We start from the raw sequence: 72,089 nt of genomic DNA, 5'->3' as shown, positions 1-72,089 counted from the left end.
TATGACAAAAGTATTGGAAGTCCGTATCGGAATTCCGATACCGCTAATATCGGCCGATACCCGATACTTGCAGTATCGGAATGCTCAACACTATTCATTACTTAAGACTTTGCCCAAACACTTTAAGTTGCATCACAAGTGTGATGCTTCATTGTTGAAAGTAAGAGGGATTGATATGATTAGACCCACAATGAGAGGAGGGAATGTTAGTGTGTCCCTAGCCAAACTTGAGACCAAGTGGATTTGGACATTAAACTCTGTGTCCCCATTTGGTCTTAATGAGCATATGTCTTTTGTCCCATTTTTATAACTGGTTTCTCTCTTTTTGTGCGAATTCTCTCTCCATTGGAGTGAATTTTCTCAAATGGTGTCAGTGTATGTGTTATTTTGTGCTTTTTATGTACTGTTTTAATTTTAATATATATTTTATTTTTGTTTTAGAGGAATAATGTGATCGAGACTCTATTGGTGTATTGTTTGAAAATTCGTAAGATGAGTTTGAGAAGGATTAAGATGAGCTTCCAACACCAACAGAAGTGTTATCTATATCATGATGATTTTTTTGTGAATGTCATTTAGATATATTATGTATTGATTTGAAGTCTGTGATTTTTATAAGTGTGGTGAGTTTGTTTGTTATGACTGATACATGATTTTTGATAGATCATTAAGGTGGTATAGATATAATTATGCACTGTAACTATATTCACTCCTTCCCCCCCCTTTTTTTGTCATTATTTATTTGTGTATTTATATTTATTTCTATTTTTTATAAATTTAATATATTCTTTATTTATTTTTTATGCACTGTTATACATTATATATATTCTTTTGGTGTCACTAATTAGTATATTATTGTCATCGCACTTTTTTCTCTTTTCATTCCACTCACACTAGTATTCAAATTATTGAGCGTATCTCCGTATAGATACCTGTTTACGGAGTGATCACTGCGGGTGTTTTTCATGATCGGACGTGTGCGCATGCGCGGTATGTGCTCCCGGTGCCATGACAGTGGGCGTCTCTATGTGTATGACGTGTGGGGTTTCCCTGGCGCGTCAGGTCACATGACGCCGGTCTGTGCATGGATTTCCGGGTTGCTCCTGCCGCGCACGCGCCAGTGGCGTCTGGTCATCAATTGTTCACCTGGTATTTCCCTATTTAAACTGGGGCATTAAGCAGTACGTCACCCCCCTGACGAAGGACGCTAGTTCCGAAACGCCGAAATATCATTGAGTATCACTAAACGGTTATACACTGCTTTTTTATGTGATGTTATCACTATGGCACATTATTGACATGGATTTTTATAACCCAATTGTGGGTAGAATCACTTTTTGTGATATATAATAATAATCTTTATTTTTATATAGCGCTAACATATTCCGCAGCGCTTTACAGTTTGCACATATTATCATCACTGTCCCCGATGGGGCTCACAATCTAAATTCCCTATCAGTATGTCTTTAGAATGTGGGAGGAAACCCACGCAAACACGGGGAGAACATACAAACTCCTTGCAGATGTTGTCCTTGGTGGGATTCAAACCCAGGACCTCAGCGCTGCAAGGCTGCAGCGCTAACCACTGAGCCACCGTGCTGCCCTGGTAATGGATTGATTTTCTTATGTTTATATATCACCGTTTATAGTCTATGCACATTTTTTATGTATATATGTGTGTGATGCTGAGATAGATTATGTAATGTACTATATTATTATATATTATTTATCTGACAGATCTCATAAAATTATCGTATATATGTATGCTATGATTCCATATTAATGTTTGGTATGTCTTTGGCACTTGTTTTTGTACAATTTTATGATTGCCTAAATCTGACTTATTAAAGATTATTTTTTATATATATATTTTGTCCTATTGTTTTTATATAATTGAATTGCCCATACATAGTGGCTTGTTCACACTAAACAGTCCAACTGCAGAGAGCTGGAAGATGGTGACGCTGAGGAGTCCAGAGTAGAGAAGTGCACAGCGAGGAGAGGTATTTAATTTTGTTAAAGGTTGGTAGCAATTTTTGGTGAGCACTATACACTGGAGAATGATATATGGGGCCCATCACACACTGGAGCATCATCCATGAGGCCCATCATATACTGGAGCATTCCAAATGGGGGACATCAGACATTGGAGCTGTATTTACGGGGCCCATTATACACTGGAGCATTAGAAATGGGGCCCAATATAAATGGAGCATTATTTGGGCCCATCATACACTGGAGCATCATCCATGAGGCTCATCATATACTGGAGCATTCCAAATGGGGCATGTTACGTGTTACAGAACCACTCAGCACCCAGAATATGTTGTGCAGTTATATGTATGTATAATAGGTTCTATGTGAGATGCATGTCCCTAATTCATCAGTGCACAGGCTGCGCCCCTGGGCAGAGGGGACATGATATTCTCCTTTTGTCCGCCCTCCCCCCACCTTTGTAATTCCCACCGTAAACATCGGCAGGCTCCGGCCACCTGCGGCTTTTGTAATGCATGCCTGGCCTGCCGATTTTCTATTGGCCTGCCCTCTGTATCTGTGTGATATATTCTGTGTCCTGTGAGTAAAGTGTTGTCAGACTGGAAATACGTGGAGAAGCAGTGATCTTTTAGTAGCGGTCGATCTGATAGGGCCGTTAGCCAAACCCAGTCCGTCCGGGAAAAAGTATATATTGACAGTGGTAGATTATGCCACATGGTATCCAGAGGTGGTTGCATTACCTAACATACTGGCAGAGACAGTGGCGGCTGCCCTGCTCCAGGTTTTCTCACAGGTTGGATTTCCCCGAGAGATTATCTCGGACCAGGATACCCAGTTTACAGCAGAGGTGAACAAGTGTGGAAGCTGTGCGGGGTAAAGTCCATTAGAAGCGCCCGGTACCACCCGCAAACCAATGGGTTGTGTGAACGCTTTAACGGGACATTAAAACAGCTCATTTGGACTTTTACCAGGACCTCCAGGGACTGGGAGAAATTCTTGCCACACCTCCTGTTTGCCTATCGGGAGGTGCCCCAAGAATCCACAGGGTTCTCCACGTTCGAGCTGGTATACGGGAGACGGGTAAGGGGACCCCTTGACTTAGTGCTGGAACACTGGGAATGGGAGGGCCTCATAGAAGTGGTACCTATTGTACCCTATGTGCTGGAATTCCGGGACCGCCTACAGGAGCTGACCCAGGTTGTATGTGAGAACCTGCAGGCGACACATAGGCGCCAGCGAGTATGGTACGATCGGAGGGCCAGAGAGCGCACTTTGGAAATAGGACAGAAGGTCCTGGTGTTAGAGCCCGCTAAGCAGAATAAGTTTCAAGCTGCATGGCAGGGGCCCTACCAGGTAGTGGGGAAAATAGCCGACACAACCTATAATGTCGCCGATTGTGACAACCCCAGAGTTATCCGCATGTTCCACGTGAATATGCTGAAGCCCTACCGGGAGTGCCCTGAAGAGGTAGTGGCCATCTGTGCACCTTAAGCAGAGGATTTAGCCGGACTTCCCTTGCCGGATGTCTTAGGGGAAAGGACTCAGTCTAAAACATGGGACCAGGTACACTTGGGTGAAGACCTAGGCCCCCGGGAGAGACAGCAGGCGGAGGAGTTGTTGAGGCTGCGACAGAGGATGTTTTCAGAAAGACTGGGGTACACTCGCTTGGCACAACACAAGGTTGAGACCCAGGATCAGACCCCCACGCGACAATACCCCTTCCACATCCCTGAGTCTGTACGAGAGGGGATGCGACAAGAGATACAAGAGATGTTGCGTTTAGGGGTAATTGAAGAGTCAGATAGTCCCTCGGCATCCCCTGTAGTGTTAGTGCCCAAAAAGGATGGGACTAAACGGTTTTCTGTTGACTATCGTAAGCTCAATGAGAAAACAGTGACGGATACATACCCCATGCCGCGTGTGGATGAGTTGTTAGACCGGCTGGCGGGGCAAAGTATTTGACCACCATCGATCTATGCAAAGGCTACTGGCAGATTCCCCTTAGTCCTGACGCTATTCCCAAGTCGGCATTTGTCACCCCGTTCGGCTTATTCCAGTTTCGAGTTATGCCATTCGGGATGAAGAATGCCCCGGCGACCTTCCAAAGGCTGGCTGACCGGCTTCTGGATGGTCTCCAGGACTATGCTTGTGCCTACCTGGACGACATCGCCATCTACAGTGCGACATGGGAAGAGCATCTAAATCACCTAGAGACAGTATTGGACAGGATCCACCAGGCCGGAATCACCCTGAACCCAAACATGTGTCACGTGGGCCAAGGAGAGGTTCAGTATTTAGGGCATTGGGTGGGAAGTGGGAAACAGAGACCAGAACCAGCTAAGATTGAGGCCATAGCCAAATGGCCCATCCCACGTACTAAAACCCAGGTCATGGCGTTTCTAGGGACAGTGGGGTATTACAGGAAATTCGTTCCCAATTAGAGCAGCGTAGCCAAGCCCCTCACTGATTTGACCCGTATGATCCAACCCCGCCAGGTAACCTGGACCTCAGAGTGTGAAGAAGCCTTCCGCCAACTAAAGGACGCCCTCACCAATACCCCTGTATTGGCCGCACCCGATCCAACTAAACGTTTCCTTGTTCACACAGACGCTTCTATGTTTGGATTGGGGGCAGTACTGAGCCAAGTCGGGCCGGACGGCCAACACCACCCAGTAGCTTACCTCAGTCGGAAACTACTGCCCTGTGAAGTAACCTATGCGGCCATCGAGAAGGAGTGCCTGGCGGTAGTTTGGGCACTCAAGAAGCTGCAACCATATTTGTATGGACGACAGTTTTCCCTCCTAACGGACCATAATCCCCTAGTCTGGCTTAATCGGGTCTCCGGAGACAACGCCAGATTGCTGCGGTGGAGTTTAGCCCTACAACCTTTGGACTTCACCATCCACCACAGACCCGGCAAACAAAATGGTAACGCCGATGGACTAAGTCGACAAACGGAACTTGTACCAACCCCATAAACTTCGGTCATCCCCAAACCGATCCGTTGAGGATCAGACTGTGTATGCCGATCGCGTCGCTGAAAAGGGGAGCCGTGTTACGTGTTACAGAACCACTCAGCACCCAGAATATGTTGTGCAGTTATATGTATGTATAATAGGTTCCATGGGAGATGCATGTCCCTAATGTATCAGCCCACAGGCTGCGCCCCTGGGCAGAGGGGACACGATATTCTCCTTTTGTCTGCCCTCCCCCCACCTTTGTAATTCCCACAGTAAACATCGGCAAGCTCCGGCCACCTGCGGCTTTTGTAATGCATGTCTGGCCTGCCGCTTTTCTATTGGCCTGCCCTCTGTATCTGTGTGATGTATTCTGTGTCCTGTGAGTAAAGTGTTGTCAGACTGGAAATACGTGGAGAAGCAGTGATCTTTTATATGCGCCCATGTAACCAAGGAATTCCAGCCAGCGTCATTCATTCAGACTCCAGCCAACGCAGAGCGGACCTCCGAAAACACGGGGTGGTACTGAAAGAGGTACCCCAGCTTGGGTAGACCCCGTTACAGGGCAGATTATATATGGAGCATTATTTGGGCCCATCATACACTGGAGAATCATCCATGAGGCCCATCATATACTGGAGCATTCCAAATGGGGGACATCAGTCACTGGAGCAGCATTTACGGGGCCCATTATACACTGGAGTGTTAGAAATGGGGCCCATTATATATGGAGCATTATTTGGGCCCATAAGACACTGGAGGATCATCCATGGGGCCTATCATATACTGGAGCATTCTAAATGGGGCAGATTATATATGGAGCATTATTTGGGCCCATCATACACTGGAGCATCATCCATGAGGCCCATCATATACTGGAGCATTCCAAATGGGGGACATCAGACAATGGAGCAGCATTTACGGGGCCCATTATACACTGGAGCATTAGAAATGGGGCCCATAAGACACTGGAGCATCATCCATGGGGACCAACATATACTGTAGCATTATGTGGAGCTCATCATATACTGTATGGAACATTATATGGGACCAATTATTCTGTATGGAGAAATATATGGGGCTCATTATTCTGTATGGTGCACTATGCAGTGGCCATAATACTGTGTGGAGTAATATACTGTCCGTTTTTTGAGGTATTGTAGAATTTAAAATAGATATCAGTCATGTCATGTAAGAAGTGAAGTATTTTTCATTGCACTATACCTATATTTCTCTGCCGTATTGGAGTATCATGAGTTGTGGTATGTGGTAATGGGGCGCACTGACACTCTTTGGCCCGGAGCACACGAAAACCTGGAGCCAGCCCTCCCCCCCCACAACTTTAGCCAAATAACCCCCAGTTTTCAGTGTGTAACTATTATTATAAAGTAAATTAAGGTTGACAAGCTTAAGTAATAAGAATTGATGTCGTTGGCATTGAAATGGGCACTGAAGGTGTGTTTACTGTCCTCCACTCCCTGTCGACTTTGCATCCCCATTGACTTACATTGTGTTTCGTGTTTCATTCGGACCCCCAACTTTTCCCGATAGTCGGCCGATTTTGTTCGACTCGACTTTTGAGAAAGTCTGGTTTCATGAATCCCGACTCGACCCAAATAAAGGCAAAGTCGCTCATCTCTACTCCTCACACATCAGCACTCGACCTCCTCTGGTGTGACTCCTCCTCACACTCACATATCAGCACTCGGCCTCCTCTGGTGTGACTACTCCTCCTCACACTCATACATCAGCACTCAGACTCCTCTAGTGTGACTACTCCTCCTCACACTCACATATCAGCACTCAGACACCTCTGGTGTGACGACTCCTCCTCACACTCACACATCAGCACTCAGACTCCTCTGGTGTGACTACTCCTCCTCACACTCACACATCAGCACTCAGACACCTCTGGTGTGACTACTCCTCCTCACACTCACACATCAGCACTCAGACACCTCTGGTGTGACTACTCCTCACACATCAGCACTCAGACACCTCTGGTGTGACTACTCCTCCTCACACTCACACATCAGCACTCAGACTCCTCTGGTGTGACTACTCCTCCTCACACTCACATATCAGCACTTGGCCTCCTCTGGTGTGACTCCTCCTCACACTCACATCAGCACTCAGACTGATGGATTTTTTTAGCTGGTATTGTTTCTTTTACTGATATCATAAAATTTCCTTATATACTGTGATCCCGATTCCTAAAGATGTCTTATCTTCTTCTATTGATTTTTATTTATCGATAGACTTCATTCCTTTTGTTGCACCTTGTGATGATGTAATTACCACTTTATTTTATTCTTGTTTTGTGTTAGGCAATATTGCATTACAATTGATAATTAAAAACCTACATAACAGATCGTCCTGGGGTGCATCGTCCTTGCTCGTATTTTCATTCTATCCCTTCTCTAGAAATGAAGCCTTTTTGCCTTTCTGGTGACGAGTCACAGGTGGCCTGAGCACACATGGCCAAATGTAATCCTCGTAGGTTGTTATTTGTTTTTTTCTAAAAGAAACTGTTGGGACATTGAAAACAAATATTTTTTAGGATTCCACCCACTATCCCAAAGAGCCACATGACCTCGAGGTATTTTGTCTCTGGTTCAGCCAAGGGACTTGGATAATAACATTTTATTTTGGCACATCTACAAATGGAAGCCTTTCCACGATCCTCGCGACTCCGTACCTGTAACATTTCCTCGGGGACTTGTTTCATGATTAGATGATTTTTATAACCTCGACGTCTTCAAGCCAAAATGTTGTCGTACTGCACCTGTGAGAAGGTGTAAAAAATGTAGGTGTAAGCACCCCTCACCCACAAGTCAAAGATTTAGGTCTGCACCCTGGAGTTAGGCTTGTTGGAAGGTTTCGAGGAAGAAAAAAAATACAAAAGCTTCTGATACTTTTACTGACTTTGTGGATTGGATCAAGTTCCAAATGAAACACTTGGATGATGTACAGCTGAATTACACGCACGACTAAAATATGCTTCACAATGGAAAAAATGCAAGTTGCGTCCAGATTAGCCATCATACGTCGAGCCCTTTATACAATCTACAGGGAGCTTCTCGACGGCGGTAACATTCTTGTTTGTGTCGTCCTGTATGGAAAATACCTGACCAATTTCTAATTGCAAAGATATGGCAAAAAGGATTTATTTCAATTCTTGTAATTAATATATTAAATATAGAAGTTTCCAATAAAGAGGGAGAACGTGAAGGATGATGTCAGAGAGGTCAGACTATAATCAGGAGCATCCAAGATGGAGTTGGAAGAATCGGAAGATGTCAAGACCCACAAAGCAAAGGAGCTGGAGGGAAGTCACATTCATAGAAGGGTAATCTGAAGACCCTGGGCCCCAGTCTTATCAGTATGTAAGAGGGTCCGCCATTTTATGCTCTCCTGGTATTAGGCAGTGGGATTTTTTGAGCGTACAACGTCTATATGTCCAGAATACGAGTTCCTGTTTTGCACCACTGATTGCAGAATTCCTGCAGTTTTCCAATGGAAACTGACAGAAAATTCTACTCTTATGTTATTCACAGTTGGTAGAGGATGCAGATTACAGATAATCTAGGGATACATTTTGTCTGGTATTTATCTGTCTGTCCCACTTTCCAGTTCCAGTTAGGAACTTGCAGCTCTCTGTCGCCCCCCCTTACCCTCAGGTCAGTCAGGGAACTACACCTAGAACAAGTAATCTCCAGAAAGGCTGCCTTGCCGTGTGCTGGCTATCGGGCACTCTGCAGTGAGGGTGGTATGTATATCAACAGTCTCAGGCAGAAAATGCACACATAAACCTCTATTCCATCACTTCCAGGGTCTCCCAAATCCCCCAGAACACTTTAATGCCACTAGCTCCTCATTTGACATGAAAAACCAATATCAGGTCAGGAGCCTACCCACAAGATAGCGTAGTTTAGTGGGGAGGGCGTGGCGGCCTGTTCATAGAGCAAGGAAAGCGAAACTAGTACTTTTTATAGATTTACTCCAGAAAATATAGGCATGGTTTACAAAAATACAAAAGATGTTACAAAAGAGACAAAATACAGTATGTACAGACAGAAATAAATGGGATAAAAATAAGAGCTTACACATCTTAGTCACTGGTACGCCGGGTGGATGAGGGGGGAGGGGAAACTTCCCAAAACAAACTGGTACAAATGCACAGCCTCCTGCAGCTGATTCCCCAGGCAAAAGACAACTTCCTAATCGAGCATCCTAGATTTATACCTTTCCCTTGCTGACTTCTCTTGGTGGGGGCTGAGCTAGACGATATACACCCGGTTCTAAAAAGTTCTTCAAAACTTCTATTTGTCATAACTCTGGGTGAAAACCTTGGAAAGAGATGACAGGGGTATCATTTTCCTTATTACGACATTATCTTTCATTCAAGACCAGGCATAACGTGTCTGGGTGGTGCAGGCGGGCAAAAGTCTGTTTCTCGGTTTCGGACATCTGCACAAGCTACAAAACTCTGCTATGAATAGCTTTAGTTATGCAGATTCCAGAAATATATTTTTCCTGCTCCTATGACTATTCTGTGTTATTAAATTTGAGTTTGAAGGAACAAAGAATCATGTGCTTAAGCAAAGCCGGATTTAACCGGTCAGGAGCTCACATTACATAAAGCTGGTATACCTGCAGGGTGCGGCGAGTGGACATTCCATCAGGGACAAAGAGGGGGCTGGTGCGGCTGCGGGGGGATGCTTGTGAGCTGTGCCTGCACATGGGACTTCGTGTGTACACTGCACAAACCTAATGGGGGAGGGGCAGCTTCGGTTATTTATGCAATAACGCATATTTTCCTGACACATTTATTTAAAGATCGATCAAGATTATGCTCTCCAACCAAGGGCACACAAAAAAGTGAACAGTATAAAGGGCGCTGAAGGATGTGTTCAGAGAAGGGTCCCCAATAAACCTGTCAATGTAGACCAGAAGACCTCAGCGAGAGTCAGGGATTGCCAAAGATTAGGAAGAGCTGGTCGTACTTAAGGCATCCAGCTGGGCTGCCACCCTTCTAGGAAATAGGAGCTCAGTCTAGATTTATTATCCTCCCAGTGGAAAACAACCCCGGGTTTACAAGGGTAAGCAGAACCTAATGGTCTCACAGTCCCACTACAACGATCAGGAGGAGGGAATCAATACCCTAAAAAGACCTTATGAAAAGGGCACACATGAAAAGGTGACACAAACGTGAAACAATAAAAATAAAATGTTGGTGGTTTATCTATGTAAATACTGACTGAGCCTTCAGTCGGAAAATGTTAAAATGTCCCAATGCACCCAAAAGGCCCGAAGTAAGGGTTTGTGCCCAAAAGTAAGAAGGTTTGAAGTACTGTGCAAATGGGCCTAAAACTGAAGTGGACGTCCCCAAGATCATCACTCCTGGGTCTCTCAGACCACTCAACCCTTGATTTCGATCCTGAGTTCTTGACCACCTGATCGGATGACTATTAGAGTCACCCGGTGCACACCCTGAATCTTCTGCTTTTAGCATTTGAGCATACATCTACATCAGTGGCCCAGACTAGCCCCCAATTAAAAATATCCTGCACTTGATCTTAGCCAAAGGCACCAGGAAAGGACCTATAACCAACCACTTAGCCTCGCTTCCAGCGAGAACCACCTTAATGAACATGTTCTAGAGACGATCTAACGTGGGGCTTCAATGATTTCCAGATTGGCTGATTTTACTGCGTTGGTAGGGCAACCAACTGAGTATGGAGTTTTATTGGTAATGTTCCTTAGTTTAGAGCCAAGCATCGATCTTGAAATGTTTTGTCCATTCAAGTCTGTGGGACAACTGATAAATTAGGGGCTTTGAGTTTAGAAGTAATCTCGTGTCCTTCATTCTCATGATTAGTGGAGGAAACAGCTCAGGGACATATTTTAATGACATGTCAAAGGTTAGTAAACATCTGATGTAGACGTCATCGATGGATCTGTTTCATTGTGTCCCATTTTCGTATCCCTGGCCTCCGTGAGGTTTTATTTTACATCTCACACATTGAGTCTTTGTCACAGATTTTCTTCACAAGTTCAGATTCAGTTTTCATTACTGGATAAAATATCAGTTTACTTGTGAAAAAGAAAAAAACATTTTTCTCATCTCCATAGCAAAAGTGAACACAAATGATCGCCTAGATATTCAGACTCCACCACTTCATAGTCTTCTCCTTGGCTGTTGACATTTTTTTGGCATTCAGGTGCTCAAGGTTCTACAGAAAGATATTTTGGAGATTTCGGAGTGTCCTGTGATTCATGAGGGCATTTACAATGCCCATTACGCTCGCTCCTTGTTTTGGTAAACAATGGAGTTACTATAACGACTTCTGTGTGATGTGACTCTATGTGGTGAGGAACCCTGGCATGCAACCTTGCATTTTGTAGACATTGAGCAAATATTTGTTAAGGTTTAACTGGAGTTCCTCAATTCCCTTTTTGCAGCCAAAATAGTCGATGTCATATTTGGATCTTGTGTTTCAATCCAAGAATTCACCACACCTTTGAACGTCACCGCACATTTGCCCTTTAAAAGATTACAAGTGTGATTAGTTTAAAGACTCTTCAGCTCTAAAAATGGAAAATCTTTCATCATTAATGGTCATGGTGCTCCATCTTGTTCTGCCAGGTCGATGAGTGACACCATATTTTATTGAGCATTGGTGTTAGGTCATGGAGATACTCACACCTGAGAGCAATAAAGAATAAACCTCTATCCAGTTAGGGATTCCATATAAGATCAGATCACGTTCCTTCTGAAATACTGAAATGGTTGGACAATATTTGGCCATTTATCCATCTAGGCTTTGGGGAAAAGATGATTTCTGATGTAAAACACGTCAACAACTTTTTGGTTTAAATGTCTGAGCCCAGAAATGTAAAGTTTGGAAGGTATGTACAACATTTTAATAGTTTGAGGATTAAATCTTAACAAATACCCATGACTGGTCAAGTCAGATCAAGGGATGGTCACAGTAAAGGTTGGAAAACCACCCTAGCATTTTGGGGAAACTGTGGTCGCAGTGATGGAAATCACTTTTTAGAAGATTGATTGCCTACATTTGAGAGTCCAGTAAAGTAAAGTTTTCAGATGAAGGGGTGTAAACAAAATTCTGATATTTTCAGATTTATAACATCATTAAAGGTGTTTCCTGATTTGAATGTCGGCACCTGCGCTGTGACAAGAGATTTCGGGCATGCGCAGTGCGCGCTGCCCAAGAACCGACATCAGGCTATTGCGCCTGTGTGTTGCTAAGGTCCCAGATCCCGCCCCGCAGTGTGTTATGATGTATTCACATTGCGGGGCTGGGGCCTCAGCAACATGCAGGCGCAATAGCCTGATGTTGGATCTCGGGCAGCGCGCACTGTGCATGCCCGAGAACTCGTCACAGCGCAGGTGCCGGCATTCAAAATGGGAGGAGTGGGGGCACACAGGGGCATGGTGGGTGGTGCCCAGGCACAAGACAAGTGGCATGAAGGACGGATGGTAGGCGGTGCCCAGGCACAAGACACAGGCATGATGAACGGATGGGAGGCGGCTGATACAGGGGGACACACCATACCTATGGGACACATTACAGGTATGAGGAGCTATTTATAAAAGTTAATATTTCAGCGTTACTGGGTGTCAGAAACGGAAGAGCCACCTTCACAGAATGCAGCCTTAGTGCTGCTGAAGGTGGCTCTTTTACTTTAAAATGCCCTGGGGGGGTGACAGGTTCCTTTTAAGGTCAGATGAGTTTGCTGCCAATCAGGCCCAGTGATACTGTTGTGTGTACACCAGGTATTGGTACTTTTGGCAGTGTGGACAGGGGCCAAGTCCTGCTGGAGAATGAAATTTTCATCTCCATAAAGCTTGTCGGCAGAGGGAAGCATGAAGAGCTCTAAAATGTCCTGGTAGATGGCTGCGCTGACTTTGGTCTTGATAAAACACAGTGGACCTACACCAGCAGATGACATGGCTCCCCAAACCATCACTGATGGTGGACACTTCACACTAGACCTCCAGCAGCTTGGATTGTGGCCTCTCCACTCTTCCTCCAGACTCTGGGACCACGATTTCCAAGTGAAATGCAAAATTTACCTTCATCTGAACACAACACCTTGGACCACTGACAACAGTCCAGTTCTTTTTCTCCTTGGCCCAGGTAAGACGCTTCTGGCGTTGTCTATTGGACATCAGTAAGGAGCTGCAATAAAGCCGTCTATAGGAGCGCTAAAGGAGAGGCAGAAATCGAAAAGAAAATTAAAAACTCAGCTTTTATTGCAGCTCCTTATTGAATTTCCTCTTTCTGAGGATAAGCGGCAGGAGCAGCTTGAAGGGTAGTTGTTTGCGGGAGCACCTGCGGCTGTTGGGCATTGCTGAGAAGCTCCAGGATCACTGGTGTTGTGCTCACGGCTGTGGCTGCTCCTGGGATCATGTCCGGGAGCCGGTGAGAGACGGACCGAACAGGAGAGCGGAGATTGCTGATAGCACCTGCAGTGCCCTCCCAGGGTGAGAGGATACGTTCCCTACCCATCGTCAACGTTCACACCGTGGTTGTGCAAGGGTGGCACAACCCTGTAAGGTGAGCACCCATTTATGTGTTTAGGGTAATCAATCCCATACGGGTACACTCATTGCGCCTCTCTTTCCATTTTTTTTTTATTGGTCATCAGTGGCTCACACAAGGAATGTGACACTTGTAGCCCATGTCCTGGATACGTCTGTGTGTGGTGTGAAGCAATGACTCCAGCAGCAGTCCACTCCTTGTGAATCTCCCCCACATTACTGAATGGCCTTTTCTTAACAATCCTTTCCAGACTGCGGTTATCCCGGTTGCTTGTGCACCTTTTTCTACCACACTTTTTCCTTCCACTCCACTCTCCATTAATATTCTTGGATACAGCACTGTGTGAACAGCCGGCTTCTTTACCGAAGACCTTCGTGGCTTCCCCTCCTTGTGGAGTATGTCAGTGACTGCCTTCTGGACATCTGTCAGGTCAGCAGTCTTCCCCATGATTGTGGAGCTACTGAAACAGACTATGGGACCTTTATAAACTCTTAGGAGCCTTTACAGGAGTTTATTGTTAATTATTCTAATTTACTGAGATAATTAATTTTGGGTTTTCATTGGCTGTAAGCCATAATCATCAACACTAACAGAAATAAACCCGTGAAATAGATCACTCTGTGTGTAAGAGGCCAGGAGCCATTAGTGAGCTGCATTTCTTGCTACATGTTCACAGACTTACCAGTGGAAAAGCCAAACTTCACATGCCACAAATGCAAGTGTGGCGCCCCTGAGGCTTCAGTCGCCACAGAGGTAGTGCACCTTCTCCTAAGGTGTAGTGCCCCACCATCCAGGTAGGCTGGGAACTCCTTTCCGCATTCCACACCTGCACCCACACACAGGATAGTTCAGCAGGGACCCATCCATGCTTTATGCTGGAAAGGTCATAGGGTGCCTTTTGTGGTCCCTGGCTTCGTAACACGAGAGGTGCAGGGGAGGTGGGCTGAGTTAGATATAAAAGAGAGGGAAGGTGTAGGATTTCAAGTCAGTCTGACAGAAGGTCAGTCTGGGGTGAGTCCCAGAGAGAGAGCAGGCTGACAGCAGGTCAGCCTGAGAGGAGCTCAAGGCGGAGGAAGGCAGTCAGTCAGGAGAGGCTGAGGACTGGTCTTAGTGGAACGAGCTCCTCAGGGAAGGAAGAGAAGGAGAAAGAGATGTAGACTGAAGACTACAGATTCCATAAGAGAGATAGAACAGATCGGAACGAAGGAGAGTAGAAGGACGGTGGAAAGCAGGTTGAGAAAGAGAGAGAACCCTTCCAGTCCAGAGTGTGCAAAGGCCGGGGCCCGGTCCCCGAGGTTGATTGGATCTCTATGTCCGGCAACAGACACCGGAGGAGTAGTGAGCTGCTAATGCCTTGCTCCCATCATAGACTTGGGACACAACAGCAACTGAATAGAGAGCCGGGACGCAGAGTGGAGTCCCCGAAGCAGGCTACAGCTGTCTGTCATACAAGTAAAGACTAGGAACACCTAGAGAGAGGCTTTCCAGGGTAACTAAGTACTGGAGTGCTTCACACCTACAGGCGCATTGGAGGAGTCGTTCAGTAAGGTACATGTTGGCGGAGTGAGGAAGGGAGAATCCTATCCTGCCTGGAGGTTGGCTGGAGCCCTGACCTGGAGAACACAGTACGGAGGCAGGCAGTTGAGTGAACTGCAAACAGTGAGTAAAGCTTTGGAACCGCATACTCTGGTGTCCTCCAGTTATTCCCGCACTACTACACCTGGGTACCAGCCTCCATACCATTCTGCGCCTCTCCTCATCCATTGCACCTACACTGCCCTGGGACTACAGCTCCACCTGTGGGGAGCTATACCATCTTTGCTGCACCACATCATCAGTCCCAGCGGATCTGTATGCAGTGTTGGCTTACCATCTTACTTGCCAAACACCTCGGGTGGCGTCACGGTGACAAACTATTCAGATAAACTTTAACACCATTAACATCACCGCCATTGATATTGGGTCCCCAGGGCCATGACCAGGTCACCGCTGCTGTGACACATTCCCACCTTGACACCAGCCCGGTACCGAGTACCCCGCTGCCCTGGGTGTGCGAGGGTGACACACAAGCTTGTGTCTCTGTTGGAGGAAAAGTTGCAAAATCTCGAAGAGAGGTTAGCTACGAGGATCATTAAGGAAGGTGAAGAGTTCTTAGACAGAGCAGAATTATCTCTTCATGTTACAGAAAGAGAAGAAATTTGAAGTGCACCTGAAGAAACAGAGGAATGGAAACATGTGACCCAAAGAAGCAGGAGGATCGGGAGGCGGTCAGCGCCCATACTGCTCAGGAACCAGTACCAGTCTCTTACACAGGAGAACGATGAAGAAATACATCAGGATAAGACTTTGCCCACAAACAGCAACCTTGTACGCCTTCAGAGTCCTCTCGGATGGAGAAAGAAAAATGTTATGAAGAAGAAACGGAGAGTGGTGGTAATGGGGGATTCCCTGCTGAGAGGAACAGAGGCCGCTATCTGCAGACTGGATATAACCTCAAGAGAAATGTGCTGTATTCCAGGTGCAAAAATTAAAGATGTGTCTGACAGGATATCAGGACTCTTCAGACCTACTGATGACTACCCATTCCTGCTACTACATGTGGGGACAAATGACACCGCAAGAAACGACCTGGAAACCATCTGCAGTGACTTTGAAAACTTGGGTAAGAAAGTGAAAGAACTGGGAGCGCAGGTGGTCTTCTCTTCCATCCTCCCAGTGGATGGCCAAGGAACAAGGAGGTGGAATAAGATTCTGCAGGTGAACAACTGGCTACGTCGATGGTGCTGTCAGCAAGGATTTGGATTTCTGGATCATGGAGTGAATTACCTATACGATGGACTACTTGCTAGAGATTGGGTGCGTAGGGTCTAGCAGATTCTCAGAATCCAGTGACGAGACACGAGACAGGGTATGACTTGTGTAATTAACTTTTATAAACTGGCGCCACTAGGGCTATGCTGAACAGGCAGAAGAAGGGGTAACACAAATCTGTCCTTGCAGGAACTCAATAAAATAAACAATACTTTTCTAAGTAGCGGGAAGTACCCGGCTAGTCTGGGTGTCAAAGACCGAAATATGGCCAAACTATGGTACTTATTGCATAGTCCACTTATCCTTCCTTGCATCACTCGGGATCGCAGATGCGGCCGCTTTGAGATCGTTGATGCAGCTGTCTTGACGCCTCGATATTCCGGGAAGACTTGGTGCGCAACAGGCCCTGAAGAAGCGGTGCCGATGGGGCGCAACAGGCCCTGAAGAAACGGTGTCGCTTGGGCGCAACAGGCCCTGAAGAAACGGTGCCGGTGGGGCATAACAGACCCTGAAGAAGCGATGCCGATGGGGCGCAACAGGCCCTGAAGAAACGATGCCGGTGGGGCACAACAGGCCCCGAAGAAACGATGCCGGTGGGGTGCAACAGGCCCTGAAGAAACGATGCCGGCGGGGCACAACAGGCCCTGAAGAAACGATGCCGGTGGGGGCACAACAGGCCCTGAAGAAACGATGCCGGTGGGGCACAACAGGCCCTGAAGAAACGATGCTGGTGGGGTGCGGTAATGACGCAGTTCCCCTAAATGTCCAGTGGATGTCCTCCGCTAAGGGTCCCTCCGTAGCCGGGACAAGGGCCTCTAATGTCGCCTATGGCGAGGTGGCATCCCCTGAGGCCGGTGATGACAGGGTCGCCGCGGTGGGAGAAGACCGGGGGGCAGTGTCCAAGCCTCTGTGGCCGTTTTATGCGTAGCCGCAGCCGCGACCTGAGGTAAGGGATCTGTCTCACAAGGGCGGGGGAGGGCGGGCTTGTCTCTCTGTGAACGTGGGTGGGAAGCGGCCTCTGGTAAAAGTTTCTCATGTCTCACTTGTCAGTGAGTGCGCAGTATCCTCCTCACAGGCCCCTGTCCGTGTCTCCTCAAGTCACCCGGCTTCCTGCCTCCTGTCACACTCTCTCCCAACTGCCACTTGAGCGCGCCCCTTGCTCCTTTTATCCTCGCCCCGCCCCCTGTTGCCCTGACAACTCCAGTCATGTCTCTCCCCTTTACTGTTCTCCCAGTATTGTTCCCTCAGGAACCCTGATGGCGGTCCCCTGGGTACCGGCCCAGTCACTGTCTGGGAGTCCTCCTCCCCACAGGTGCACCTTACGAAGACTGGAAAACATGTATTTGGAAGTCACCTTGCTACACTCATCAGGAGAGCTTTAAACTAGAACAATGTGGGAAGAGAAGCAAAAGGCCAGAAAAATCCATACACCTGACAAATGCTATTGAGGATTCTGCTATTAGAAGTGGAAAGGAAGAACAAAGACAAAAGAATCTAAATAATAAAAATATTGGAGAAAGACAATCCAATCACAAACTAAAATGTTTCTATACTAATGCACAAAGCATGGGCAACAAACAAGGACAACTGAAACTACTAACACAGGAGAATAATATGATGTCTTTGGAATCACTGAAACTTAGTGGGACAATACACATGATTGGAATACAAGGCTAGAAGAATACAACTTATCTGCAAGAAACAGACTTGATAAACGAGGAGGAGGTGTCACATTGTATGTTAGAAACGCGTATATCTGCACAGAGATCCAAGCTTCAGAGACTGGGAGTTCTGTAGAAACTGTTTGGGTAAGAATACAAGGACAGAACAATGGAAAGGACACCATTGTAGGCATTTACTACAGGCCGCCTGTGCAAGCTGAAGATATGGATGAACTCTCTATGCATCAAATGGCCAAGTTCTCCAAAAATATGACATAGTTGTCATAGAATCATAGAATGGTAGAGTTGGAAGGGACCTCCTGGGCCATCTGGTCCAACCCCCTTCGCTAAATCATCCCAGACAGATGTCTGTCCAGCCTCTGTTGAACACTTCTATTGAAGGAGTACTCACCACTTCTCGTGGCAGCCTGTTCCACTCATTGATCACGCTAACTGTCAAAAAGTTTTTTCTAATATCTAATCTGTGTCTATACCCATTCAGTTTCATCCCATTGCTTCTCTTGATTCTATGTGCAAATGAGAATAATGATGATACCTCTACACTGTGATGGCCCTTCAGATATTTGTAGACAACTAGTAAGTCTCCTCTTAGTCTTCTCTTCTGCAAGCTAAACATTACCAAATCCTGCAACCTTTCCTCATAAGACAGGGTTTGCAGACCGGTCACCATTCTGGCCGCTCTTTTCTGAACTTGCTCCAGTTTGTTAATGTCTTTTTTAAAATGTGGCACCCAAAACTGGACACAGTATTCCAGATGAGGTCTGACCAAAGAGGAGTAAAGGGAAATAATGACATCATGTGATCTAGACTGTATGCTTCTGTTAATACATCCTAGAATTGCATTTGCCTTTTTTGCTGCTGCATCACACTGTTGACTCATATTCAGTCTGTGATCTATTAGTATACCCAAGTCTTTTTCACATGTGCTGTTGCTTAGCCCTATTCCTCCCATTTTGTATATGCTTTTTTCATTTTTATTGCCAAGATGTAGTACTTTGCATTTTTCACTGTTAAAAACCATTCTGTTAGTTGCTACCCACTTCTCCAGTTTATTTATATCTTTTTGAATCCTCTCTCTCTTCTCTAGTATTAGCTATCCCCCCTAGCTTTGTGTCATCAGCAAATTTAATCAGTTTAACCTCAATTCCTTCATCTAAATCGTTGATAAAGATGTTGAACAATACAGGGCCCAGGACAGAGCCCTGTGGTACCCCACTTGAGACATTCTTCCAACTGGATGTGCAGCCATTTACGACCACTCTTTGGGTCCGATCACTAAGCCGGTTATGAATCCACCTAACAGTTGCCTTGTCCATTCCATACTTAGTCATTTTTTCAATAAGGATTGTATGAGAGACTTTGTCAAATGCTTTGCTGAAGTCAAGATGTACTATATCTACAGCATTTCCTTGATCCACCCAATCAGTGATTCCGTCATAGAAGGAAATTAAGTTAGTCTGACATGACTTATTAGTTACAAACCCATGCTGACTCTGTTTAATCACTTCATTCTTGTCCAGGTACTTATATACATATTGTTTAACAATTTGCTCAAAGATCTTTCCTGGTATAGAAGTCAGACTCACCGGCCTATACTTGCCTGGGTCCACCTTTTTGGGACACCTAAATTCCTCAGATTTGCAAGCTGTGGCAGCTTACACCATTACTTGACACACTAATCTCTGCTGTGCTGCTGAGCTTATCTGCACTGAGCGTACTGACCTACTTAGCTCTGCTTCATCAACCAGTCTACTCTGCTGTGCTTATTCGTTCTTCCTTTAACCCCTTCCTGACATGCGACGTACTATCCCGTCCACGGTACCCGGGCCCGTATGACCGTGGACGGGATAGTACGTCTACCGCGATCAGCGGCGCCCACGTGGTGAGCGCCGCTGATCGCGGCCGGGTGTCAGCTGATTATCACAGCTGACACCCGGCACTATGTGTCAGGGGCGGTCACGGACCGCCCCCGACATGTTAACCCCTTGCACACCGCGATCAAACATGATCGCGGTGTACCGGGAGTTAAAGGGAAGCATCGGCAGGGAGGGGGCTCCCTCCGTGCTTCCCTGAGCCCCCCACGGCAGCGCAATGTGCAGCGCTGCTGCGGGGGACTCCTATCCTCCAGGCCCCCGAATCCAAGATGGCGACGGGGGCCTTCGGGGACCTGAGGAAGCTGGCTTCCTCAGTGCCTGCAAAGCGCAGGCAAGAGGAAGTCTTCTTCAATGCCTGTGACAGATTGCTGATCTGTCACAGTGATCTGTGATGTGACAGATCAGCGATCTGTCACAGGACAGTGATGTCCCACCTGGGACTATGTAATAAAGTAAAAAAAAAATTAAAAAAAATGTAAAAATAAATTTAAAAAAATCGCCAAATAAATTAGAAAAAAAAAAAAAATATTCCCTCAATAAATCCATTTTTTGGAAATAATAAAAAAAAACAAATAAAAGTACACATATTAGGTATCGCCGCGTCCGTAATGACCCGCCCTATAAAACTGTCCCATTAGTTAACCCTTTTAGCGAACCCCTTAAAAAATAAAAATAAAAAACGAAGCAAAAAATAATGATTTATTATCATACCGCCAAACAAAAAGTGTAATAACGCGTGATCAAAAAGACGCATATAAATATCCATGGTACCGCTGAAAACGTCATCTTGTCCCGCAAAAAACGAGCCACCACACAGCATCATCAGCAAAAAAATAAAAAAGTTATAGCTCACAGAATAAAGCGATGCAAAAATAATTATTTTTTATATAAAATAGTTTTCATTGCATAAAACCGACAAAAACATAAAAAAACGACCTAAATGAGGTATCGCTGTAACCGTACTGACCCGAAGAATAAAACTGCTTTATCAATTTTACCGCACGCGGAATGGTGTAAACGCACCCCCCCAAAAGAAATTCATGAAACGCTGGTTTTTGTTCATTCTGCGTACCAAAAATAGGAATAAAAAGCGATCAAAAAATGTCACGTGCCCGAAAATGGTACCAATAAAAACATCAACTCGTCCCGCAAAAAATAAGACCTCACATGACTCAGTGGGTCATAATACGGAAAAATTATAGCTCTCAAAATGTGGTGATGCAAAAACTATTTTACAATAAAAAGCGTCTTTTAGCGTGTGACAGCTGCCAAACATAAAAACCGCCATAAATAGTAAATCAAACCCCCCGTTATCACCCCCTTAGTTAGGGAAAAATAATAAAACTAAAAAAAAAGTATTTATCTCCATTTTCCCGTTAGGGTAAGGCTGTGTGCACACGCTGCGGATTAGGTGCGGATTCATCAGCGCGGATTTTGTAAAATCCGCAGGTGAAACCGCAGGTCAAAAGACCTGCGGTTTTACCTGTGGATTGCTCTGCGGTTTTGTCCTGCGGTTTTTCATCTCCTCAATAGAGGAGATGGCAAACCGCAGGAGAATCCGCAGAAAGACTTGACATGTCAATTCTTTCTGCGGATTGAAAACCGCAGATAATCCGCGCGGAAAATTCCGCACCGTCTGCACTGTGGTTTTTGATTCCCATAGGGAATCATGGTACTGTACACCGCAGCAGAAACTGCTGCGGGTCCGCAGCAGCCAAAACCGCTGCGGAACCGCAGCAAAATCCGCAGCGTGTGCACACAGCCTTAGGGTTAGGGCTAGGGCTAGGGTTAGGGCTAGGGTTAGGGCTAGGGTTAGGGTTAGGGTTAGGGCTAGGGTTAGGGCTAGGGTTAGGGCTCAGATTAGGGTTAGGGGTGTGTTGGGGTTAGGGTTGGAGTTATAACTGGGGGTTTCCACTGTTTGGGCACATCAGGGGCTCTCCAAATGCAACATGGCGTCTGATCTCAATTCCAGCCAATTCTGAGTTGAAAAAGTCAAATGGTGCTCCTTCCCTTCCAAGCTCTGCCATGCGCCCAAACAGTGTTTTACCCCCACATGTAGGGTATCAGCCTACTCAGGACAAATTGCAAAACAATTTTTGCGGTCCAATTTCTCCTGTTACCCTTAGGAAAATAAAAAATTGGGGGCAAAAATATCATTTTTGTGGAAAAAAATGATTTTTTTATTTTCACGTCCGAGTGTTATAAACTTCTGTGAAACACTTGGGGGTTCAAAGTGCTCACCACACATCTAGATAAGTTCCGTGGGGGGTCTAGTGTCCAAAATGGGGTCACTTGTGGGGAGTTTCAATAGTTTAGGTACATCAGGGGCTCTCCAAACGCACATGACACCCGCAGACCATTCCATCAAAGTCTGCATTCCAAAACGTCACTGCTTCCCTTCCGAGCCCCGACATGTGTCCATACAGTAGTTTTCTCCCACATATGGGGTGTCAGCGTACTCAGGCCAAATTGGACAACAACTTTTGGGGGTCCAATTTCTCCTGTTACCCTTGGGAAAATGAAAAAATTGGGGACTAATTGATCATGTTTCTGGAAAAAATACGATTTTTTTATTTTCATGCCCTGGCATTATAAACTTCAGTGAAGCCCTTGGGGGTTCAAAGTGCCCACCTCACATCTAGATAAGTTCCTTAGTGGGTCTAGTTTTCAAAATGGGGTCATTTGTGGGGGGTTTCCACTGTTTAGGTACATTAGGGGCTCTCCAAAGGCAACATGACACCCGCAGACCATTCCATCAAAGTCTGCATTCCAAAACGTCACTACTTCCCTTCCGAGCCCCGACGTGTGCCCATACAGTAGTTTTCTCCCACATATGGGGTATCAGCATACTCAGGACAAATTGGACAACAACTTTTGGGGTCCAATTTCTCCTGGTACCCTTGGGAAAATAAAAAAATGGTGACTAAAAGATCATGTTTGTGGAAAAAATACGAATTTTTTATTTTCACGCCCGGGCGTTATAAACTTCTGTGAAGCACTGGGGGGTTCAAAGTGCTCACCACACATCTAGATAAGTTCCTTGGGGGGTCTAGTTTCCAAAATGGTGTCATTTGTGGGGGGTTTCCACTGTTTAGGTACATTAGGGGCTCTCCAAAGGCAACATGACACCCGCAGACCATTCCATCAAAGTCTGCATTCCAAAACGTCACTACTTCCCTTCCGAGCCCCGACGTGTGCCCATACAGTAGTTTTCTCCCACATATGGGGTATCAGCATACTCAGGACAAATTGGACAACAACTTTTGGGGTCCAATTTTTCCTGGTACCCTTGGGAAAATAAAAAAATGGTGACTAAAAGATCATGTTTGTGGAAAAAATACGAATTTTTTATTTTCACGCCCGGGCGTTATAAACTTCTGTGAAGCACTGGGGGGTTCAAAGTGCTCACCACACATCTAGATAAGTTCCTTGGGGGGGTCCAGTTTACAAAATGGTGTCATTTGTGGGGGGTTTCCACTGTTTAGGTACATTAGGGGCTCTCCAAAGGCAACATGACACCCGCAGACCATTCCATCAAAGTCTGCATTCCAAAACGTCACTACTTCCCTTCCGAGCCCCGACGTGTGCCCATACAGTAGTTTTCTCCCACATATGGGGTATCAGCATACTCAGGACAAATTGGACAACAACTTTTGGGGTCCAATTTCTCTTGGTACCCTTGGGAAAATAAAAAAATGGTGACTAAAAGATCATGTTTGTGGAAAAAATACGAATTATTTATTTTCACGCCCGGGCATTATAAACTTCTGTGAAGCACTGGGGGGGTCAAAGTGCTCACCACACATCTAGATAAGTTCCTTAGGGGGTCTAGTTTCCAAAATGGTGTCATTTGTGGGGGGTTTCCACTGTTTTGGTACATCAGGAGTTTTCCAAACGCGACATGTGTCCGATCTCAATTCCAGCCAAAAACGTCAAATGGCGCTGCTTCCCTTCCGAGCTCTGCCATGCGCCCAAATAGTGGTTTACCCCCACATGTGGGGTATCAGCATACTCAGGACAAATTGCACAATAACTTTTAGGGTCCTGTTACCCTTGGAAAAATAAGAATTGAGGGTGAAAAGATCATTTTTGTGGAAAAAATATGATTTTTTAATTGTTTGGCATTATGTTATAAACTTCTGTGAAGCCCATGGGGGTTCAAAGTTCTCACCACACATCTAGATAAGTTCCTTAGGGGGTCTAGTTTCCAAAATGGTGTCATTTGTGGGGGATTTCCACTGTTTTGGTACATCAGGGGTTTTCCAAACGCGACATGGTGTCCGATCTCAATTCCAGCCAAAAACGTCAAATGGCGCTGCTTCCCTTCCGAGCTCTGCCATGCGCCCAAATAGTGGTTTACCCTCACATGTGGGGTATCAGCGTACTCAGGACAAATTGCACAATAACTTTTAGGGTCCTGTTACCCTTGGAAAAATAAGAATTGAGGGTGAAAAGATCATTTTTGTGGAAAAAATATGATTTTTTAATTGTATGGCATTATGTTATAAACTTCTGTGAAGCCCATGGGGGTTCAAAGTTCTCACCACACATCTAGATAAGTTCCTTAGGGGGTCTAGTTTCCAAAATGGTGTCATTTGTGGGGGATTTCCACTGTTTTGGTACATCAGGGGTTTTCCAAACGCGACATGGTGTCCGATCTCAATTCCAGCCAAAAACGTCAAATGGCGCTGCTTCCCTTCCGAGCTCTGCCATGCGCCCAAATAGTGGTTTACCCCCACATGTGGGGTATCAGCATACTCAGAACAAATTGCACAATAACTTTTAGGGTCCTGTTACCCTTGGAAAAATAAGAATTGAGGGTGAAAAGATCATTTTTGTGGAAAAAATATGATTTTTTAATTGTATGGCTTTATGTTATAAACTTCTGTGAAGCCCATGGGGGTTCAAAGTTCTCACCACACATCTAGATAAGTTCCTTAGGGGGTCTAGTTTCCAAAATGGTGTCATTTGTGGGGGGTTTCCACTGTTTTGGTACATCAGGGGTTTTCCAAACGCGACATGGTGTCCGATCTCAATTCCAGCCAAAAACGTCAAATGGCGCTGCTTCCCTTCCGAGCTCTGCCATGCGCCCAAATAGTGGTTTACCCCCACATGTGGGGTATCAGCATACTCAGGACAAATTGCACAATAACTTTTAGGGTCCTGTTACCCTTGGAAAAATAAGAATTGAGGGTGAAAAGATCATTTTTGTGGAAAAAATATGATTTTTTAATTGTATGGCTTTATGTTATAAACTTCTGTGAAGCCCATGGGGGTTCAAAGTTCTCACCACACATCTAGATAAGTTCCTTAGGGGGTCTAGTTTCCAAAATGGTGTCATTTGTGGGGGGTTTCCACTGTTTTGGTACATCAGGGGTTTTCCAAACGCGACATGGTGTCCGATCTCAATTCCAGCCAAAAACGTCAAATGGCACTGCTTCCCTTCCGAGCTCTGCCATGCGCCCAAATAGTGGTTTACCCCCACATGTGGGGTATCAGCGTACTCAGGACAAATTGCACAATAACTTTTAGGGTCCTGTTACCCTTGGGAAAATATAAATTGGGGTGAAAAGATCATTTTTGTGGAAAAAATATGATTTTTTAATTGTACCGCTGTACGTTATAAACTTCTGTAAAGCCCTTGTGGGTTCAAAGTTCTCACCACATATCTAGATAAGTTCCTTGGGGGGTCTAGTTTCCAAAATGGGGTCACTTGTAGGGGGTTTCCACTGTTTAGGTACATCAGGGACTCTCCAAACGTGACATGGCGTCCGATCTGAATTCCAGCCAATTTTGCATTGAAAAAGTCAAACGGCACTCCTTCCATTCTGAGCTCTGCCATGCGCCGAAACAGTCGTTCCCCCCCACAAATCAGGTATCAGCGTACTCAGGACAAATTGCACAATAACTTTTGCAGTCCAATTTCTCCTGTTACCCTTGGTAAAATAAAAAAAATTGAACCTGAAGTATTTTTTTTATGAAAAAAAGTTAGATGTTCATTTTTTTTTAAATATTCAAAAAAATTCCTGTGACGCACCTAAAGGGTTAATAAACTTCTTGAATGTGGTTTTGAGCACCTTAAGGGGTGCAGTTTTTAGAATGGTGTCACTTTTGGGTATTTTCTATCATATAGACCCCTCAAAGTGGCTTCAAATGTGATGTGGTCCTAAAAATAAAATGGTGTTGTAAAAATGAGAAATCGCTGGTCAACTTTTAACCCTTATAACTTCCTAACAAAAAAAAATTTTGGTTCCAAAATTGTGCTGATGTAAAGTAAACATGTGGGAAATGTTACTTATCAAGTTTTTTGTGTGCCGTATCTCTGTGATTTAAGGGCATAAAAATTCAAAGTTGGAAAATTGCGAAATTTTCAAAATTTTTGCCAAATTTCCATTTTTTTCACAAATAAACGCAAGTTATTTGAATGAAATTTTACCACTAACATGAAGTACAATATGTCACGAGAAAACAATGTCAGAATCACCGGGATCAATGGAAGCGTTCCAGAGTTATGACCTCATAAAGGTACAGTGGTCAGAATTGTAAAAATTGGCCCGGTCATGAACGTGCAAACCACCCTTGGGGGTGAAGGGGTTAATGATTCTCCAGCTTTTCTGTGATCCATTTCTCTTCTCCTCCAGTTGCTGCTCAGCCTTTATACGATGCGCTGCTCCACTTTGTCCACCTTCTTCAGTCCGTGCTAAACTTCATGCTTATGTGGACTGAAAGTTTCAAGAACCTAACTCTCCAGTTGATTGTTGAAGTAAAAGTTTGTGAAAGTTTCTTCCTAACTTTACCATTTCTTGGGGCAATGAAAATCCTCCATATTGATATAGAGCATTATTTGGAGCAATGACGACTTCGGGTCATGAGAAGATAAGCGATGAGCTTTCCTCCAAACGGATCCAGGGGGACAGTATTGCATTTGGGAGCGCTCCCACTGCTCTGGGAGGTCAGTGTGTGTCCCTAGGACCCAGGTGTAGCTGAAAATAACAATGGGGCCGGAGCCCTCAGATGCTCCACATTATAGTATGAATGGAGTCTTAAGGAGCTGTAGGGATTTTAAGATCATGTGACATTTATAGGTTAATCATAGAATCATAGAATCGTAGAATCGTAGAGTTGGAAGGGACCTCCTGGGCCATCTGGTCCAACCCCCTGCTCAAAGCAGGATTCGCTAAATCATCCCAGTCAGATGTCTGTCCAGCCTCTGTTTGAAGACTTCCATTGAAGGAGAACTCACCACTTCTCGTGGCAGCCTGTTCCACTCATTGATCACTCTAACTGTCAAAAAGTTTTTTCTAATATTTAATCTGTGTCTCCTCCCATTCAGTTTCATCCCATTGCTTCTAGTCTTTCCTTGTGCAAATGAGAATAAAGTTGATCCTTCTACAATGTGACAGCCCTTTAGATATTTGTAGACAGCTATTAAGTCTCCTCTCAGTCTTCTCTTTTGCAAACTAAACATTCCCAAATCCTGCAACCTTTCCTCATAAGACAGGGTTTGCAGACCGGTCACCATTCTGGTCGCTCTTTTCTGAACTTGCTCCAGTTTGTTGATGTCTTTTTTAAAATGTGGTGCCCAAAACTGGACACAATATTCCAGATGAGGTCTGACCAAAGAGGAGTAGAGGGAAATAATGACTTCACGTGATCTAGACTGTATGCTTCTGTTAATACATCCTAGAATTGCATTTGCCTTTTTTGCTGCTGCATCACACTGTTGACTCATATTCAGTCTATGATCTATTAGTATACCCATTAGTGACATCATCAGGTCACTTGACTTGAGACTGGCATCAGAGACTGAAGGATATGCCAGGACAAGCCAGCAAGTGAGATGCCTGTGCTGGAGAGGCATACTGGGTGTAGAGCGAGAGAGAGACATTGTATGGTGTGCGGGGGGCTGTAGGGGCAGCACATTGTGTGTGGGGGATAATGGGGGCATCAAAATGTTTTTGTAGTGGGGTGGTCAGGACTTCCTACTGTATGCAGGTGGTTATGGGGGCATCGTATTGTGTGGAAGCACTAAGGAGACATCAAACTATGTGTGTAGAGGTTATCCGGGCATCATACTGTGTGGGGAAGGCGGTGAGGCTATCAATATGTGTGTAAGGTGTTACATCTGTGCCCGTTCCTCAGCTGTCCTGCTGCTTCTCCTGCTTCCTGGCGTGCGGCCAGCACATTCCATGGTATGAGATTAATGCCACGCGCGTTCTCTAGGCCTCTTAAAGAGACAGCGCACTTTTTTCAAAAAGAGTAATTAGCCAATGGCAGCACGCCGATTGCTATTTCTGGCCCCTCCGCCATAGGGAGGAGGCCGGAGCAATGAGTATCTACTGTTGCTAGTTCCGGTTCTGTGTCTGCTCTGCGCTCCTGCAGTATTCCATCTAGTACTCGGCTTACACTGTTTGCTTCCACAGAATATCAGTGACCTGTTACTTGGCTATCCAGGATGACATTTGTACCAGCTGCTTCAGTTACGCCTCATCCCGCCCCATCCTGAAATGGTAAGACAGGATGTGAAATGGTAAGACAGGATGTTGAGAAGGCTGAACTTTTAAATTCCTATTTTGCATCTGTTTTCTCTCAGAAAGGAAATGTAACACCAACTGTTATTCACTGTCCTATTAAGGGAATAGAAGAATCCAGGATATCTATAAACAGAAAGATAGTGAGGAAACACTTAGCTAACCTAAATGAATTCAAGTCTCCAGGTCCAGATGAATTACACCCCAGAGTACTGAAGGAGATAGCAGAAGAAATTTCTGAACCACTCTCCATAATCTTTGAAAATTCTTGGAGAACAGGAGAAGTGCCAGAAGACTGGAGAAGAGCAAATGTTGTTCCTATCTTCAAAAAGGGGAAGAAGGTGGACCCAGGCAACTATAGGCCGGTGAGTCTGACTTCTATACCAGGAAAGATCTTTGAACAAATTATTAAACAACATGTAAGTCAATACCTGGATAAGAATGAAGTGATCAAACAGAGTCAGCATGGGTTTGTAACTAATAAGTCATGTCAGACTAACTTAATTTCCTTCTATGACGGTATCACTGATTGGGTGGATCAAGGAAATGCTGTAGATATAGTATATCTTGACTTCAGCAAAGCATTTGACAAAGTCTCTCATACAATCCTTATTGAAAAAATGACTAAGTATGGAATGGACAAGGCAACTGTTAGGTGGATTCATAGCTGGCTTAGTGATCGGACCCAAAGAGTGGTCGTAAATGGCTGCACATCCAGTTGGAAGAATGTCTCAAGTGGGGTACCACAGGGCTCTGTCCTGGGCCCTGTATTGTTCAACATCTTTATCAACGATTTAGATGAAGGAATTGAGGGTAAACTGATTAAATTTGCTGATGACACAAAGCTAAGAGGGATAGCTAATACTAGAGAAGAGAGAGAGGATTCAAAAAGATTTAAATAAACTGGAGAAGTGGGCAGTAACTAACAGAATGGTTTTTAACAGGGAGAAATGCAAAGTACTACATCTGGGCAATAAAAATGAAAAAAGCATATATAGAATGGGAGGAATAGGGCTAAGTGACAGCACATGTGAAAAAGACTTGGGTATACTAATAGATCACAGACTGAATATGAGTCAACAGTGTGATGCAGCAGCAAAAAAGGCAAATGCAGTTCTAGGATGTATTAACAGAAGCATACAGTCTAGATCACGTGAAGTCATTATTTCCCTCTACTCCTCTTTGGTCAGACCTCATCTGGAATATTGTGTCCAGTTTTGGGCACCACATTTTAAAAAAGACATCAACAAACTGGAGCAAGTTCAGAAAAGAGCGACCAGAATGGTGACCGGTCTGCAAACCCTGTCTTATGAGGAAAGGTTGCAGGATTTGGGAATGTTTAGTTTGCAAAAGAGAAGACTGAGAGGAGACTTAATTGCTGACTACAAATATCTAAAGGGCTGTCACATTGTAGAAGGATCAACTTTATTCTCATTTGCACAAGGAAAGACTAGAAGCAATGGGATGAAACTGAATGGGAGGAGACACAGATTAGATATTAGAAAAAACTTTTTGACAGTTAGAGTGATCAATGAGTGGAACAGGCTGCCACGAGAAGTGGTGAGTTCTCCTTCAATGGAAGTCTTCAAACAGAGGCTGGACAGACATCTGACTGGGATGATTTAGCGAATCCTGCTTTGAGCAGGGGGTTGGACCAGATGGCCCAGGAGGTCCCTTCCAACTCTACGATTCTATGATTCTATGATTCTATGATTCTAAGCCATCCGAGCCTCTGCACTATGCCAGCTCCGTTGGAGTCAGCTTCCACCTGCATACCCGATATTCATCGGTCACCGTCAGTGCCACCTTCTATCCGTATACCTGGTTCCCACCGGTCAGCTCCACCATACCTGTATATTTTGGTTACCTGTTTGTCTCGCTGGGACAGCTGCCACGTGTCTATGGTCTAACTGGAGGTTGCACCTGTGTCTCCCCGGTACTCCATTCAGATCCTGTTTGAGGGGTCTTACTACAGCTACCTGGGGCTCACTAGTCACTCCCCCTTCGGAGCCCCCCGGACTGTGGTCCCGAGGTTCCACTCCAAAAATAAATGAATGTGAACATCACCACCTGTGCCTCCACTTCCATTTGTCACATAAGGTACTACGAGGTGTAGTGGTTGTAGTGGTGTAGTCCAGTACTCAGGCTCGGTCTGGAGCCACACACACAGAAGGCCTTCTCCCTCCCAACACGCAGACCATGTGCCAAACAACAGCCTACATCATATAGGCTGTAACCACACCCAGAGCTGAGCTATGTGGGTAGCCAGACCTGCCCATCTCTCATAACTACCCTGTTATGAATGAGTCACCGAAGGAGGAAAAAACAAAATTACAAGCTAAGTCCAGAAAACCGGAGAGGTTGGTAGCTATCGGATTGCAGACCCCGATCCTATTCACACAACTAACAGTAGCCGTGGGGGGTTCCTACGGTGCCCTAGACCCCTCGTTCACAGCCGGAGAACTAAATAAGCCTAACGAAAGAAAGGGGAAATCTAAACTGCCCCAGAGCAGACCCCAAAGCAATAGACAGCCCCCAACATGTATTGTTGGTGAAAAGCAGATGAAAACACAAACACAGACAGAAAGACAGGTTAAGCAAACGATGGGGCCCAACTAACTAAATAGGAAAGGACAGAAAAGATGCTGGCTGCAATCCGCAAAAATACTGCCAAAATAATGTCCAACACGTCTGATAGAAAAAAGGCCCTGAAGTCACTAGACTTCAAAAACACAATATCAGCACTCAGGAATATTCTGAAGACTGAGCAAAAGATCAACTTGACCTGAGACAAAAATGGAGCTCAGCCTGTACCAACAAGGGCAGGCAGAACACAAACACTAAGTAAACAGACAATATCTCATGGAAAAATAAGAGAGCAAATACTTAGCTTTCAGAAGACAGGTACTGAACTGGTTTGCAAGAGCTCAGAGCAGAAAGGATCACCAGCACCCCTGTAGGGTGTCGGCTGCCTTATAACCACTCAGTGATTCCGGGTGTCCAATCAGGCTCCACCTGTTCAGATGACAGGTTCTTCCCAACCCAATCAATTTCACTACCTCTCTTCACCAGCAGAGGGAGTTCATCAGACATCAACGATGAAGGGGAAAATGAACTCACAACAGTACCTCCCCCTTGAGGAGGGGTCACCGAACTCTCATCCACGCCACCAGGACGATCAGGATGGGCCCGGTGAAAAGCACGAACCAATCTTTCGGCATGAATATCAGATGCAGGGACCCAAGAATTATCCTCCTGGCCATAACCCTTCCATTTAACCAAATACTGGAGTCTCCGTCTTGCCAGGCGAGAATCCAGTATCTTCTCAACCTCATATTCCACATTACCTTCCACCAATACAGGGTCAGGAGGTGCCACCACAGGAACTACTGGCTCAACAAACCTCTTTAACAGAGACTTATGAAACACGTTATGGATGTTAAATGTAACAGGAAGAGCCAATCGAAAAGAGACAGGATTAAGAATCTCCAAAATCTTGTAAGGTCCAATAAATCTAGGTTTAAACTTCGGAGAAGCCACCTTCATAGAGATATTCTTTGATAACAACCAAACCATATCACCCACCTTAAACTGGGAACTAGAGTTGAGCGAAACGGGTCGAAAAAATTCAAAAGTCGCCGACTTTTGGCAAAGTCGGGTTTCATGAAACGAAACCCGACCCTAGGATGAGGTCGGCCACGAGGTCGGCGACTTATTCGCCAAAGTCGCGTTTCAAAAGTTTGTTTTGCGCTCTTTTTCAGCCAATCAGGATCCACGGACACTGTGGGCAACGTGATGACCTAGGCAAGGGTCACCACCATCTTTCAGAAGGGCATGCAAGTGATTGGCTTGCTTTGGTGGGTGTCACAGGGGGTATAAAAGGGCGTGCACGCCGACCGCCATCTTACTTCTGCCGATCTTAGTATAGGGAGAGGTTGCTGCTGATTCTGTAGGGAGAGCGTAAGGCAGGGAAGAAGACAAAAAAACTGCTTCTGCTGCTAGCGATTTGGCCTGCACAACACACAAGTCACTGTGTGTGCAGTGCAAGGGGAGGCTATATAGTGGTGTATCAGTGGTGTTGGTTGTTGGGCTGCCTTTTAAGGCTTCCTGACACGCTGGCATTGCTGTTTACCCACTGCTCCGCAAACTGCTTTTTTAAAAGCAATCCAATCTCCCTTATCCTCTAGTCACTTTTGTCACAGCTGTGCCATCGAGCGTGTCACATAGCACTCAGATATCAGTGGGCCTCACACAATCCACAAGTGTCCAGTGTCCAAAAGTGTGCGCAGAGATTCAAAATCTCCATTATCCTCTCGTCACTTTGGTCACAGGCAGCTGTGCCATCGAGCGTGTCACATAGCGCTCAGATATCAGTGGGCCTCACACAATCCACAAGTGTCCAGTGTCCAAAAGTGTGCGCAGAGATTCAAAATCTCCATTATCCTCTCGTCACTTTGGTCACAGGCAGCTGTGCCATCGAGCGTGTCACATAGCGCTCAGATATCAGTGGGCCTCACACAATCCACAAGTGTCCAGTGTCCAAAAGTGTGCGCAGAGATTCAAAATCTCCATTATCCTCTCGTCACTTTGGTCACAGGCAGCTGTGCCATCGAGCGTGTCACATAGCGCTCAGATATCAGTGGGCCTCACACAATCCACAAGTGTCCAGTGTCCAAAAGTGTGCGCAGAGATTCAAAATCTCCATTATCCTCTCGTCACTTTGGTCACAGGCAGCTGTGCCATCGAGCGTGTCACATAGCGCTCAGATATCAGTGGGCCTCACACAATCCACAAGTGTCCAGTGTCCAAAAGTGTGCGCAGAGATTCAAAATCTCCATTATCCTCTCGTCACTTTGGTCACAGGCAGCTGTGCCATCGAGCGTGTCACATAGCGCTCAGATATCAGTGGGCCTCACACAATCCACAAGTGTCCAGTGTCCAAAAGTTTGCGCAGAGATTCAAAATCTCCATTATCCTCTCGTCACTTTGGTCACAGGCAGCTGTGCCATCGAGCGTGTCACATAGTGCTCAGATATCAGTGGGCCTCACACAATCCACAAGTGTCCAGTGTCCAAAAGTGTGCGCAGAGATTCAAAATCTCCATTATCCTCTCGTCACTTTGGTCACAGGCAGCTGTGCCATCGAGCGTGTCACATAGCGCTCAGATATCAGTGGGCCTCACACAATCCACAAGTGTCCAGTGTCCAAAAGTGTGCGCAGAGATTCAAAATCTCCATTATCCTCTCGTCACTTTGGTCACAGGCAGCTGTGCCATCGAGCGTGTCACATAGCGCTCAGATATCAGTGGGCCTCACACAATCCACAAGTGTCCAGTGTCCAAAAGTGTGCGCAGAGATTCAAAATCTCCATTATCCTCTCGTCACTTTGGTCACAGGCAGATGTGCCATCGAGCGTGTCACATAGCGCTCAGATATCAGTGGGCCTCACACAATCCACAAGTGTCCAGTGTCCAAAAGTGTGCTCAGAGATTCAAAATCTCCATTATCCTCTCGTCACTTTGGTCACAGGCAGCTGTGCCATCGAGCGTGTCACATAGCGCTCAGATATCAGTGGGCTTCACACAATCCACAAGTGTCCAGTGTCCAAAAGTGTGCGCAGAGATTCAAAATCTCCATTATCCTCTCGTCACTTTGGTCACAGGCAGCTGTGCCATCGAGCGTGTCACATAGCGCTCAGATATCAGTGGGCCTCACACAATCCACAAGTGTCCAGTGTCCAAAAGTTTGCGCAGAGATTCAAAATCTCCATTATCCTCTCGTCACTTTGGTCACAGGCAGCTGTGCTATCGAGCGTGTCACATAGCACTCAGATATCAGTGGGCCTCACACAATCCACAAGTGTCCAGTGTCCAAAAGTTTGCGCAGAGATTCAAAATCTCCATTATCCTCTCGTCACTTTGGTCACAGGCAGCTGTGCCATCGAGCGTGTCACATAGCGCTCAGATATCAGTGGGCCTCACACAATCCACAAGTGTCCAGTGTCCAAAAGTTTGCGCAGAGATTCAAAATCTCCATTATCCTCTCGTCACTTTGGTCACAGGCAGCTGTGCCATCGAGCGTGTCACATAGCGCTCAGATATCAGTGGGCCTCACACAATCCACAAGTGTCCAGTGTCCAAAAGTTTGCGCAGAGATTCAAAATCTCCATTATCCTCTCGTCACTTTGGTCACAGGCAGCTGTGCCATCGAGCGTGTCACATAGCGCTCAGATATCAGTGGGCCTCACACAATCCAAAAGTGTCCACTGTCCACAAGTGTGTGCAGAAATTCTAAATCTCCCCTGTCCTATAGACACCTTGTACCTTGTTTTACATTACTATATAGTTTGTTGGATTTTGTCTACATTTCTACCAAAAATGAGGAAGGCTGGTGGAAGAGGCCGTGGAATTGGGCGGGGGTTGGCAGCTGGTAATGATGGTGTTGGTGGTGGATCTGATGGTAGTGGCAAGAGCAAAATAGGACCGAATGCAGGAGGTGCTGACCCTGCGTCATCGTCTGTCTACATAAGGCCTCGAACGCTTAGTTTTCTAGGAGTTGGCAAACCGCTTTTAAAGGCAGAGCATCAGGAAAAAGTTTTGTCTTACATTGCTGACTCAGCCTCCAGCTCTATCGCCTCCTCTTCTTCAGTTGTAAAAAGTAAAAGCACTGAGTCGTCATTGGAGGCTCATGTTCATGAACCACACCTTTCCTTGTGTCCTTCACCCCAACCAAGATTGAAGGATGACGCAGGCCATACTACTGATTACTCCATGGAGCTGTTTTCACATATCATGCCTGGATTATCAAGTCAAATGGTGAATTACCCAGGCCAAGATGAATCTGACATGGAGTGCACTGATGCACAGCCGCTGATGGATGATTCTGCTGGTACATTCACTCAGAGCACTACATTGTCCTCGCAGTGTACAGAGCCAGATTTTGACCCTGATGAGACTCAGGTGCCCCTTCCCGCACACTATACCACCATACACGGTGACACAGAGAAAGGTGCACATGACATAGAAGAGGAGGTGATGGATGACCCAGTTGTTGACCCAGATTGGCATCCATTGGGGGAAGAGGGTGCTGCTTCCAATAGCTCAGATGAGGAGCATCCACAGCAGACATCGACATCGCAACAGCTGTTATCTGGCAGGCCCGGAGCACTCCAAAGACATGTTCCAAACATCAAAAGAGTTGCTGGACAGCTTGTCCAGAGGGTCAAAAGATCACAGCGTGCTAGGCCGCAAAATGTCTGCCAAAGTAGGAAGAGTGCAGTGTGGCACTTTTTTGAACAAAATCCTCATGATCAGGCCAAGGTTATCTGTAAGAAGTGCGCAAAGACCTTTAGCCGAGGGAAAAATCTGAAAAATTTGAATACCAGTTGCATGCTTAGACATTTAACCAGCATGCACTTGCAAGCGTGGACACAACACCAAACCTCAAGTGCCACATGTGCAACTGATCACAACGAAGGTAGTCAGCAACGCTACATTGTTTCCCCCACTGTAAGCCCACCGGTTAGCACAGCAGCAAATGTTGAGGTGTCGTTGCAAGGCCACAGCAGTCAGGGAATCCCACTGTTATATCAACGAAAGACTGATTCTAGGCCATCAGAAAGAACACCAACTCCATCACCATCATCAACCCTCTCTCAGTCCGCCCTGTCCACCGCTACTTCCACCATATGCAGCTCTCAAGTCCAGCTCACCCTCCCAGACACTATGAGTAGGTCAAGAAAGTACTCAGTCTCTCATCCACGTACACTGGGTTTGAACGCCCACATTGCCAAACTAATCTCGTTTGAGATGATGCCCTTTCGGTTGGTGGAAAGCACAGCTTTCCGCGAACTCATGGCCTATGCAGTACCACGCTATGACCTACCCAGTCGCCACTTCTTCTCTCGCAAAGCCATCCCAGCCCTCCACCATCATGTGAAAGACCGCATTGTCCATGCACTCAAGCAGTCAGTGAGCGGAAAGGTGCACCTCACAACTGATGCATGGTCCAGTCGGCATGGCCAGGGCCGTTACGTGTCCATCACTGCGCACTGGGTTAATGTGGTGGATGCAGGGTCCACAGGGGACAGCGGTGGTGGGACAGTGCTGCCTAGCCCACGGTATAGGAAACAGTTGGCTGTAGGCGTTCCACCCTCCTCCTCCTCCTCCTCCTCCAGAAGCGAAAGCTCGTCCACAGAGCGCAGTCGTACGAGCACTCCATCTGCAGCTGCCACTGTTGCACACGATGTGTCCCCCTATCGAGCAGCTAGTGGAAAGCGTCAGCAGGCTGTGTTGCAGATGATGTGTTTGGGCGACAGACACACCGCCGAGGTGCTGGCCGAGTACTTGAAGCGACAAACTGAGTCATGGCTGGGCAGTGTACATCTTGAGGCAGGCAAGGTAGTTAGTGATAACGGGCGTAATTTTGTGGCAGCCATAGCCCTTTCAAAACTCAGCCACATACCTTGCTTGGCTCACACCTTGAACCTGGTGGTGCAGTGCTTCCTCAATAATTATCCGGAGTTAACAGTCCTGCTCCAGAAGGTGCGAAGACTGTGCGCGCACATCCGCCGGTCGCCTGTACACTCCATTCGTATGCAGAAGCTGCAGCGATTGCTCCACCTTCCCAACCACCGCCTCATTATCGACATTGCAACAAGGTGGAACTCCACCCTGCACATGGTGGAGCGGCTGTGCGAGCAGAGGCAGGCCATAATGCATTTGTGGGAGGATACACGGCCAGGCACTTTGAGAGCAGACATGGAGTTGACAGGCGTGCAGTGGTCGAAGCTGAAAGACCTTTGTAAAGTCCTTCAGTGTTTTGAGGAATGCACACGGCTGGTAAGCGCAGACGACGCCATCCTAAGCATGAGCATCCCACTTATGCGTCTGCTCATGCAAACTTTGACGCACCTTAAGGAGCAGGCGTCTGCAGCCAATGTTGATGAGGAGGAAGAGGAGGAGGGAATCCTTGATGACATTCAGCCATTGTCTGCTCAGGGACCTCTCCTGGACGAGGTGGAGGAAGAAGAGGAGGAGGAGGAGGATGATGGGGATGATTACTTAGGGGAGGAGGATGCATCTCGTGGGGCAAGTGAAAATGTTGGCGTGGCAAGGTCTGGTACAGGGTTTGTGCGTGACTGGAGGGATGTGGATTTGCCAGAAAGTGCTCCTCCACCCAGCACTCGCAGTGCATCATTGACACCGGGAACATTGGCCCACATGTCAGATTATGCCTTGCGGATCCTAAAAAGGGACCCCCGCATTGCCAAAATGATGAACGATGACGACTACTGGTTGGCCAGCATCCTGGATCCACGCTATAAAGGCAAATTACAAAACATCATGCCACAGGAGAACCTTGACCTAATATTGGCTAATAAACAAGCAACTCTGGTAAAACGGTTGCTTGAGGCATTCCCAGCACACAGCAGCGGTGATGGTTCTTACACGAGCCGTACAGGCCGGGGGCAGCTTGGCAGAGGTGTTCGTGGTGCACACAGCAGAAGTGGCATTGGAGACAGGGGTTTCATGACAATGTTGTGGACTGATTTTTCAAATACCGCTCACACAACTGGTAATACTGCATCGATGGAAAGTGACAGGAGACAGCGGTTGTCAACTATGGTTACAAACTACTTTTCCTCCCATATCGATGTTCTCCCACACAGGTCATTCCCCTTTGACTATTCGGCCGCTAAACTGGACACCTGGCCTGAATTGGCCCAATATGCCTTACAGGAGCTCGCTTGCCCAGCTGCAAGTGTGCTATCGGAAAGAGTCTTCAGTGCAGCTGGATCAATCCTGACAGAAAAAAGGACCCGTCTGTCAACCCAAAATGTGGATGATCTAACCTTCATTAAAATGAACCACGCATGGGTTTCCAAGGATTTTGTCCCACCTTCCCCTGATGACACATAGGGTGACAGAAAAATGGCTTGCTTTGGTCCACCTCTTCCTGGTACTTCACCTATTTCGCCTTTTGCATCAGCTGAATGTCCAACATCAACATATGCCACTTTCTAAAACTCCCTAACTGTGCTGCCTCCCCCCCCCATGGCCGGGGTCACCACCTAGCGCACGACACCGTGCGAGTGCCGTTGCCCTGGACAGGTGGGTAGGCCGACTCTTGGGCGCGGGCACTGGCACAGGGTCCCTCATAGTGCAATCAAGTGTCTCTGACGGTGGTGGTGCACACCCGCCGTCAGACACACCGCTGTACTATGAGGGGCCCAGTGCCAGTACCGACGCCCACGAGTGGGCCCCCCTTGCTTGGGCAGGGCCCCAGCATTTGCAATCTTTACCTCTCCCTGCTCCTCCGCTGTGTAATCTGGGACGTCAAATCCATACTGTGCCTGACACCGTCTGAGCCTGCCTCCTGAGACATATATTTTGAATGTGTACGCTATCCATACATGTTATCCGGGGATACTGTACCCTTTCTAACCTTTGTGCAATCACGTGCAATCCATACTGTGCCTGACACCGTCTGAGCCTGCCTCCTGAGACATATATTTTGAATGTGTACACTATCCATACATGTTATCCGGGGATACGGTACCCTTTCTAACCTTTGTGCAATCACGTGCAATCCATACTGGGCCTAACAACGTCTGAGCCTGCCTCCTGAGACATATATTTTGAATGTGTACGCTATCCATACATGTTATCCGGGGATACTGTACCCTTTCTAACCTTTGTGCAATCACGTGCAATCCATACTGTGCCTGACACCGTCTGAGCCTGCCTCCTGAGACATATATTTTGAATGTGTACACTATCCATACATGTTATCCGGGGATACGGTACCCTTTCTAACCTTTGTGCAATCACGTGCAATCCATACTGGGCCTAACACCGTCTGAGCCTGCCTCCTGAGACATATATTTTGAATGTGTACGCTATCCATACATGTTATCCGGGGATACGGTACCCTTTCTAACCTTTGTGCAATCACGTGCAATCCATACTGGGCATAACACCGTCTGAGCCTGCCTCCTGAGACATATATTTTGAATGTGTACGCTATCCATACATGTTATCCGGGGATACGGTACCCTTTCTAACCTTTGTGCAATCACGTGCAATCCATACTGGGCCTAACACCGTCTGAGCCTGCCTCCTGAGACATATATTTTGAATGTGTACGCTATCCATACATGTTATCCGGGGATACGGTACCCTTTCTAACCTTTGTGCAATCACGTGCAATCCATACTGTGCCTGACACCGTCTGAGCCTGCCTCCTGAGACATATATTTTGAATGTGTAAGCTATCCATACATGTTATCCGGGGATACGGTACCCTTTCTAACCTTTGTGCAATCACGTGCAATCCATACTGGGCCTAACACCGTCTGAGCCTGCCTCCTGAGACATATATTTTGAATGTGTACGCTATCCATACATGTTATCCGGGGATACGGTACCCTTTCTAACCTTTGTGCAATCACGTGCAATCCATACTGGGCCTAACACCGTCTGAGCCTGCCTCCTGAGACATATATTTTGAATGTGTACGCTATCCATACATGTTATCCGGGGATACGGTACCCTTTCTAACCTTTGTGCAATCACGTGCAATCCATACTGTGCCTGACACCGTCTGAGCCTGCCTCCTGAGACATATATTTTGAATGTGTACGCTATCCATACATGTTATCCGGGGATACGGTACCCTTTCTAACCTTTGTGCAATCACGTGCAATCCATACTGTGCCTGACACCGTCTGAGCCTGCCTCCTGAGACATATATTTTGAATGTGTACGCTATCCATACATGTTATCCAGGGATACGGTACCCTTTCTAACCTTTGTGCAATCACGTGCAATCCATACTGGGCCTGACATCGTCTGAGCCTGCCTCCTGAGACATATATTTTGAATGTGTACGCTATCCATACATGTTATCCAGGGATACGGTACCCTTTCTAACCTTTGTGCAATCACGTGCAATCCATACTGGGCGTGAGAACGGCTGACGAGCTGTTAAGCAAGCTACAGCACCTGTCCAGACAAGTACATGGATTCCCTAGCGAGGAGACTTATTTGATTGTTTTCAATGTTGGGACAGCAATTTTTGGGGAGCACTATACTCTGGAGAATGATAGATGGGGCCCACCATACACTGGAACATTCCAAAGGTGGACATCAGACACTGGAGCAGCATTTACAGGGCCCATTATACACTAGAGCATTAGAAATGGGGCCCATTATGTTTGGAGCATTATTTGGGCCCATAACACAGTGGAGCTTCATCCATGGGGACCAACATATACTGTAGCATTATGTGGAGCTCATCATATACTGTTTCAAACATTATATGGGACCAATGATTCTGTATGGAGAAATAGATGGGCCTCGTCATGAGATGTAAAAAGTGAGGTATTTTTCATTGTACTATACCGCTATTTATCTGCCGTATCGGAGCATGATGAGTTATGGTATTATGTGTTAAAGGGGCGCTCTTTCGCCCAGGGCACATGAAAACCTGCAGCCAGCCCTCCCCCCCCCACAACTTTAGCCAAATAACCCCCATTTTTCAGTGCGTAACTTATATTATGAAGTTAATTAAGGTTGACAAGCTTAAGTAAGAAGAATTGATGCTTTTGGCATTCAAATGGGCACTGTAGGTGTGTTTCCTGTCCTCCTCTCACTGCCGACTTTTATTCCCCATTGACTTACATTGGGTTTCGTGTTTCGGGACGACCCCGACTTTTCCCTATAATCGGACGATCTTGCTCGACCCGACTTTTGGAAAAGTCGGGTTTCACGAAACGAAACGCGACCCTAAAAAACCAAAAGTCGCTCAACTCTACTGGGGACCAATGGTCCTATGACGGTTGGAAAACCACTGGGCCTTTTCCTCAGAGAGAGACAACCTATCCACCACTTGGTCCCAGATCTGGTGCATTCTCTCCACCACAGTGTCAACACCTGGGCAGGCAGAAGACTCCACCTGCCCTGAAGAGAATCGAGGATGAAACCCAAAGTTACAAAAAAAAGTGACATCAAAGTGGCAAAACTAGCTCTATTATTTAAAGCAAATTCGGCCAAGGGCAAAAATGAAACCCAATCATCCTGATCAGCAGAAATAAAACATCTCAAATACGACTCCAAAGTCTGGTTTGTTCTCTCCGTCTGCCCATTGGTCTGAGTGTGAAACGCAGAGGAGAAGGAATTCCCAGCTTGGAACAGAAAGTCCTCCAAAATCTAGAAATAAACTAAACTCCTCTGTCAGATACAATGTTCTCAGGAATTCCGTGCAAGCGAACCACCTGTTGCAAAAACAAGGGCACCAACTCTGAGGAAGATGGCAACTTAGGGAGTGGTACAAGATGGACCATCTTAGAGAATCTATCACAAATCACCCAAATAACAGTCATTCTCTGAGAGACAGGAGTATCATAGATAAAATCCATTGAAATATGGGTCCATGGCCTCCTGGGCACAGGCAAAGGCATCAGCAACCCACTAGAGTGAGAACAAGGTTTAGACCGGGAGCAAGTCCCACAGGACTGCACAAAACTCCTGACATCACGAGACAAGGCGGGCCACCAAAAAGACCGACACACCAAATCTCTAGTACCAAAAATACCTGGATGACCAGCCAATGCAGAGCAATGAACTTCAGACATCACTCTCTTCCTCCACTGGTCAGGAACATACAACTTTCCAAAGGGACAACGCTCAGGTTTGTCCTCCTGAAACTCTTCCAGAGCACGTCTCAAATCGGGCGAGATGGCAGAAAGAACTACGCCCTCACCTAAGATGGTAGCAGGCTTGGTCACAACAGGAGAATCAGCAAAGAAACTCCTAGAGAGGGCGTCTGCCTTGACATTCTTAGTGCCCGGAAGAAAAGAGACCACAAAATCAAAACGTGTGAAAAACAAGGCCCACCTAGCCTGTCTAGGATTCAAGCGTTTGGCCGACTCCAGGTAAATCAAATTCTTGTGGTCAGTAAGGACCACGACTTGATGTTTAGCTCCCTCCAACCAATGTCTCCACTCCTCAAATGCCCATTTCATGGCCAACAGTTCCCGGTTCCCCACATCATAGTTATGTTCAGACGGAGAGAACTTTCGGGAAAAGAAAGCACAGGGATTCATCTTAGATGTTACCGGATCTTTTTGGGACAAAACAGCTCCTGCACCAATCTCAGAAGCGTCCACCTCTACCTGAAATGGGAGTGAGACATCAGGTTGCCGCAAAACCGGAGCAGAAGTGAACCTTTGCTTCAGCTCCTGAAAGGAAGAAACAGCCTCCGGAGACCAATTCAGCACATCAGCACCCTTATTAGTCAAATCAGTCAATGGTTTGTCAATACCAGAAAAATTAGCTATAAATTTACGATAAAAATTAGCAAAACCCAAAAACTTCTGGAGGGCCTTCAAAGAAGTGGGCTGAACCCAATCATAAATGGCCTGTACCTTGGCCGGGTCCATTTCAATAGTTGACGGAGACAAAATAAATCCTAAAAATGAAATCCTCTGTACCCCAAAAAGGCATTTCGATCCCTTGACATACAGGGAATTCTCCCTCAAAATCCGGAACACAGTCCGAACATGTTCCACATGAGAGTCCCAATCCTTGGAAAAGATCAAAACATCATCCAGATAGATGATCAAAAATTTATCCACAAAGTCTCGGAAAATATCATTCATGAAGCACTGGAAGACAGAAGGGGCATTAGTGAGCCCAAAAGGCATCACCAGGTACTCAAAATGTCCCTCTGGAGTATTAAACGCCGTCTTCCATTCATCCCCATGCTTAATGCGAATAAGATTATACGCCCCCATGAGGTCAAGCTTGGTAAACCAGCAAGCACCTTTAACTCTAGAGAATAGATCAGAAATCAGGGGTAACGGATACTGATATTTAACAGTAATTTTGTTGAGGCAACGATAGTCAATACAAGGCCTTAATGAACCATCCTTTTTGGCCACGGAAAAAAACCCAGCACCTAAGGGTGAAGAGGATGGTCTAATATGACCCTTCTCCAACGACTCCTTAATATTGGATCGCATGGCCTCGTGCTCGGGTACAGATAAATTGAAAAGTCGACCCTTGGGAAATTTACACCCAGGGCTCAGCTCAATTGCACAGTCATAACTCCTATGAGGAGGCAAACACGCAGACTCATTCTCACTAAATACATCATAAAAATCAGCCAAATAGTCAGGAACATCATGCGACTGGGGAGAGGTGGAGAAAACAGGAGCGTCACTAAGGGCACACCGACAACCCCAACTCACCACAGACATAGATTTCCAATCCAAAACTGGATTATGGATTTGTAACCAGGGAAACCCCAGCACATTGTTATCACGCAGATTATACAACACCAAGAATCTGCAATTTTCTTGATGATGTGGGGCGACCCGCATTACCACCTGGGTCCAAAACTGAGGTTTATTCTTCGCCAAAGGAGTAGCATCAATACCCCTCAAAGGAATAGGTGTCTGCAGAGGTGTCATAGGAAATCCACAACGTTGAGCAAAATCCAAGTCCATCAGGTTCAGAGCTGCTCCCGAATCCACGAAAGCCTTAGCGGAAAATGTGGACAGGGAGCAGATCAGAATAATTGCCAGAAGAAACTTAGGTTGAACACCGCCCACAGCAAATGTGTGTGCAAAATGTTTCTCTCGTTTAGGGCAGACAGAAATAATATGAGAGGCTTCTCCACAGAAAAAACACAGCTTATTACGCCTTCTGAACTCCTGACGTTGCGCCCTAGACAAAACTCTATCACATTGCATAGGTTCAGCCATTTGTTCAACAGGTGGCAACACCTCTCGTGCAGTTTTGCGTTCGGGCAAACGCCGATCAACCTGAATGGCTAATGACATAGAATCGTCAAGACCAGAGGGAACAGGAAATCCCACCATAGTATCTTTTACGGTTTCTGACAAACCCTTCCGAAAGAGAGCTGCCAAGGCACCATCATTCCAAGTAGTAAGGACCGCCCACTTTCGGAATTTTTGACAGTACAACTCTGCAGAATCCTGACCCTGGCTCAATGCCAACAGGGCCTTTTCAGCCTGATCAATAGCATAAGGTTCATCATACAACAGCCCTAAGGGTTGAAAAAATGCGTTCACATTAGCTAGAATAGGATCATCAGGTTTCAAAGAAAACGCCCAATCCTGAGGATTGCCGCGCAGCAAAGAGATGACAATTTTAACCTGCTGCGCGGAGCTCCCTGATGAGTTAGGCTTCAAGGCAAAAAATAATTTACAATTATTCTTAAAGTTCAAAAATTTAGACCGATCCCCAAAAAACACATCAGGAGTAGGGATCTTTGATTCAGCAACATGTGAATGAGCAAGATAGGCGGAAATTCCCCGCACTTCAGCAGCGAGCTGCTCCGCACGATCAGACAATTGCTTCATCTCCATTGAGAAGGAAAAAAAATTCCCCCTACTGCCTCAAAGACAAAGATGAAAAAATATACACAAAAACAAAAAAAAAAAATTCTGACACTTTTTTTTTTTTACAATTCTTTCCTGCTATTGAGTACCCTAGAATCTGCGGTATGGCTGGTGATTCTGTTATGAATGAGTCACCGAAGGAGGAAAAAATAAAATGACAAGCTAAGTCCAGAAAACCGGAGAGGTTGGTAGCTATCGGATTGCAGACCCCGGATCCTATTCACACAACTAACAGTAGCCGTGGGGGGTTTCTACGGTGCCCTAGACCCCTCATTCACAGCCTGAGAACTAAATAAGCCTAAAGAAAGAAAGGGGAAATCTAATCTGCCCCAGAGCAGACCCCAAAGCAATAGACAGCCCCCAACATGTATTGTCGGTAGTAGAGTTGAGCGAAACGGGTCGAAAAATTTCAAAAGTCGCCGACTTTTGGCAAAGTTGGGTTTCATGAAACGAAACCCGACCCTAGGATCAGGTCGGCCACGAGGTCGGTGACTTACGCGCCAAAGTCGCGTTTCAAAAGTTTGTTTTGCGCTCTTTTTCAGCCAATCAGGATCCACGGACACTGTGGGCAACGTGATGACATAGGCACGGGTCACCACCATCTTTCAGAAGGGCATGCAAGTGATTGGCTTGCTTTGGTGGGCGTCACAGGGGGTATAAAAGGGCGTGCACGCCGACCGCCATGTTACTCATGCTGATCTCAGAATAGAGAGAGCTGCTGTTGCTGCTGATTTTGTAGGGAGAGCGTTAGGCAGGGAATAAGACACCAAAAACTGCTTCTGCTGCTAGCGATTTTGCCTGTACAACACACCAGTCACTGTGCAGTGCAAGGGGAGGCTATATAGTGGTGTATCAGTGGTGTTGGTTGTTGGGCTGCCTTCTAAGGCTTCCTGACATTCCTGCATTGCTGTTTACCCACTGCTCCGCAAACTGCTTTTTTAAAAGCAATCCCAATTTTTTTTTTTTGTCCTGCTGAGGTACTGAGCGTGCATTTTTTCACACCATACAGCGGTGTACGCTCCTCACACAGTACCGTGTAACGGCTGTTATCACAGCCACAGTGAAGCTATCAGTGTGTCACTCTGTGAGAATAAGTCGAGGACATGTTCCGTTCTTACAGACCTGCACTCTAGGGAGATTCCTATTCTGCCCAATTCTACATACACCTTGTAGTTTGTGATACACTAGCCAATTTCTGCCTGTGACATAGCGATCAGATATTCAGTGGGCCTCACACAATCCATAAGTGTCCAGTGTCCACAAGTGTGTGCAGAAATTAAAAATCTCCCTTATCCTCTAGTGACTTTGGTCACAGCTCTGCCATCGAGCCTGTGACAGAGCACTCAGATATTCAGTGGGCCTCACACAATCCATAAGTGTCCAGTGTCCACAAGTGTGTGCAGAAATTAAAAATCTCCCTTATCCTCTAGTGACTTTGGTCACAGCTCTGCCATCGAGCCTGTGACAGAGCGCTCAGATATTCAGTGGGCCTCACACAATCCATAAGTGTCCAGTGTCCACAAGTGTGTGCACAAATTCAAAATCTCCCTTATCCTCTAGTGACTTTGGTCACAGCTCTGCCATCGAGCCTGTGACAGAGCGCTCAGTTATTCAGTGGGCCTCACACAATCCATAAGTGTCCAGTGTCCACAAGTGTGTGCAGAAATTAAAAATCTCCCTTATCCTCTAGTGACTTTGGTCACAGCTCTGCCATCGAGCCTGTGACAGAGCGCTCAGATATTCAGTGGGCCTCACACAATCCATAAGTGTCCAGTGTCCACAAGTGTGTGCACAAATTCAAAATCTCCCTTATCCTCTAGTGACTTTGGTCACAGCTCTGCCATCGAGCCTGTGACAGAGCGCTCAGATATTCAGTGGGCCTCACACAATCCACAAGTGTCCAGTGTCCACAAGTGTGTGCACAAATTAAAAATCTCCCTTATCCTCTAGTGACTTTGGTCACAGCTCTGCAATCGAGCCTGTGACAGAGCGCTCAGATATTCAGTGGGCCTCACACAATCCATAAGTGTCCAGTGTCCACAAGTGTGTGCAGAAATTAAAAATTTCCCTTATCCTCTAGTGACTTTGGTCACAGCTCTGCCATCGAGCCTGTGACAGAGCGCTCAGTTATTCAGTGGGCCTCACACAATCCATAAGTGTCCAGTGTCCACAAGTGTGTGCAGAAATTAAAAATCTCCCTTATCCTCTAGTGACTTTGGTCACAGCTCTGCCATCGAGCCTGTGACAGAGCGCTCAGATATTCAGTGGGCCTCACACAATCCATAAGTGTCCAGTGTCCACAAGTGTGTGCACAAATTCAAAATCTCCCTTATCCTCTAGTGACTTTGGTCACAGCTCTGCCATCGAGCCTGTGACAGAGCGCTCAGATATTCAGTGGGCCTCACACAATCCATAAGTGTCCAGTGTCCACAAGTGTGTGCACAAATTGAAAATCTCCCTTATCCTCTAGTGACTTTGGTCACAGCTCTGCCATCGAGCCTGTGACAGAGCGCTCAGATATTCAGTGGGCCTCACACAATCCAAAAGTGTCCAGTGTCCACAAGTGTCTGCAGAAATTCAAAATCTCCCCTGTCCTATAGACACCTTGTACCTTGTTTTACATTACTATATAGTTTGTTGGATTTTGTCTACATTTCTACCAATAATGAGGAAGTCTGGTGGAAGAGGCCGTGGAATTGGGCGGGGGTTGGCAGCTGGTAATGATGGTGTTGGTGGTGGATCTGATGGTAGTGGCAAGAGCAAAATAGGACCGAATGCAGGAGGTGTTGAGCCTGCGTCATCGTCTGGCTACATAAGGCCTCGAACGCTTAGTTTTCTAGGAGTTTGCAAACCGCTTTAAAAGCCAGAGCATCAGGAAAAAGTTTTGTCTTACATTGCTGACTCAGCCTCCAGCTCTATCGCCTCCTTTTCTTCAGTTGTAAAAAGTAAAAGCACTGAGTCGTCATTGGAGGCTCATGTTCATGAACCACACCTTTCCTTGTGTCCTTCACCCCAACCAAGATTGAAGGATGACGCAGGCCAAAGTACTGATTACTCCATGGAGCTGTTTTCACATACCATGCCTGGATTATCAAGTGAAATGGTGAATTACCCAGGCCAAGATGAATCTGACATGGAGTGCACTGATGCACAGCCGCTGATGGATGATTCTGCTGGTACATTCACTCAGAGCACTACATTGTCCTCGCAGTGTACAGAGCCAGATTCTGACCCTGATGAGACTCAGGTGCCCCTTCCGGCACACTATACCACCATACACGGTGACACAGAGGAAGGTGCACATGACATAGAAGAGGAGGTGATGGATGACCCAGTTGTTGACCCAGATTGGCATCCATTGGGGGAAGAGGGTGCTGCTCAGATGAGGAGCATCCACAGCAGACATCGACATCGCAACAGCTGTTATCTGGCAGGCCCGGAGCACTCCAAAGACAGGTTCCAAACATCAAAATAGTTGCTGGACAGCTTGTCCAGAGGGTCAAAAGATCACAGCGTGCTAGGCCGCAAAATGTCTGCCAAAGTAGGAAGAGTGCAGTGTGGCACTTTTTTGAACAAAATCCTCATGATCAGGCCAAGGTTATCTGTAAGAAGTGCGCAAAGACCTTTAGCCGAGGGAAAAATCTGAAAAATTTGAATACCAGTTGCATGCTTAGACATTTAACCAGCATGCACTTGCAAGCGTGGACACAACACCAAACCTCAAGTGCCACATGTGCAACTGATCACAACGAAAGTAGTCAGCAACGCTACATTGTTTCCCCCACTGTAAGCCCACCGGTTAGCACAGCAGCAAATGTTGAGGTGTCGTTGCAAGGCCACAGCAGTCAGGGAATCCCACTGTTATATCAACGAAAGACTGATTCTAGGCCATCAGAAAGAACAACAACTCCATCACCATCATCAACCCTCTCTCAGTCCGCCCTGTCCACCGCTACTTCCACCATATGCAGCTCTCAAGTCCAGCTCACCCTCCCAGACACTATGAGTAGGTCAAGAAAGTACTCAGTCTCTCATCCGCGTACACTGGGTTTGAACGCCCACATTGCCAAACTAATCTCGTTTGAGATGATGCCCTTTCGGTTGGTGGAAAGCACAGCTTTCCGCGAACTCATGGCCTATGCAGTACCACGCTATGACCTACCCAGTCGCCACTTCTTCTCTCGCAAAGCCATCCCAGCCCTCCACCATCATGTGAAAGACCGCATTGTCCATGCACTCAAGCAGTCAGTGAGCGGAAAGGTGCACCTCACAACTGATGCATGGTCCAGTCGGCATGGCCAGGGCCGTTACGTGTCCATCACTGCGCACTGGGTTAATGTGGTGGATGCAGGGTCCACAGGGGACAGCGGTGGTGGGACAGTGCTGCCTAGCCCACGGTATAGGAAACAGTTGGCTGCAGGCGTTCGACCCTCCTCCTCCTCCAGAAGCGAAAGCTCGTCCACAGAGCGCAGTCGTACGAGCACTCCATCTGCAGCTGCCACTGTTGCACACGATGTGTCCCCCTATCGAGCAGCTAGTGGAAAGCGTCAGCAGGCTGTGTTGCAGATGATGTGTTTGGGCAACAGACACACCGCCGAGGTGCTGGCCGAGTACTTGAAGCGACAAACTGAGTCATGGCTGGGCAGTGTACATCTTGAGGCAGGCAAGGTAGTTAGTGATAACGGCCGTAATTTTGTGGCAGCCATAGACCTTTCAAAACTCAGCCACATACCTTGCTTGGCTCACACCTTGAACCTGGTGGTGCAGTGCTTCCTCAAAAATTATCCGGAGTTAACAGCCCTGCTCCAGAAGGTGCGAAGACTGTGCGCGCACATCCGCCGGTCGCCTGTACACTCCGTTCGTATGCAGAAGCTGCAGCGATTGCTCCACCTTCCCAACCACCGCCTCATTATCGACATTGCAACAAGGTGGAACTCCACCCTGCACAAGGTGGAGCGGCTGTGCGAGCAGAGGCAGGCCATAATGCATTTGTGGGAGGATACACGGCCAGGCACTTTGAGAGCAGACATGGAGTTGACAGGTGTGCAGTGGTCGAAGCTGAAAGACCTCTGTAAAGTCCTTCAGTGTTTTGAGGAATGCACACGGCTGGTAAGCGCAGACGACGCCATCCTAAGCATGAGCATCCCACTTATGCGTCTGCTCATGCAAACTTTGACGCACCTTAAGGAGCAGGCGTCTGCAGCCAATGTTGATGAGGAGGAAGAGGAGGAGGGAATCCTTGATGACATTCAGCCATTGTCTGCTCAGGGACCTCTCCTGGACGAGGTGGAGGAAGAAGAGGAGGAGGAGGATGATGGTGGGGATGATTACTTAGGGGAGGAGGATGCATCTCGTGGGGCAAGTGAAAATGTTGGCGTGGCAAGGTCTGGTACAGGGTTTGTGCGTGACTGGAGGGATGTGGATTTGCCAGAAAGTGCTCCTCCACCCAGCACTCGCAGTGCATCATTGAAACCGGGAACATTGGCCCACATGTCAGATTATGCCTTGCACATCCTAAAAAGGGACCCCCGCATTGCCAAAATGATGAACGATGACGACTACTGGTTGGCCAGCATCCTGGATCCACGCTATAAAGGCAAATTACAAAACATCATGCCACAGGAGAACCTTGACTTAATATTGGCTAATAAACAAGCAACTCTGGTAAATCGGTTGCTTGAGGCATTCCCAGCACACAGCAGCGGTGATGGTTCTCACACGAGCCGTACGGGCCGGGGGCAGCTTGGCAGAGGTGTTCGTTGTGCACACAGCAGAAGTGGCGTTGGAGACAGGGGTTTCATGACAATGTTGTGGACTGATTTTTCAAATACCGCTCACACAACTGGTAATACTGCATCGATGGAAAGTGACAGGAGACAGCAGTTGTCAACTATGGTTACAAACTACTTTTCCTCCCATATCGATGTTCTCCCACACAGGTCATTCCCCTTTGACTATTGGGCCGCTAAACTGGACACCTGGCCTGAATTGGCCCAATATGCCTTACAGGAGCTCGCTTGCCCAGCTGCAAGTGTGCTATCGGAAAGAGTCTTCAGTGCAGCTGGATCAATCCTGACAGAAAAAAAGACCCGTCTGTCAACCCAAAATGTGGATGATCTAACCTTCATTAAAATGAACCATGCATGGGTTTCCAAGGATTTTGTCCCACCTTCCCCTGATGACACATAGGGTGACAGAAAAATGGCTTGCTTTGGTCCACCTCTTCCTGGGACTTCACCTATTTCGCCTTTTGCATCAGCTGAATGTCCAACATCAACATATGCCACTTTCTAAAACTCCCTAACTGTGCTGCCATCCCCCCATGGCCGGGGTCACCACCTAGCGCACGACACCGTGCGAGTGCCGTTGCCCTGGACAGGTGGGTAGGCCGACTCTTGGGCGTGGGCACTGGCACAGGGTCCCTCATAGTGCAATCAAGTGTCTCTGACGGTGGTGGTGCACACCCGCCGTCAGACACACCGCTGTACTATGAGGGGCCCAGTGCCAGTACCGACGCCCACGAGTGGGCCCCCCTTGCTTGGGCAGGGCCCCAGCGTTTGCAATCTTTAGCTCTCCCTGCTCCTCCGCTGTGTAATCTGGGCCGTCAAATCCATACTGTGCCTGACACCGTCTGAGCCTGCCTCCTGATGTATAGACATATATTTTGAATGTGTACGCTATCCATACATGTTATCTGGGGATACGGTACCCTTTCTAACCTTTGTGCAATCACGTGCAATCCATACTGGGCCTAACACCGTCTGAGCCTGCCTCCTGATGTATAGACATATATTTTGAATGTGTACGCTATCCATACATGTTATCTGGGGATACGGTACCCTTTCTCACCTTTGTGCAATCACGTGTAATCCATACTGGGCGTGAGAACGGCTGGCGAGCTGTTAAGCAAGCTACAGCGCCTGTGGTTTGCACACGTAAGTTTTTAATTTTTTCAGGAATGACGGTTAGGCCTAATTCCGGAACTGCGGTTTACCTGCACTTACTGGGAAATCATCGTTCGCGGGTAATAATTGTAATCACAGATCCCCATCACTAACGTTGTTCAGCGGGTTATCTGCACCTGTAAGCGACAAACGCTGGCCTTTTCAGTGTAGCGCACATGCAGCCACGGACATGTAAGGGCATGACACACCAGTTATTGGCCAATCTCATGTGCCAGAGCCTCACGTGTCCCTCTAGTAAGCCGGACTTGGACCGCGGGGCATGACGGAGTCTCGTTCGTTAATGGAATTAAGCTTGCAATGTGTGCATCTTTTCTGTAGCTGGCATGGTTGAGGTTTCCCAAGTGGAGTCGAATTAAACCGTAGGCTCCACTCCTGGTGGTGCCCTTCTGGACATTCCTTTAAGGTTCAGCTTTGCAACCATACTGCCCACGTAAAACAAACACTTTGCCTTCATAAACGCTGTTTGGAGGGTCATGACTCGTGGGAATAACGCCGCCCAATCAGTTAACCTGCTAGAGAGATCCTTCGTTGCTCCCAAGCATGACATCACACTCCCTAGGAGGAAGGTAATGCCACTGTGGCGACCGTACTCCTGGGGGCGACACAAGTGCACTGATGCCCAGCCACTGCTCGATGAATCTGCTGGTACATTGACCCAGACCACTACATTCCCCTCGCACGCTACACGGCCTGAATCTGACCCTGATGAAACTCAGGTTACCCTTCCCATATACAGTTCCATCTTACACGGTGACAAAGAGGAAGCTGCAGATGAAAGTGCAGGTTCGGCCCACCCGCCATCAGACACACCACCGTACTATCAGGGGCCCTGTGCCAGTGCCGTCGCCAACGAGTGGGCCCCCCCTGCTTGCTCAGGATCACAGCACTTGCAAGGTTGAAATACTGTGCAGTGAGATGGAAGATGGTGACGACGAGGAGTCCAGACTAGTACAGGGATTCCCTAGCGAGGAGACTTATTTGATTGTTTTCAATGTTGGGACAGCAATTTTTGGGGAGCACTATACTCTGGAGAATGATAGATGGGGCCCACCATACACTGGAACATTCCAAAGGTGGACATCAGACACTGGAGCAGCATTTACAGGGCCCATTATACACTAGAGCATTAGAAATGGGGCCCATTATGTTTGGAGCATTATTTGGGCCCATAACACAGTGGAGCTTCATCCATGGGGACCAACATATACTGTAGCATTATGTGGAGCTCATCATATACTGTTTCAAACATTATATGGGACCAATGATTCTGTATGGAGAAATAGATGGGCCTCGTCATGAGATGTAAAAAGTGAAGTATTTTTCATTGTACTATACCGCTATTTCTCTGCCGTATCGGAGCATGATGAGTTGTGGTATGTGTTAAAGGGGCGCTCTTTCGCCCAGGGCACATGAAAACCTGGAGCCAGCCCTCCCCCCCCACAACTTTAGCCAAATAACCCCCATTTTTCAGTGCGTAACTTGTATTATGAAGTTAATTAAGGTTGACAAGCTTAAGTAAGAAGAATTGATGCTTTTGGCATTCAAATGGGCACTGTAGGTGTGTTTCCTGTCCTCCTCTCACTGCCGACTTTTATTCCCCATTGACTTACATTGGGTTTCGTGTTTCGGGACGACCCCGACTTTTCCCTATAATCGGACGATCTTGCTCGACCCGACTTTTGGAAAAGTCGGGTTTCACGAAACGAAACTCGACCCTAAAAAACCAAAAGTCGCTCAACTCTAGTCGGTAGTTTTGAGCGATACCGTTCGATACCCAAAAATATCGTATCGGATAGTATCGCCTGATACGAAAAAAATATCGGGTATTGCCGATTCCGATACCGGAAGTCCCATTCAAGTCAATGGGACTTCCGGTATCGGAATTAAAAAAAGACCTTTATTTCCTTGTTGGCTAATTCTACATAATTGAAAACAAATAAGAATCATGTAGAATGTATTGTGGGAGGTGGAGGAGACATTAAAAGCATAGTGGTTTATTCAAATCACATGGCATAGCATTAATTCCAATTTTTTTTTTCAAGACGTTCGGAGTTAAAAAGATATTGACTATATTAACTTTTTTATATTTAGTCAGATATGTATGTTTCGCAACTTCCATGCTCTTCATCTTCTTTTGTACTTCTCCCACACTTTCTCCTTCATGATCCGCATCAGTAGCATTTTTTTCATCAACTTTTTCTTCACCTTATTCATCTTCTCATCTTCTTCTTCTTCTTCACCTTCTTCCCATTAATTTTTTTTTTCCATTCTTCATATTCTTCTTATTCAGCTATTATTAATTTTCATATGCTATTTCTTCATCTTCTTCCTATTCTTCTTTTTCTTCATTTTCTTATGGTGACAGGCATTCCTGTAGTACTTATCTATAAAAGTTATAAGATTACACCTTACGTTCTGCCTGTCACAAAAGATTTACAACAGGATTTGTCCGCGTTCAGTTTGGCCTGCAGCAGCAGGCATTTTCCAGGGGCACCACGAGGAGGAACGGACTCACCCCCATTTACTGCTTAGTCTTCTTCTGCTTATAATTTTGATTTCTTCTATGCTGATTTTTTGTCTTATGCTTAATGTTCTTCTGCTTTCTGTTCTTCTGCTTTTGCTTCTTCTGCTTCTTGTTCTTCTGTCTTTTGTTCTGTATCTTGGTGGTTGTCTTCAGTTCTTTGTCCTCTTGGTCTTATTATTTAGGGTCATATTTCTGGTCTTCTTTGGTGTGGTCTTCAGGGTCGTCATCATCAGGGTCATCGTCATGGAGATCAATAAGGATTACCAAAGACAATTTCAAAAAGCTTGATCTTGGAAATGTAGCAGAAGGTACAAGAAGGCTGAGAAACTGGCGAGAACCAGCAGACAGTGCTGTCACCCGGATGGGTAGCAGAAGGAACAAGAGCCAATGGCACTACCGAGGACCAACTGACGGTGCTGGACCACGGTTACTAAGCAGAAGGTACCTGTGCTAAAAAGCACTACCAAGGACCAGCTGATGGTGCTGGACCTCGGATACCGAGATGGAGGCACCTAGGCCAAAGGCTGTGGCGAGAACCAGCAGACAATGCTGGCACCCGGATGGGTAGCAGAAGGAACAAGAGCCAATGGCACTACCGAGGACCAACTGACGGTGCTGGACCACGGTTACTAAGCAGAAGGTACCTGTGCTAAAAAGCACTACCAAGGACCAGCTGACGGTGCTGGACCTCGGATACCGAGATGGAGGCACCTAGGCCAAAGGCTCTGGCGAGAACCAGCAGACAGTGCTGGAACCCGGGTGGGTAGCAGAAGGTACCCATTGAAAGCAAAGTAGCCAGGCCGCAAGCCGGCCGCAGTTACCGAAACCCACAGTCCTACAGGGGGTCCATGTCCCATTGGCACTACGGATCCAGCCTTCAGTGCCAGTTCCCGCAGCCCACATAGGAGTCACCTAAACTGCAGGCACCGTAGAGTCGGCTAACCCGGTCGCAAGACGACAGGACAACGGATTGGTGGCATAGTGACCTTGACACTACCCGGAAACAGCAGGCGTGCTGGAACCAGGCTGGGCAACAGGGAGTCCCCGTGCCAAAGACACTGCCGAGAACCAGGTGACGGTGCTGGAACCCAGATGGGTAGCAAAAGCTACAAGAGCCAATGGCACTACCGAGGAACAGCTGACGGTGCTGGACCACGGTTACTAGGCAGGAGGTACCTGTGCTAGAAAGCACTACCAAGGACCAGCTGACGGTGCTGGACCTCGGATACCGAGATGGAGGCACCTAGGCCAAAGGCTCTGGCGAGAACCAGCAGACAGTGCTGGAACCCGGGTGGGTAGCAGAAGGTACCCATTGAAAGCAAAGTAGCCAGGCCGCAAGCCGGCCGCGGTTACCGAAACCCACAGTCCTACAGGGGGTCCATGTCCCATTGGCACTACGGATCCAGCCTTCAGTGCCAGTTCCCGCAGCCCACATAGGAGTCACCTAAACTGCAGGCACCGTAGAGTCGGCTAACCCGGCCGCAAGACGACAGGACAACGGATTGGTGGCATAGTGACCTTGACACTACCCGGAAACAGCAGGCGTGCTGGAACCAGGCTGGGCAACAGGGAGTCCCCGTGCCAAAGACACTGCCGAGCACCAACTGGCGTTGTTGGAGCCCAGGGACAATCATGGTGTAGGCCGAGGCCTACTTGGTGGTAGTTTTAGATTGTTTGTAGGCTACAACAGACTGTCAACGTGCTCCAATTAGGCATCTGTCTCCACTCTGTTTCCAGGATTTCACGTGACCACCAACACCGCCAGTTTATGCGTACAGCAGCCGTCTGCCCAATCCACACGTGTTCCTGTGTTACTGGGATTCTGTAATGTCAGCAGATCCCCTGATGTGTGTCTGCCACTGTCACCTGCTCTGTCCACATTCCCACCGCTTGCAGTGGGAAGGTGGACAGCGCAGGAGACAGTGGCGGACATATATTGGGGGATCTGCTGACGTTACAGAACCCCAGTAACACAGGAACACGTGTGGAATGCGTGGACGGCAACTGTGAGCAGGAACTGGCGGTGTTGGAGGTCAGGGGAAATACTAGAGACAGAGTGGAGACAGAGGCCAATTCAGAGATTGTTTAAATCTGAAGTAGTTACAATTTGGAGGCAGCAGCAGTTTGCCCTCCACACAGCAGGGGATCAGCTGACGTTACTGAACCCCACTTTCACATGAACGAGTGTGTTTTTCTGTGTGGACAGCACTTCCGAGCACCAATTGGCAGTGTTGGAGCCCAGGGACAATCATGGTGCAGGCCGAGGCCTACTAGGAGCCAGGTGTAAAGCTGAGGTATTTTGACTTTGGAGGGAGCAGGACACTTTGCCCTCCACACAGCAGGGGATCAGCTGACGTTACTGACCCCCACTTTCACATGAACGAGTGTGTTTTTCTGTGTGGACAGCACTTCTGAGCACCAACTAGCGTTGTTGGAGCCCAGGGAGAACCAGGGTGCAGGCAAAGGCCTACTTGGTGGCAGTTTTAGATTGTTTGTAGGCTACAACAGACTGTCAACGTGCTCCAATTAGGCATCTGTCTCCACTCTGTTTCCAGGATTTCACGTGACTACCAACACCGCCAGTTTATGCGTACAGTAGCCGTCTGCCCAATCCACACGTGTTCCTGTGTTACTGGTGTTCTGTAATGTCAGCAGATCCCCTGATGTTTGTCTGCCAATGTCTCCTGCTCTGTCCACATTCCCACCACTTGCAGTAGGAAGGTGGATAGCGCAGGAGACAGTGCCGGACACACATTGGGGGATCAGCTCACGTTACAGAACTCCAGGAACACAGGAACAAGTGTGGAATGCATGGACGGCAACTGTGAGCAGGAACTGGCGGTGTTGGATGTCAGGGGAAATACTAGAGACAGAGTGGAGACAGAGGCCAAATCAGAGAATGTTTAAATCTAAAGTAGTTACAATTTGGAGGCAGCAGCAGTTTGCCCTCCACACAGCAGGGGATCAGCTGACGTTACTGAACCCCACTTTCACATGAACGAGTGTGTTTTTCTGTGTGGACAGCACTTCCGAGCACCAACTGGCGGTGTTGGAGCCCAGGGACAATCATGGTGCAGGCCGAGGCCTACTAGGAGCCAGGTGTAAAGCTGAGGTATTTTGACTTTGGAGAGAGAAAGACACTTTGCCCTCCACACAGCAGGGGATCAGCTGACGTTACTGACCCCCACTTTCACATGAACGAGTGTGTTTTTCTGTGTGGACAGCACTTCCGAGCACCAACTGGCGGTGTTGGAGCCCAGGGACAATCATGGTGCAGGCCGAGGCCTACTAGGAGCCAGGTGTAAAGCTGAGGTATTTTGACTTTGGAGAGAGAAAGACACTTTGCCCTCCACACAGCAGGGGATCAGCTGACGTTACTGACCCCCACTTTCACATGAACGAGTGTGTTTTTCTGTGTGGACAGCACTTCTGAGCACCAACTAGCGTTGTTGGAGCCCAGGGAGAACCAGGGTGCAGGCCGAGGCCTACTTGGTGGCAGTTTTAGATTGTTTGTAGGCTACAACAGACTGTCAACGTGCTCCAATTAGGCATCTGTCTCCACTCTGTTTCCAGGATTTCACGTGACTACCAACACCGCCAGTTTATGCGTACAGTAGCCGTCTGCCCAATCCACACGTGTTCCTGTGTTACTGGTGTTCTGTAATGTCAGCAGATCCCCTGATGTTTGTCTGCCAATGTCTCCTGCTCTGTCCACATTCCCACCACTTGCAGTGGGAAGGTGGACAGCGCAGAAGACAGTGCCGGACACACATTGGGGGATCAGCTCACGTTACAGAACTCCAGGAACACAGGAACAAGTGTGGAATGCGTGGACGGCAACTGTGAGCAGGAACTGGCGGTGTTGGAGGTCAGTGTAAATACTAGAGACAGAGTGGAGACAGAGGCCAAATCAGAGAATGTTTAAACCTGAAGTAGTTACAATTTGGAGGCAGTAGCAGTTTGCCCTCCACACAGCAGGGGATCAGCTGACGTTACTGAACCCCACTTTCACATGAACGAGTGTGTTTTTCTGTGTGGACAGCACTTCCGAGCACCAACTGGCGGTGTTGGAGCCCAGGGACAATCATGGTGCAGGCCGAGGCCTACTAGGAGCCAGGTGTAAAGCTGAGGTATTTTGACTTTGGAGGGAGCAGGACACTTTGCCCTCCACACAGCAGGGGATCAGCTGACGTTACCGAACCCCACTTTCACATGAACGAGTGTGTTTTTCTGTGTGGACAGCACTTCCGAGCAACAACTGGCGATGTTGGAGCCCAGGGATAGTCATTTTGTAGGCTGAGGCCTACTTGGAGGCAGTTTAAGATAAGACGTTGTTTGAATTTGGAGGCAGCAGCAGTTTGCCCTCCACACAGCAGGGGATCAGCTGACATTACTGACCCCCACTTTCACATGAACGAGTGTGTTTTTCTGTGTGGACAGCACTTCCGAGCACCAACTAGCATTGTTGGAGCCCAGGGAGAACCAGGGTGCAGGCCGAGGCCTACTTGGTGGCAGTTTTAGATTGTTTGTAGGCTACAACAGACTGTCAACGTGCTCCAATTAGGCATCTGTCTCCACTCTGTTTCCAGGATTTCACGTGACCACCAACACCGCCAGTTTATGCGTACAGCAGCCGTCTGCCCAATCCACACGTGTTCCTGTGTTACTGGGATTCTGTAATGTCAGCAGATCCCCTGATGTGTGTCTGCCACTGTCTCCTGCTCTGTCCACATTCCCACCGCTTGCAGTGGGAAGGTGGACAGCGCAGGAGACAGTGGCAGACACATATTGGGGGATCTGCTGATGTTACAGAACCTCAGTAACACAGGAACACGTGTGGAATGCGTGGACGGCAACTGTGAGCAGGAACTGGCGGTGTTGGAGGTCAGGGGAAATACTAGAGACAGAGTGGAGACAGAGGCCAAATCAGAGAATGTTTAAATCTGAAGTAGTTACAATTTGGAGGCAGCAGCAGTTTGCCCTCCACACAGCAGGGGATCAGCTGACGTTACCGAACCCCACTTTCACATAAACGAGTGTGTTTTTCTGTGTGGACAGCACTTCCGAGCAACAACTGGCGGTGTCGGAGCCCAGGGAAAATCAGGTAGTAGGCCGAGGCCTACTTGGAGCCAGGTGTAAATCTGAGGTTGTTTGACTGTGGAGGGAGCAGGACACTTTGCCATACACACAGCAGGGGATCAGCTGACGTTACCGAACCCCACTTACACATGAGCGAGTGTTTTGTCTGTGCGGACAGCACTTCTGAGCACCAACTGGCGGTGTCGGAGCCCAGGGAAAATCAGGTAGTAGGCCGAGGCCTACTTGGTGGCAGTTTGCGATTGTTTCTAGACTACTACTAACTGTCAACGTACTCCAATTAGGCCTCTGTCTTCACTCTGTTTCGAGTATTTCCTCTGGCTTCCAACCACGCCAGTTGCTGCTCTGAAATGCCGTCTGCACAACCCACACTTGTTCCTGTGTTACTGGGGTTCTGTAACAGCAGCTTCTCCCTATAGGTGAGTCAGGCAATGTCTCCTGCTCTGTCCACATTTCCACTACAAGTAGTGGGAATGTAGACAAAGCAGGAGACATTGTCGGACTCACCTCTGGAGATGAGCAGATGTTACAGGACCCCGGTAACACAGGAACAAGTGTGGATTGTGCAGACGGCACTTGAGAGCAGAAACAGGCGGTGTTGTAGGCAGGAGGAAATACTCAAAACAGAGTGGAGACAGAGGGCAAATCAAAGAACATATTAAATCAGAGGTAGTCAGAAGTTGTAGGCAGCAGGAGAGTTTGCCGTACACACAGCAGGGGATCAGCTGACGTTACCGAACCCCACTTACACATGAGCGAGTGTTTTGTCTGTGCGGACAGCACTTCTGAGCAACAACGGGCGTTGCTGTAGCCCAGGAAATAAAGTTCAGGTCACAGAAACATGAACACAACAGGAGACCTGGATCCTGTTGCCAGCCAATTATTTATTCTGGAAGAGGACTGGCAAATTCAGGTGAGATCCAGGCCTTGTTCATTTTCACAAAAGTAAGCCGGTCAACATTATCGGCGGATAGTCGCGTGCGACGGTCTGTTACCACACCACCTGCAGCACTAAAGACACGTTCCGATAGTACACTGGCAGCAGGGCAAGCCAGCACCTCCAATGCATACTGGCTAAGCTCTGGCCATGTATCCAGCTTAGAGACCCAATACTTGAATGGGGAAGAGCCGTCTGGGAGAACACTAACAGGGCACGATGCGATGTTCTGGCAGGCGGAATCGGCGTTGCAGAGATGCAATGCGCGATCTTGCCATGCTGGAACGCCGCAAGTGAGCACACTCTAGGCGAACCTTGTGCAGCAGTGCATCAAGATCCGGATAGTCCCTCAGAAAGCTCTGCACAACCAAATTGAGCACGTGTGCCAGACATGGTATGTGAGTGAGGTTGCCTAGGCCCAGAGCTGCCACTAGATTTTGGCCATTGTCACTCACTACGAAACCTGGCTGGAGATTCGCTGGCACAAACCACACATCGCTCTCCTGCTTGATGGCATTCCAGAGCTCCTGTGCTGTGTGGCTCCGATTCCCCAAAGAAATTAATTTAAGGACGGCCTGTTGACGTTTGGCCACACCTGTGCTCATATCTGGCCTACCAGGCTCACGCAGTGCTGATTCCGAGGAACTAGAGTAGGAGGAGGACTCAATATGTACAGACTGCATTCCTGCAATGCTTGGAGTTGGCAGAATACGTACAGAGCCACTCTCCAGATCTGTACCCGGCTCCACAACATTGACCCAATGGGCAGTGAGGGAAAGGTATCGTCCCTGTCCATGGCTACTGGTCCACGCATCGGTGGTCAGGTGGACCTTGCTACTGACAGCACTTAGTAGCGCATTTTTAATTTTTCCCTCCACATGCTTTTGCAGGGCAGGGACAGCTTGCCTGCTGAAATAAAAGCGGCTGGGCACATTGTATTGTGGAACTGCCAATGACATAAAGTTCCGGAAGGTGTCAGTCTCCACCAGCCTGAATGACAGCATCTCAAGGGCCAGTAGTTTGGCAATGCCGGCATTCAGAGCCAGTGCTCGGGGATGGTTTGCCGAGTATGGCCGCTTTTTCTCCCATGCCTGTGCTACCGATTGCTGGTGAGTGGCCTGGGAGTGTGCTGATGACTGCGAACGTGGTTCAGTGGGTGGAATTTCACTGGGTCTCTGGACAACAGTGGCAGTGGTTCTTCCATGGCGTTCCAGTGAGGAAGCCGAACCAGCTGTGTGTGAGCTGGAGGAAGAGGCCCCAACACGAGCTGAAGAGGTGGTAGGTGCTGCTGAAGGTTGGCCTACATCTTCAGTGTGTCTGTGTAACTCCACCTCATGCTTGGTACGCACATGTTTCCACATATTTGTGGTATTGAGGTTGGTAACATTTTTCCCTCGTTTCACTTTCTGATGACACAGCTTGCATTTGACAAAGCAAATGTCATCTGCAACTGTGTCAAAAAAAGGCCACGCACTGCAAGTCCTGGGAGCGCCCGTTTTGTGTTTGGAAGAGGATTGCTCCTCACGGGTGCCAAAGTGGAGGCTACAGGCAACCAAGTCTGCCCCCACCCTCTCCCTCCTCTTTTGGCCGTTCGGGGGAATCTCTTCCTCAGAGCTGCTCCCACCACCTTCCTGTGGCTGACGCCATGATGGGTCAAGGACCTCATCATCTCCACTCCCCTCTTCAAGCACCGGCTGGTCCTGGGTTGTCTCGCCAGCACCGTACGCACCAGAAATTGGCAACTGAGTCTCATCATCATCTGATGCATACTGAGGTGTGCTGACCATAGGCACTGGCCCACCCGCCTCTTCAGATTCAGAGGGACAAAGCAGTTGCGCATCACTGCATACTCCCTCTTCTTCACGCTCTAGAATGCTGCTTGGCTGGCCACCTCTTTCCAAGCCAACAGATTCTGAGAACAGAAGTAAAGATTGAGATGGCTCCTGTCCAGGGCTCTCAGACTGCCTGGGCAATTTTGCAGGTGGTGAAGAGACAGATGGTTGCTCTTCAGTGCTCTGGCCTTGGGAGGATGCAGAAGTCATTGAAGTGGATGCGTTAGCTGCCATCCATCCGACAACGGCTTCAATTTGTTCGTCACGCAGCAGTGGGGTACGGCGAGGTCCTACAAAGCTGCGCATGAAGGACTGTTGCCTGGTAAAAGTGGGGGATGCCGGGTCACTGGTGGCCGCAGCAGATACCGAATCCCCACATCCTCTCCCTGCTGAATCCCCCCGTCCTCTCCCTGCTGAAACTCCACGGCCACGACCACGTGCCTTACTCCCTGCCTTCTTCATCTTGGTAGACTGATAAAGATAGGCAGAAAAGTAAAAAAGGGGTGGCTTAGTGTTCTTATTCCTGAACACCTGCTAACCAGTATAAGAAACACTAATTTGGCTAAGAGTGTGTGTACTACACTTTAATATGATCTAATGTGGCCTAGACAACTGTAAAGTGGAGTGTTTGGTGAACTTTATTTCCTTTTTTTTGGGTGGGGGGAAAGGAAAGGATGTGACCAAAGTTTGAAAGCTATAGTATCACAAACTTTTTGGAGCGATTACAATGCAGGAAGCTAACCTACAATGCAATTGATGAGGCTCCAAAAAATAGGGTGATACTAGCCTGGCTGGCCCTGAAGGGCACAAGCCAGCAAAAAGGCTCCTCTGTCTAATCCTATATAGTGTTTGCAACCAACCAATGACAATGGATGCGGTTAGAAGCACACTAATATAGGAGCAAAAATCTGGCTAAATTAGCTGCAAAAAAAGGACTATGTATGAGGCAGTGACGCACGCTGAGCGGACTACAGCTAGCGGTGGCTGTAGAACACACTGCAACGTGAGCTGCACTCACACACAGAGAGACCTATCAGACAGCCAAAAACAGTGCAGAGAAATGGGCTATAGCACTGAAAGGCTGCTGAAAGGCTCCGCTGTCCACTCCTTTAGTGTTTGCAACCAACGTATATGGATACGTATGGAAGCACACTATACAGGAGAAAAAAAAAGCAGCAATAAAAGAAAAATGTGTATGAGGCAGAGACACACGCTGGCCGGACTACAAGCAGACGTGCCTGCAGGACACACTACACAGCGTGGGTCTGCACTCACACAGCCCTTGCAGACAGCTGTGAAAACAGCGCTGCTAGGGAAAAGCAAGCTACAGTGGTGGTTTATGTAGCCTGGGTTAAGCACTATATGTTTTGTGGAATCGCTATTTCTAACTGTCCCTCACAGTCTTCAACAGCAGCCTGTCCCTAACTGAATTCACAGCAGAGTGACCAGAAATGGCAGCTGCAGCGCTTTTTATAGTGCATCATGACATCATTTCAGCAGCCAATCACAGCCATGCCAGTAGTTAACATGCCTACATGTCTAACAGGATATGCCCACACTTCTGAGGATCCCCATTGGCTGAATCAAATCGAGCGGGCTCCTAGCATTATGGGAACTTCCGATTCCAGTATTCGATATGAAAAAAGTATCGGAACTAAGTATCGGAATTCCGATACAGCTAATATCGGCCGATACCCGATACTTGCGGTATCGGAATGCTCAACACTAATTGTCGGTGAAAAGCAGATGAAAACACAAACACAGACAGACAGACAGGTTGAGCAAACGATGGGGCCCAACTAACTAAATAGGAAAGGACAGAAAAGATGCTGGCTGCAATCCGCAAAAATACTGCCAAAATAATGTCCAACACGTCTGATAAAAAAAAGGCCCTGAAGTCACTAGACTTCAAAAACACAATATCAGCACTCAGGAATATTCTGAAGACTGAGCAAAAGATCAACTTGACCTGAGACAAAAATGGAGCTCAGCCTGTACCAACAAGGGCAGGCAGAACACAAACACTAAGTAAACAGACAATATCTCATGGAAAAATAAGAGAGCAAATACTTAGCTTTCAGAAGACAGGTACTGAACTGGTTTGCAAGAGCTCAGAGCAGACCGGATCACCAGCACCCCTGTAGGGCGTCGGCTGCCTTATATCCACTCAGTGATTCCAGGTGTCCAATCAGGCTCCACCTGTTCAGATGATAGGTTCTTCCCAACCCAATCAATTTCACTACCTCTCTTCACCAGCAGAGGGAGTTCATCAGACATCAACGATGAAGGGGAAAATGAACTCACAACACTCCCCGCAACCTGGACCCAGGTGCACCAAACGAACCTCTTAGTGCTTTCATGCACTAGAGAAAATACTCTGGGTTATGTGACACCCCAGAGTCCAGTTGTCACAGTGACATTGCCTCCCTCTAAGAGGTGAAGTCATGCTTGGAGGCAGAAAGGGGACCCCATGCCAGGTAACATAGATTAAATCACAATTTCCTGCTGCAGGTCAGAAAAGGGAGCTGCCTTATAAATTCTGGTCAGCAGAGGGGGTTGGTGAGTCAGCTAGAGGTGAGCTGAGGGAGTTGTCATGGAAACGAGAGCAGCTGTGAGCAAATGACAAGACAGTTAAAACGTGAGGTAAAAAGATCTTTCTGGAAGATCCAGTGAGTTCAAGACAGGGAGCTGATCTGTTAGGAGCTGGTGAGGGGAGCTGATCTGTGAAGAGGAAAAGGACACGAGCAGAGACAGAGAGGCTCTGGGGAAGTTAAAAACTGCATATAGCAGACCCCTGAGTGAAGCGCTAATAAAGAGAAAAGGGACATTAGAGTCCAAGGCTGACAGAAGCTGTACGCCCCGATCGCCGAATCTGAAAGTACAGGGGATTGTAAATTCCTGTGCAACATTGAACATCTGAGGGCACAGCAGCGGATTCCTATTTTGCATCTGTTTTCTCTCAGAAAGGAAATGTAACATCAACTGTTCTTCACTGTCCTATTAAGGGAATAGAAGAATCCAGGATATCTATAAACAGAAAGATAGTGAGGAAACACTGAGCTAACCTAAATGAATTCAAGTCTCCAGGTCCAGATGAATTACACCCCAGAGTACTGAAGGAGATAGCAGAAGAAATTTTTGAACCCCTCTCCATAATCTTTGAAAATTCTTGGAGAACAGGAGAAGTGCCAGAAGACTGGAGAAGAGCAAATATTGTTCTTATCTTCAAAAAGGGGAATAAGGTGGACCCAGGCAACTATAGGCTGGTGAGTCTGACTTCTATACCAGGAAAGATCTTTGAACAAATTCTTAAACAACATGTATGTCAGTACCTGGATAAGAATTAAGTGATTAAACAGAGTCAGCATGGGTTTGTAACTAATAAGTCATGTCAGACTAACTTAATTTCCTTCTATGACGGAATCACTGATTGGGTGGATCAAGGAAATGCTGTCGATATAGTATATCTTGACTTCAGCAAAGCATTTGACAAAGTATCTCATACAATCCTTATTGAAAAAATGACTAAGTATGGAATGGACAAGGCAACTGTTAGGTGGATTCATAACTGGCTTAGTGATCGGACCCAAAGAGTGGTCGTAAATGACTGCACATCCATTTGGAAGAATGTCTCAAGTGGGGTACCACAGGGCTCTGTCCTGGGCCCTGTATTGTTCAACATCTTTATCAACGATTTAGATGAAGGAATTGAGGCTAAACTGATTAAATTTGCTGATGACACAAAGCTAGGAGGGATAGCTAATACTAGAGAAGAGAGAGAGGATTCAAAAAGATATAAATAAACTGGAGAAGTGGGCAGCAACTAACAGAATGGTTTTTAACATGGAAAAATGCAAAGTACTACATCTGGGCAATAAAAATGAAAAGAGCATATACAGAATGGGAGGAATAGGGCTAAGCAACAGCACATGTGAAAAAGACTTGGGTATACTAATAGATCACAGACTGAATATGAGTCAACAGTGTGATGCAGCAGCAAAAAAGGCAAATGCAGTTCTAGGATGCATTAACAGAAGCATACAGTCTAGATGACGTGAAGTCATTATTTCCCTCTACTCCTCTTTGGTCAGACCTCATCTGGAATATTGTGTCCAGTTTTGGGCACCACATTTTAAAAAAGACATCAACAAACTGGAGCAAGTTCAGAAAAGAGCGACCAGAATGGTGACCGGTCTGCAAACCCTGTCTTATGAGGAAAGGTTGCAGGATTTGGGAATGTTTAGTTTGCAAAAGAGAAGACTGAGAGGAGACTTAATAGCTGTCTACAAATATCTAAAGGGCTGTCACATTGTAGAAGGATCAGCTTTATTCTCATTTGCACAAGGAAAGACTAGAAGCAATGGGATGAAACTGAATGGGAGGAGACACAGATTAGATATTAGAAAAAATTTTTGACAGAGTGATCAATGAGTGGAACAAGCTGCCACGAGAAGTGGTGAGTTCTCCTTCAATGGAAGTCTTCAAACAGAGGCTGGACAGACATCTGACTGGGATGACTTAGCGAATCCTTCTTTGGTAAAGAAACTGCACCTCTCTGTGTCCTCCTCTCATTTCTCTGCACCCCAACGTTCACAGCCATCTTAATGCTGAGTTCACACGTCGTGGTTTTTTCGCGTTTTCACGGCAGTTTTAAACGCATTATTTTGCCGCCAAAACGCGAAAAATAAGCATCCCATGCAATCCTATGGGATTCCACAATGCTGTGCTAATGCTGTGTTTTTTTCTGCGGCGGTAAAAAACGCAGCATGGTCATTAATTTAGCGGAACCACGGCGATCCGGCACCCATAGGATTGTATTGTTCCGCTTACTTCCCGCATGTGGCTGTGCCCACCATGCGAAAAGTAAGCAGAACAATTGCGGACAGTACCCACGGTCCGGAGGAGAGGAGACTGTCCTCCGGGCTTTGGGTACCATATCCCTGTAAAAAATAGAATTAAAATAAAAAATATTGTTATTCTCACCTTCCAGCGTCCCGCGCAGCCTACCCGCCTCTTTCCACGCTCTCGGTCTCAGTAATCCTTTGCGAGAATGACCGCGATGGCGTCGAGATCTCACGGGAGAATAACAATATTTTTTATATTTTATCTTTTACTACTGATGCTGCATAGTCGGCCTCAGTAGTAAAAAGTTGGTCAAACTTGTCAAACACTATGTTTGACGAGTGTGACCATCCTGTCAATCAGTTCTCCAAGCGATGCTCCAGAACGCTTGGAAAACGCTAGCATTCTGCAAGCTAATTTCGCTTGCAAATCACTAGTTTTTCAGTGGGAAAATCGCGGGAATTTAAAATGCGATTTTCCCGCGGAATGGAATTCCGGAATTCTCGCGGTAACTTCCGCAAGAGTTCCGCTACATGTGCACATAGCCTAACTATTAATCAAACATCTTTACCCTGGGACTATTGCTCTACCTGTGGAGAGCTATTTTCAGCTCAGCCATCTCAGGGGAACAACACCGCAGCGCTGGTCACCTCTGACCAGAATACCACAGGTGGCGTCACGTATTTAATTATCTATTAACTTTATCTTCATTTTTACTACATCTAACAACATCACAAGCAACTTTTCCCCCTATACTATTTATTATTTAATGGACGCCCCAGGGCCACGGACCGGGTCGCCGCCACCGGGACACCGTCCCCCATTGAAGTCGACGGGCCCGGTACCGAGTACCCCACGGCCCTGCGCCGTGTGCTGCACGCCGAGGGCGCTCCAGTTACATCACAGAGACAAGCCATCTCTGTGACACATACCTCCCATAGACTATGCGACCATTAGCCACACTACAGAGGATATCAGACTGTATGGAATGACTGAGGGGTATCAAACTGGGTGGGGGGGATCATTGGGGCACCATACTGTGCCTGGGGGCCTCTGGGGGTATCAGACTGTGTGTGTGAGGACTATGGAGGCATCAAACTATGTGTGTGTGTGTGTGTGTGTGTGTGTGTAGGACATGAGGGGCATTGTACTGTGTGCAGGCGGCAGTGGGGGTATCAGACTGTGTGGGAGGACTATGGCAGCATCATACTGTGTGGGGGCCTATGAGAGTATAAGTCTGTGTATGGGGTCCTACGGGGGTATCAGACTGTGTGGGAGGACTATGGGGGCATTGGTTTGTGTGTAGTGGAGATTTGAGTCATCAAACTGTGTGTGGGGGGATTGTGGGGGCATTATAATTTGAGTGGTGGGCTGTGGGGGCATCAGACAGTGTTTGGGACATTCTACGGTGTGGGAGGTACTGTTTGGGTTGGGAAAGCGGCACAGCAATGTGTGGTCACACTAATGGGTTGTAGAAGTGGTTTAGTGTAACTTTAGATTTGTTGGGCCTCAGTGTGTATCCATCTTTCCTGTCTTTCAGAGTTGGGAGATTTGGCGGTGAGTAAAATATCTGCATCCATAATTTCCTAGTGGAGTTAGGGTGGAGTTGTCCTCGAATGTCTGAATGCAGAGACTTTGCTTTTTCCCAGTCTGACTGAACGGCCGCACACTTTTCGGTTCCTCTGTAATGAAGAACATCCCGGGTAATCCTGCTGGATGTTTAATTCTGGCATTTAACCAAAGTTCCTGAAGACAAAGAGACAGATGAAAAGTAGAAGCCGCTGCTGAGAAGCTGCTGTGATTGTGCGTCTACACGCCGACCTCGGGCTTTCTGATCAGTTTTACCCACATTTACAAAACAATAAAGGTGGAGGCCACGTGAGCGCACACAGCGATATTACCAGAGAGAGATTTAATTATAAAGTATCTGGGTCTCCAGAGCGACGCCGCCCCCCCATACAAAGCTCCGGGCCCCCGACATTGTGTTTCCCATTAAAGAATTTTATTATCTTGTTTCCTTTTGCTCTGGGAAACTCCGGTTATAAAGGGCGATGGTGTTCCTGAGATTCTCATAGTCACATATTTCGGGTCGTTGTGATCTTGTGGAAAACGGCTTTATTAAAGCTGGAGTGTAATCCCGACTATCAATCATCTCATGGAAGGAGAAAACCTCCGAGAGGTAGAAATAACGGAGGAGCAGGGTCCGATTGTAATATGTGTCGAAGCCATTAGATGTCATACTTGTATTAATGGTGACGAGAGGATGATGGCTGTGCAATAAAGCAGCTAACTCTCATCAGTAGAGAAGAGCGACTTTGCCTTTTTTCGGGTCGAGTCGGATTTCATAAAACCCAACTTTCGCAAAAGTCGCGTCGAACGAAATCGGCTGATTATCGTGAAAAGTCGAAGGCCGACTGAAACATGAAACCCAATGTAAGTCAATGGGAAGAAAAGTCGGCAGTGAGTGGACGACAGGAAACACACCTACAGTGCCCATTTTAATGCCAAAAACATCAATTCTTATTACTTAAGCTTGTCAACCTTAATTTACTTTATAATAATAGTTAGGCATTGAAACTTGGGGGTTATTTGGCTAAAGTTGTGGGGGGGGGTAGTGCTGGCTCCAGGTTTTCTTGGGCCCAGGGCCAAAGAGTGTCACTGGGCTCCTTTAACACATGACACAATTCATGATCCTTTGATACGGCAGAGAAATAGCTGTACAGTACAATGAAAAATACTTCAATTCTTACATCACATGACTGATATCCATTTTAAATTCTCCAATAGCTCCAAAAACAGACAGTATATTCCTCCATACAGTATTATGGCCAACGCATAGTGCGCCATACAGAGTAATGAGGCCCATATATTTCTCCATACAGAATCATTGATCCCATATAATGCTTGAAACCGTATATGATGAGCTCCACATAATGCTACAGTATATGTTGGTCCACATGGATGAAGCTCCACTGTCTTATGGGCCCAAATAATGCTCCATATATAATGGGCCCCATTTCTAATGCTCTAGTGTATAATGGGCCCTGTAAATGCTGCTCCAGTGACTGATGTCCACCTTTGGAATGCTCCAGTGTATGGTGGGCCCCATATATCATTCTCCAGAGTATCGTGCTCCCCAAAAATTGCTTCCCAACCTTTAACCCCTTCACCCCCAAGGGTGGTTTGCACGTTCATGACCGGGCCAATTTTTACAATTCTGACCACTGTACCTTTATGAGGTCATAACTCTGGAACGCTTCCATGGATCCTGGTGATTCTGACATTGTTTTCTCGTGACATATTGTACTTCATGTTAGTGGTAAAATTTCATTCAAATAACTTGCGTTTATTTGTAAGAAAAACGGAAATTTGGCGAAAATTTTGAAAATTTCGCGATTTTCCAACTTTGAATTTTTATGCCCTTAAATCACAGAGATACGGCACACAAAAAACTTGATAACTAACATTTTCCACATGTTTACTTTACATCAGCACAATTTTGGAACCAAAATTTTTTTTTGTTAGGAAGTTATAAGGGTTAAAAGTTGACCAGCGATTTCTCGTTTTTACAACACCATTTTATTTTTAGGACCACATCACATTTGAAGCCACTTTGAGGGGTCTATATGATAGAAAATACCCAAAAGTGACACCATTGTAAAAACTGCACCCCTTAAGGTGCTCAAAACCACATTCAAGAAGTTTATTAACCCATTAGGTGCGTCACAGGAATTTTTTTGAATATTTAAAAAAAAATGAACATCTAACTTTTTTCATAAAAAAAATACTTCAGGTTCAATTTTTTTTATTTTACCAAGGGTAACAGGAGAAATTGAACTGCAAAAGTTATTGTGCAATTTGTCCTGAGTACGCAGATACCTGATATGTGGGGGGGAACGACTGTTTCGGCGCATGGCAGAGCTCAGAATGGAAGGAGCGCCATTTGACTTTTTCAATGCAAAATTGGCTGGAATTCAGATTGGACGCCATGTCACGTTTGAAGAGTCCCTGATGTACCTAAACAGTGGAAACCCACTACAAGTGACCCCATTTTGGAAACTAGACCCCCCAAGGAACTTATCTAGATATGTGGTGAGAACTTTGAACCCACAAAGGCTTTACAGAAGTTTATAACGTACAGCGGTACAATTAAAAAATCATATTTTTTCCACAAAAATGATCTTTTCACCCCAATTTTTATTTTCCCAAGGGTAACAGGACCCTAAAAGTTATTGTGCAATTTGTCCTGAGTACGCTGATACCCCACATGTGGGGGTAAACCACTATTTGGGCGCATGGCAGAGCTCGGAAGGGAAGCAGCGCCATTTGACGTTTTTGGCTGGAATTGAGTTCGGACACGATGTCGCGTTTGGAAAACCCCTGATGTACCAAAACAGTGGAAATCCCCCACAAATGACACCATTTTGGAAACTAGACCCCCTAAGGAACTTATCTAGATATGTGGTGAGAACTTTGAACCCCCATGGGCTTCACAGAAGTTTATAACATAAAGCCATACAATTAAAAAATCATATTTTTTCCACAAAAATGATCTTTTCACCCTCAATTCTTATTTTTCCAAGGGTAACAGGACCCTAAAAGTTATTGTGCAATTTGTCCTGAGTACGCTGATACCCCAAATGTGGGGGTAAACCACTATTTGGGCGCATGGCAGAGCTCGGAAGGGAAGCAGCGCCATTTGACGTTTTGGGCTGGAATTGAGATCGGACACCATGTCGCGTTTGGAAAACTCCTGATGTACCAAAACAGTGGAACCCCCCCACAAATGACACCATTTTGGAAACTAGACCCCCTAAGGAACTTATCTAGATGTGTGGTGAGCACTTTGACCCCCCCCCCCCCGTGCTTCACAGAAGTTTATAACACCGGGGCGTGAAAATAAAAAATTCGTATTTTTTCCACAAACATGATCTTTTAATCATCATTTTTTTATTTTCCCAAGGGTACCAGGAGAAATTGGACCCCAAAAGTTGTTGTCCAATTTGTCCTGAGTATGCTGATACCCCATATGTGGGAGAAA

This window comes from Dendrobates tinctorius, unplaced genomic scaffold (genome assembly GCF_039654945.1).
Source record: "Dendrobates tinctorius isolate UK_male_01 unplaced genomic scaffold, ASM3965494v1 ptg000311l, whole genome shotgun sequence".
NCBI lineage: Eukaryota > Metazoa > Chordata > Amphibia > Anura > Dendrobatidae > Dendrobates > Dendrobates tinctorius.
Note: the sequence above shows the minus strand (reverse complement) of the source record.